The sequence below is a fragment of the Suricata suricatta genome, chromosome 3 (assembly GCF_006229205.1).
Source record: "Suricata suricatta isolate VVHF042 chromosome 3, meerkat_22Aug2017_6uvM2_HiC, whole genome shotgun sequence".
Lineage (NCBI taxonomy): Eukaryota > Metazoa > Chordata > Mammalia > Carnivora > Herpestidae > Suricata > Suricata suricatta.
Genome location: NC_043702.1, coordinates 2,624,873 through 2,689,430, shown reverse-complemented (window position 1 = coordinate 2,689,430; position 64,558 = coordinate 2,624,873). Strand labels below are relative to the sequence as shown.

Sequence of the window (64,558 nt, the reverse complement as noted above, 5' to 3'; positions counted from 1 at the left end):
AGGAAACGGAGCCCAAGGTCACCAGCCCGCCGTGGCCGCGGGCAGCGGGACCCGGACGCGGGCCGCCCGGCTCCTCCCCGCCTCGGGAGCCGGGCGGGCCAGGAGAGCCGCGGGGGTGAGGAGTGGGGCGCCCGCTTCGCCCGCCTGCCCGCTGCGGCCCCGCGGCTGGGGGCGGCCGCGGCTGGTTCGGAGGGGTTTGCCCGGACCGAGGGGGGCGGAGAGGGGCAGGGCGTCTTGAGACCGTCTGGACCACCGGGGCTTGGATTCCAGACCTGGTTCCCCTGGTGTGTAATCTTGGGTGTGGCCCTCCGCGCCCTGGGCTCAGTTTCCTCATCTGTCACATGAGGGGACTGGGCCCTGCCCTCTGGGCTTTCCGTCCCGCCCTGGAGCGGGGCCTGGGTGGGTCGGAGTGGCGGGGGAAGGTTTCTTGGAGGGGAGATCGGAATCTGCTGAGGGATCTGCTGTCCCGAGGAGGAAGGAGTAGGGTTAGGTGGCGAAGGGAGGAGGGCACTCCAGACCTGGATAGCATCAGATCGAACAGAAGCTTCCAGAAATGGGCAAGGTGGTGTTGAGGCCAGCCTGCGGGAGGATTTCTGGATGGGGATGGGGATTGGGATGAGAGTGGGTGGTGGGGCACAGAAGGGTGGGAGAGGTGTTGGGAGACAAGTCGTCACTGGGCTGGGTGGTGTGTGGCTTGAGGACCCCCACGCCGGATTTACTTGCCCTTCAGGTAGCCGGCCGTGCAGGACGCGGCAGGTGTGCTGATGAGAGTAAAGGGCTGGGCTCCCAAGGTCTGTCAGCCAAGCAGGGGGGCTCTCCTGCCCGGTGGGAGGTGTCCAGGCCCTGGCCCTGGCGTTCTGAAGGAGGAGGGCACTCTGGCCTTCTTTGTGTCCCCAGAGGGGCCACTTAGGTCAGAGAAGTTGGTTGTCCCCTAGCGACCTGCGGTTCCACCTTTTACTCTAAGATTGGGACTTTTCTGCAGCAGGAAGGATTGGAAATGACTGGCCCCTGGCGTCCCTGCACAGGTGACAGGGCCTGACCTCGCCCCCAGAGGCAGCAGTGCCGAGTAAATGGTATTTGATGGTGACCCTAGTAAGTAGCATGCCAGAGACTTTTTTGGTCTGAGCGGCTCCCCCCCAGAGGAGGGAGGGGCTTAAATGGGCCGACTGGGGCTTGTGGCACTTTGACACAGTGTGCTCTGCGATGCGGCCCACCTGTCCCCAGAAATGCTGCCCTAATGGGGCACAGTTTGTAGCAAGGGGGCAGTCCGGATGTCAGCCAGGTCTCTCAGGGGTGAAGCACATTTCAGAAGGCGAAGAGAATTCTGAAGCAGTGGCCGGTGTTCAGCAAACCTCTTGACAGTTTGGATCCTTCCAGCTAAGGGAACATTTCCGGATTGGGCCTTAAGTGTATCCCCAAAGCGGTCCTCGGTAATGACAGACGGAGAGACGGGCGGTCGGTGGAAGCTTAGGTTTCCTAGAGCGCTAGGAGAGTAAGTTTAGTGTTGTCTTCAAGGGACAGAAAAGCACAAGTGTCGTTGTCTTTTGTCCCTTGCAGTCAGCGCCCAGTGTATTTATTAAGGGCCACAGACTTGAAGAAGCCAGGAGTGTGACTGTCGTGGGGCAGTCAGTGTGACTGAGTGGGGGGTGAATTCTGCCCCCGGGGAAGGCCTTCCTGGGGGGCAGGAGGGTCATAAAAGAAGCGAAGTCCCCAGGAGCAGGGACAGAAGAGTGTTGGAGAGAGCCAAGGCGCCTTCCGCGCAGGTCCTCCGGGAGCTGGGTGTGGACAGGCATGTGCCCTGGCACTTGCTTCCGCACATTCGTGGTCACAGCTTTCCTAGGGCGCTACGGGACTCTCTCGGCACGAGCTGGGCTTCTGTGTTTCTTCTCGCCAAGGTCAGCGGGAGGTAGAGACCAATCAGGTCTTGGTCCACAGGCAGCCCTACCCACACGGGCGGCTGCCACTGTGGCGCATTGGGCTTGGCTGGGGAGGCAAGCACTGGGGACCCAGACCTGCTGGAGGGGCTCCTGAGGAGATGGTTCCAGGTGGGCACTGAGCAGGAGAGCCGGGCTCTGGCTGGAGCTGCGGGTGGGAGCCCCCACGGGTGTGCCTGACTCCGTTCCCAGTCCAGGCCCTGCTGGTGGGGGTTCCTGCACAGACACCTCCCTGCCCTGCAGAAAGCTGAGAAGGTGTGTGTTTGGCGGTTATGGCCCAGGCCACTGTGTAGGTTCACGTGGGGAGATGGCGTGGCCAAGTGGCAGTGAGGGAGCTCACGTTGGTGTGTTTTCACACTAGTGTCTGCTTTACTGAGTGTAACTGAAGTACGTGAAAGTGCACGTATTTGAAGCATGCAGTTAGATCAGTCTTCACGAGCCGTCCCCACACTCAGGATCGAAATGTGCACATCATCTCCAAGAGGCACACTGCCGTTTCCGTGGTGACTGTGCCTAGCAGCTGAGTGGCCTCAGACAACGCAGTCCCTGGGCCCCCATTCCACACCAGTAAGAAAGAGTGGGAATTGGGGGTGGGAGGGAGATATCCTTTCCAGATTTGAAATGTTAGGAGCTTGCGTAATAGAACCATCTTTTGAACCATTTACACCAGTGGTTCTTGAAGGGGTTAGGTGTGTGTGTGTGCAGGTCGCATACAATGCAGAAGATCATATTCAGTATGTTTTTTATGGTACAAATAATGGAAAATAAAATCCACCTGTCTTTGGAGGAGGGAGAGGTACACAGAAGATGGTCTGAGAAGCTATGTCAGGAACCTGGGTTAAAAATGGTTACAAAAACCCGGGTGCCTGGTTGGCTCAGTCGGTTAAGCATCCAACTTTGGCTTACGTCATGATCTCATGGTTTGTGAGTTCGAGCCCCACGTTGGGCTCTGTGCTGACAGCTCAGAGCCTGGAGCCTGCGTTAGATTATGTGTCTCTCTCTTTCTCTGCCCCTCACTTGCTCGCGCTCTGTGTGTATCGTGCGCTCTCAAAAATAAACATCAAAAAAATTTTTTTAAATGGTTACAGATTCCAATGGGCATTTGATATCTTGGCCTCAAACTAAAAGTTTTATGTTTGGGTCAAGTATTTCATTTGGAGGTTTTAGGTCATTTTCTTTTGAAAACAATCAGAGTGGTATTGAAGGGAAATAATATTAAAATAACAAAGGAAATTATGGAAATATTGGGCCGGTGACCAGTTTTCGTGTCTGGTCTTTATTGTCCTTCCCAGTGAGCTTTCAGTGGGGGTACCTGAAACACAGGTGAGTTGGAAGCAGCCAGTGAAGAGACTCCAGCTTGGGGCATTGATTATAACTATCAACGGTGATGGTGCCTGAAAAATGTAAATAAGACACAACATAAGTAAACGCAAAGATGGCTCTTAAGGTTCCGGCACGCCTTTGTTAAAGGGAGAAGACAGACAGAGGCCGGCGGTGCCCCCTCCTCAGGGCTGATGCTCCCTCAAGTCTGCAGTGGGCCGGGCGCGGGCGCCCCATGCAGCAGGAAGGCACCCTTATTTAGCTGGTGTGAGCCCACGTGTGTGCCGCCAGGTCGGGAGCTTTGTCACCACTGCGTCCCAGGGCCTGGTGCCCAATGATGCTAAATGCATGACTCTCCCTTTTTTAGTTTTTTTTTTTTTTTTTTTAAGTTTATATATTTTGGGAGAGAGAATCCCAAGCAGGCTCGGAGCCGTCAGCACAGAGCTTGATTTGGGGCTCAAACTCACAAACCGTGAGATCATGACCTGAGCTGAAGTCAAGAGTTGAACGCACAACCAGCTCAACCACTCAGGCGCCCCATGGTTCTCCTGTTAAAATTTTCGATCATACTTTAAGAAATTAAACTTGCACAGGATAGCACAGAGATTTCCCAAATTAATTATGAAGGAATCCAGTCTTACCAATGCACCTTATGTGCTGAGTTTTTCTGTAACTAAGTTCTAGGAAACAGGTAGCCACTTTGTTTTACTGTGGCTCCCGTCATTGTCTAGAGACATGTCCTTAACCCTGCTGCGGTCTGTCTTTCAGGGTAGAGGCGGCAGCAATGCTGACGCTGGCGAGCAAGCTGAAGCGGGACGACGGGCTCAGGGGGTCCCGGACGTCAGCCCCGGCCTCTGACTCCACGCGGAGGGTGTCTGTGAGAGACAGGCTGCTTGTGAAAGGTGATGTCACCCTTCCTCCCGAGCTGTCTTCTAGCCTGTAACAAAATGAAGTCTGACCGGAGGCCCCTCTGGCATAAGAAATGGCCTGTTGCTGAATAGAAATACTTACTTGAAAACATTTAAAGACATGATTGCTCGTCCCTCACAAGGACTTGGTGCTGCGCGCACACTGCAGGAACGCTCCCGACCAGGGAACCTGGCGTGTGCCTCACACGCCCGGATTGTGCCCCTGAGGGCCGGCTGGGATGCTAGGGGAAGGGCTCCGGTGCTGGGAGTCAGGCCCGGGACTGGTCCCAGTGCCATCAGGGTGTGGCGGGGGAGGACCTTCCTTTCTGGTGCTCAGTCACAAGCTCCAGGGTCCCTCTCCCTCTCCAGCACCTCAGCACCCATGTCTGGTCTGCATAGGCAAGGAGAGGAGGTCAGTCATCTCGGCATCCTTCCGTGCTTTATTCGAGTCACAGCCTGAGGAGAGCCTTGTACAAACAAAATTGGTTCTCTTTACCGAATTAATAACCGAGTGTCCCAGAACTCTTGTGTTTGGAGAAGAGTTTGTGTAGTTGTGTGTGTGTGTGTGTGTGTGTGTGTGTGTGTGTGTGTGTGAGAGAGAGAGAGAGAGAGAGAGAGAGAGAGAGAGAGAGAGAGAGAATATGCATGCGTTTGTATGGGACTTTTGCATTCAGTCATTGAACAGACTTACAGCCGTCAGGTGCAGGGCCAGTGTCCTTGGGTCATGAGACTACAGCAGATGAAGAAGAAATAGTTTCTGCCCCAAAGAGCTCAGAATTTGTAGCACTTTCTGTTTTCTGGCCTGTGTTTACATTTTTTAAGCGTGGAGGAGCTAGGAAAAAAGACGGGCGACACAGTTAGTTAGGACTGGCTGTGGGAGCAAGAAGGCACCAGGCTTGGGGGGGTCTTCGGCAGCGCCCTCCTCCTTGTTCTTTCTGCCCCTGCAGCTTGCCTTAGCTCAGGTTTGTCTGGCCTGATGGGTGACAGCCTGATGGGTGACGAGGGAGTTCCCTGACGAGGGAGTAAAGATCATTGTTTACAGACGTCTGGTTAAATCCAGAATTGGTGATGGCTCTGCAGGAGTCTGGGTGGGACCCAGGGCTCCTCACCTGATGGCCCTGTAGGCCTTGAATCTCTTTCCCAGATGCTGGCTCAAGGGTCCCATCTGCACAGGAAGCCAGGAGCCACGAGAGCGGAGGAAGGGGTTTGAGGTGTGGGCCCTGTCCTTAGGTGGAGGGTGCTGTAGCGCCCGGGGGTTCCAGTGAGGAAGGTCCGGAAGTTAGCTGAGGAGGAGCGGCTGGGAAGCAGCGGGTGGACTGGCCCATCCACTTCACCGGGTCCCTCGTCGTCATGGTTAGTGGCAACTTGTGTACACTGGGCACTCGGGGCCAGGCCCTTCGTTGGACACTTTAGAAGGCAGTTCTCGTTTGGCTTTTTCTAGGTCTTGCCAGGTGGGTGGTTCATTTTGTAGCTGAAGAACTGAGACTCAGAGAGGCTAAGACACTTGCCCAGGTTACAACCCTGTTTAGCAGGAGAGCTGGACCTGCACTTTGGGGTGGGGTAGGCTCTGGGGCAGCAGGCCCGGCCAGCCAAATCTGAGTGAGCAGAAGTGCAAGTCCACTGGAAAGAGCATTCGGGGCGGTGTAAGGGCTCCTGCACACTGTCCACCCTGCTCAGGGACTCACCTGCAAGCTCTCAAATGGCTCTGGGGCCCAGTACGTCCCAGGGGGGCCCATTGAGGCTCACAAAGCTGAACTCTGCTCCAGCTTCCAGGACAGGTGTCTTTGACTGGGTTTACAGGGCCCTGCTAAGGTCCTTGACCTTGGGAGACTCATCAGAGAGAGGTGCAGAACCACCTCACGAGGCCACCTGTTTCCATCCTCCCAGGGCGCTGGTGATGACAGGTTTCTGGGGTGGATGTGGGGAGCAGGGCTCAGTGACACACCCTTCATGTGGCCTGCTCCCTCCTGCTATGGGACCAAGCTGAGCCGGCTGAGGGGAGAGCAGTTTGGGCTTGGGGTGGAGGGTGGGGAGAGAGCAAGGGTGGGCCTGACCTGACACTGGGGACTGTGAAAAACCAGTGCATAATAAAGGGTGCCCTGGTGGTCCGTGGTTACCAGGTCCGCACCTAGAGCACTCCTCCTTGGCTGGATGTGGCCAAGGGCTTTGTTCTGGGGCTTTCTGATGGTGGAAGTGGTGTGTGGAGTCCAGGAGTCCGCAGCATTTTGGGGTGCTCGGGGTGGCTGGGTGAAGCCTCTTGTAAGGGAAGCCCCCTTTGGGGACTTTGAGAAGTCAGGTGTCTGAGTTCAATAAGATTGCTGTAGTCAGGACTGTCACCCTGGGCTGTGACTTGGGCTCATGGGAGATCATTAAGTTACAGGAAAGCATGTTGAGATTCAGTGCCACCGGCTGAATTCCTGGGATGCGGAATGTGTCCGCAGAGAGTTAGAAAGGAGTATGCCCGGGACTGACACCTGTGGAGGGAGAGGAAGGCTGCGGGCTCAGGCAGAGTAAGAATCAGGAGCAGACCGCCTCTGCTTTGGAGCTGTCCCCCGGCAGACGAGATGGTCAGGTCTTCCTGCTCTGTGATGATCACTTGTCCCTGGGGGGTGCCCTGAGGGAGGGGGCTGGGGCCAGGGGGTCTGTGCAGCCCACGCAGTTCCTGGAAGGACTGAGAGCTGAAGGCCATCTGCCGACAGCCGTGTGGGGAGGGGGGTATCCTGTCACCCCGAGGTTGGGATCTCACTTGATGGATGGCTATCAGGTTGAGCCGCTGGATGGGACAGCGGAGGGCGGCCGGCCTGGTCATGGCTGCATGGCTGTAGCTCCTGTCACTTTTCTTGCCTCTGGAAGGCTGGGGTCCATCTCCTGAGAAAACTAAAGCCTGCTTGGGAGCAACTGCCCAGCAGGGCCCTCTCCTGTGCTGGCACCTCGGTCACACCACCTTTTCATCTGCACCCTCTGGGTAACTGTCAGGGACGTCCTCCAGGCTGGAAGTGGGGGGACGCCTGCGGCAGCGGCAACAGCTGTAGCCCGTGGAGGGTGCCGAACAATGGAGTATCTGTGGGCTGAGACTGAGAGCTGCTGTGTGCCCTGAATCCTAGGACCTTCGGACACTGTGTCAGGCCCGGACTAGGGAGCCTTTACCAGTGTTTTTAGCCACAGGGCAGGTGGGACTAAGTTCCTGGTGGACGTTCATGGGGCCACTGATCCCATCAAGTTCTAAGTCTGATGTGCTCCCCACCATCCAAAAAAGCCTAGCAGAGTCTTATCTAGCAGAAGCTTAGCACCTTTTGTACAGTAGGATCATACGTGTCTTTACGTTCTTTCATTTTTTCACTTGACATTTTAGTCCAGCCGTGTTCCAGCCTACTGGTAGTGACCCGTGAATACCCCAGGAGACTCCAGGAAGGAGCCAGCAGGATCCTTCACCTCTACCAGTCCTTGTTAAATGTGAAGACTTGCACTGAGCTGAGGTCAGGGTCAGCTCTGGAATTAGGGGAACAAGAGAGAATGAATCCGTGTGCACCTTTATCCACATCAGCCCTGCACCCCAGGTGGTTTCTGGTGGCCTGGGGCTGTGGTGGGTGGCTCTCCGCACTCCAGGCCCGGAGCAGAGAGGTCTGGCTGCTGACCTCCATGTGCTCCCCAGGGACTAGGGTGCACGTGCCTCCTCGGGGTGCCATGTGGGGCTGCAGGTGAGCTGCTGTGCCCACCTGAGCAGTTTGGTCATGGGATGGGATAGGAGGGGCCTGTCCAGTGCAGTCCCTGGAAGAGTGGGGGGAAGAGAACCATTTATTGTTTTCTTTCTCTGTGCCAGGCCCTGCCCAGGACCCTGGGGGCGGGCTCGGGCTTTGCCTTGCCGTGTTGGCAGAGTACTCAGAGCACTTAGCGCTATAGCATGCACGTTATTTATTTATCTGTCTGTTTATTTAATGTTTATTTTTGAGGAGGGAGAGGGAGGGGCAAAGAGAGGAGGAGACAGATCTGAAGCAGGCTCCAGGCTCTGAGCTGTCAGCACAGAACTCGAGTGGGGCTCGAACCCATGGAGCATGGAGATCATGACCCAAGCGGAAGTCGGATGTTCAACAGCTGAGCCCCCCAGGCACTACTGTGTGTATTTTTAAAACTGGAGCAGTGGCCCAGAGGGAGGAGTCCTGCTACCATGGAGCTAAGGCAGCTGGCCCAAGGCTAACCTTTAAAAAATGCTTTGTTGAAAGGGTAAAAGCCATTGGAGCTGCCCAGGAAACTTGGCCCCCGTGGGTGTATGCAGTAGGCCAGTGGGGCGGGGAGGGTTGTGGAATACAGAGAGATTTTGAGTCGACCATGTTCACTCCTGTTGAAAGTGGGGGCGGTATGAGGCCTTGGGTTCCGCTCCCACTGATACCAATCTCTGTTTAGCAGCCGTGCTGGTTTTCAGGGCAGCAACCTGGCTCCCTCTGAGTAGGAAGGGGACTGTGGGTGCTTTGCGCCCGCTGTCTGCTGCTAAAGGGCCCTAGACTGAGCTGAACGGCTGAGGTGAGGCTCCATGAGGTCCTCAGGCCTGGGCTCGAGCGGTGCTGTCTCTGGAGGAGCTGATGCCCTTAGTCCAAGTGTCTCCCAGATAATGGCACGGTGTGTGGGTGCTGAGAGTACAGAAGGGGTGCTCAATGCATAAAGACAGGCAGGAAGCTAAGAGAAAGTTCTAGCCAAAGAAATCTAAGAGGTAGCGGTTCAGGTGGAAGCAGGTGATCAAGTCTTTTGGGAGGTAGCTGCATCTGTGCCTGGGTGGAAGGCCCCGCTGCCCTACCTGGCGGGGCTTGGGGCTGGCGTTTGCCAAGGACTGTCGCTGTCTGTGACTGGCCTTTGTCTCTGCTCCGGCCGCCGTCAGCAAATACCGTAGGTGGGGTGGTGTCAACAACACACATTTATTTCTCATGGTTCTAAAGGCTGGGAAGGCCAAAATCAAGGCATCACTGGACTCAGTTCCGGTCATGACCCCCTTCCCGGTTCGCAAGTACCTGGTGTCTCTTATAAGGGCACTAATGCCAACGTGAAGGCCCTACCCTCATGAACTCATCTAATTCTGATCACCTCCCAAAGACCCCACTTCCTAATTCCATCACATGTGGGGGCAGGGCTAGGGCTTCAACATAGGAACTTGGGTGGAGCACACTTCCACAGCACCTTTGGAGTGCGCTGGTCCCTAACTGTAGGAAGAGAAGGGCTTCTCCCGTCCCAGGACACACACACCAGGGAACCCGCCAGTTTGCTGGCAAGGGTGCTCGTTTGTTAACATTTTCTGAGCGACCTGTGTGTGTGCCAAGCCCGGGCCTGAGTCCTGGGGTTGCAGGGCTGGGTCACACTGTGCGGCCCCTACTGTGAGGCATGTGCAGATCTGAGTGACAGGCAGCGTGGGCACAAGAGTGCTGTACTGTGAGCAGCGTGGCAGAAAGGGGCGAGTACGTGCCATGTGAGGGCCGCCGTGGTCATCAGGTGGATTTGTCATCTGCTTATTTCAGTCCAGTCATGCTTCAAGTGGGCTCTGCGGTTTGCTTTTTAGTTAGAAAGGCAAAGAGTCTGAATTTTCAGAAGGAAGTTGTGCAGCCATGGAATTGTGCAAGATGAGAGGCAGGGCCAGTGAGGGGTAGCGGTGCTAGCATCCTGGAACAGGCGAGACTGCAGCAGGCTAAAAATACCCGAATGTCTCGCTCTTTTCCAGGTAGCAGTGTGTCCTGCAGGCAGTGATGTCCCGTGCAGGGGCCGCTGCTTTACTAACAGGCCTCACGAGCCTGTAAAGCATTTCTCTGGTCTCTTTGGCCGTGGGCTTCGTGTGTGTAGAGTCTAAGGTATAACTACTGATGTTAATAAATTCTTAATTTGCCATCATTTGAAGTGTAGAGACCAAGGGAGTGCGTCTTATTTTATCCTCCGCACCAGGCTGAGCTGAGACGCTGAGCATCTTTATTGAAATTGTGCTCCCTGTCTGCTCGTGGACCAAAACCCTGCAGCGGCCCTGACTGTGGTGGGCTCTCCCTTGTCCGCTGTCCTAGACTGGGTGACACTGAACCTGGAAATGCGAGCACAGTGCTCATCTTTGGAGCTGAAATTCTAGACTACAACGTGAAGTTATCAAGTCCATCTATGTAAATATCTGTGTGCCACTGTGGCCAAATGGCCTGTGGTGGCTTCCTGTACCTGGAGAGGAAAACCTTCAGAGGTCTGGGCCCCACGTAGAACTCTCCACGTGATCGGTCTGAGTAGGGCTCGGAGCTGTAAGAGCCCAGCAGGTTCTAGATTATGGCGATGGATGCACAACTCCAGGTTTTAACTAGAAATTATTGAATCACACACTTAGTGGATTTGTTTTCTTGTAAATTGTGCCTTGGCAAAGCGGTTGTTTGATACTCGGGGAAAAGAGCAGAAAACTCTACAGGTGGTCCATGTGCAACCCCGGGGGTGGGGGGTGGGGGGTCCCTGCTCTCCAGTGAGGCATCCTCTGGACACAGGCCTCTGGGCCCATTGAGCGGGGGCAGGGGTCTGCTTCTGTGACTTTGTCACCACCATGGCCCTGGTCAGTGCCTTGCTGTCCTTCTATGTCCTGACCCTGCTTCTCCCCAACCCTTGGCACCACATGACCGCCTTAGACATTTTGCTTCTGTTATGTGGCCCTTCCTCCTCAGATCCTCTGGGCACACCAGACTGCCCGTTTCACACCTAGTCGGGGCAGGCTTGCCACATCAGTCTCTCAAAACAAGGGCCCTCAAGGACAGTTTGTTGTTAAGTTCTTATCAATAAGGTGTGTGGGAGTGGGAGGGGCCAGAGAGAGAGAGAGAGAAAGAGAGGAGAGAGAATCCTAAGCAGGCTCTGCACTCACAAATGTGAGCTTGATCTCACTAACAGTAAGATAATGACCTGAACTGAAATCCGAGTGTTAGACCCTTAACACCCTTAATCGACTGAGCCACCCAGGTGCCCCCAGGTAACATTTATTTTAGAGTGATTAATATGAATGACTCATTTGTTAAAATGTATGTTTTTTTTGATAAAACAGATGCCCTGTGTGAGCTGCCAGACTGGAGTGTGGCCCTGGGAGGGGCTCAGAGGACCTGGTATTGATGTCCTCGGAGTGGGTAGCACTGCGGCCTCAGCCCACCTTTGCCCTTTTCTTTAGTGAGTGCCCTGTCCCCAGGACGGTGAGAAGGGGCCGGTCAAAAAGACAAAACTGAAGTTCACTGTGGTCGTTAGAAAAAAACGATAGTGAACGTTCATTGGATTATCCTCATGTTGTGTCGAGTGACTAGATCTTAAATGTAAAATGTACCACAGTGTAAGGTGGCCGAGGAAACAGACTTCCCCAGCCCACACTTCATGACAAAACTTGTTCCTTCTCCAGTGACAGCAGGAGGGTAATTAACTGTCGCTCCTGTCTCTGTGCCCAGCTCCAGGGAAGACATTTGCCCCTTGTCTCAGGCGTGAGGTCAGTCTCCTGGCTAGGGCCATGGACAGAGCACTGGAGGACCCCGGAGCTCCTTCCGCTCCCTAGCTCCTCCCTCCTCTGCGCCGCTCCACTGTTCTGGATGCCCGTTCCAGATCCCTGGAGCCCAGAGCAGACACATTTAGCGGTCTGCCTGTCTACACCCAGATTCTCAGGTGGCGGATATTAATGGCCTCTGAGTCTCCGGGCTTCGCGTCAGAGTGGGGATGAGCCCTCCTCCCGCTGGCGCGCTCGGTGTTCAGCTGCTCAGCCTCGCGGTGTGTGCGTCCCTTCCGCTGCCCCCTGTCCGCACTTCACTTGAAGGAATCCCCTCCCCACTGCTCTGTATTTTGACCCCCCATTTACTTCTTAGTTCTTTGGAATCTGGTTTCCATGTTGCCACCTGGCTTCCTGCTGTTTCGAAGGCCCTCAGCAGGGTCTGAGCCACATCTGGGCCCTCGCTTCCCTGGGCCAGACTCTGTTGAGTCACTCACATTCCCCATGTGTCTCCTACTTTAACGCCGGTTTGTCATGAGTGACTCTGTTCTCTGCTGAGCTTCGTTCTCATCAGTCTCATGACGTCTGGGTGACGTTGCCACGGGGTCTCCTTGGCCCTGGCCGTGCACCCAGGTTTCAGCTAACTCCTCTCTCAGCCCTCGGTGCCATCTGGGACCTGCCAGCCCCACACAGCTGGCAGACCCTTGCGTCCCCTGTGCCCTCAGGCTCTCCGACCGTCCCTGCCTTTGCTGGGCCCCGGCCGCCTCCGGTCATAGCTCACTGGACCTCCCCTTTGCTCTTTCTGAAATTGTCCTCTTGAGGAAAGTTTGGAAACTTTTGTGCAGAAATGACCCTCTGCTCCCTATTGCTGCAGATTCAAGTCTAGAACTCTAGAACGTGCACACAGGGCCCTCCTTGTTTGTCATCGCTCTGTCTTGTACCCATTGCTCTGGGTGTGCCGCATGCCTGTTCATGCCTGGGCTTGTCTGCCCCGTGCCCTTGCACGTCACTAACTTATCTTCCTTGCCATACCTTATTTTTCCCTCTCCTATTGTCCTTAATTCTGTGTCTTCTTTAAAGCCTGGCCTATAGACCCCCTTCCTCTAGTCTCCACAGTGGGTGGGGGTCTGTGTGCTCCCAGGACCCAGAACACGTTCTGTTATGTCTGAGGCACTGATGACTTGCCTGCCTACTAATTTCCGGGTGTCCTGGAGTGCTCTTGATAGTAGCAATGGGGGGGTCTGCGGCTTTGTCCTGGCAGAGGGACGCTGGGCCGGACTGCTGAGTGAGTGGCTGGCAGGAGGGGCCGGGCCAGCAGCTCAGAGCTATGCTCCCTGGGCGGCTGTGAGATGTTGACAGATAGCAGGCGAGGGACACGGCCTGGGGCCCTGGCAGGAGGCAGAGTTTTCTCTCTGGAAAGGTCCAGCACACACAGGGCAAGCCTGCATGGGAAGACAGGTCTGAGGGAAGCCGAAGAGACACAAGGTGCGTGTGTAAATCCTATTCCCAGGGCAGTAGCCCCACTGTGTGCGGGAACGAGACTTTCAAAAACAGTTTAGTGACCGTTTACCTATGGGGAATTTTGTGTGAATTTTAAAATATTTTCATTTATACCAAGTATGTTTTCAAGGGCCCGTGACCATATCTGCCGGCATCCCACAAGCCCCTTTGTGTATTTGAAAGCAGTTCCACGGCTTTAAGTCTTAACAGTAGGCCAAGTGTAGATTTCAGGTACTCAGCCCGTTTTGTTCCGCAGCGTTCTGGAAGTAGTTGCCAGTTTAGAAAGAGGTTGCCAGTTTAGAGTAGGGATTTTATGTGGAGAGTTGATGGGTATTAACGATGGTCTCTTTGTTTCCACAGAGGTTGCCGAGCTTGAAGCTAATTTACCGTGTAAGTATGGCGTCCACACCCAGACTCTAAGTGCTGCCGGGTAACTGCCTGGAGAAGCTTCGTATGTTGTAATGACCTCGCATGGCCCAAAGCCTGGTTTTCATGTGTGTCAGGAGGAAGTTGTAATTTTGTGCAGATAGATAGGATTTATTCAGGGCTCTGAGAAGAATGAGGTACTTAACCATTTTTCTGAAGGCAGCACAGCGGTGCTTGGTCTCCTTATTGTGGCACAGGTAACTTGGTTAGGTTTTGTATCTCTCCCACAGCCTTCTGTCCCACATCCTGTTCTAATTTTAGAGACCGCACGTGCATGACCTGGGGCGGGGTAGAGAGAGAGGAGAGGCACAGCGCTTGAGCGCACGAACCATGGCATTTTGACCTGAGCCGAAATCAAGAATTAGATGTTCAGCTACTGAGCCACCCAGGTGCCCCTGTCCCATGTCCTCTTTGAGTAAAAGATACAAATCAATGACAGACAGTCCTATTCTTGTGAGTGACAGTACCGCCTTTTTGGTCCACAAAGTGCTTGCTTATAGCTTATCTCTGTGCATGAGCTGGGATGGCCCTACTGCCCCGATGTCACAGCTGTCCCCCCGGCCCAGGCACAGGTGCGGTCCTCACCGGTGAGCAGCCTCACTCACCAGGCAGCTCATTTGTGTGATGTCTGTAAAGTGCGGGTTTTTTCCTCTTACTAATCGCTTCCCAAACTTACCATATTTTTTTATAAGACCACTAAACCCTGAGAGCTTTGACCATTTTAGTATTTTTTTGAATTAGGACTTGTTATCATCATACTTGGTTAAAAACAGTTCAGAGGTTAAGGATGTTTTTCAGTGTAGGTGAAATATTTTACACATTGGTCTCCTGGTCTGACTCCTGGTGGGTCCCCACGTTCTAGAGAACTCGGTGTCTGGCCCACCTTACGAGGCCAGAATCTGCTCCCGCCACCGTCTAAGTTAGCAGTATGGTAGTGGGTGTTCCAGTTTGTAAGGGTAAGTACACACTGCTTCCTAAACAATTAGTTTTAATTTATGGTATTTACATATGGGTGTGGTGGGTTGTGATATAAAATAGGCTTCTTAGTGTGGGTCTCTGTCATAACCCGGAGGCCGGGTCCGGCGCACTCGTCCCCGGCGTTCGGTGGTACCTGCTTCGTCCGCCCCGACGGGCAGAGCGGAGAATCGTCGCGGGTCCTTCTCCTGAGGGAGGGAGAGAAAAAGGGGGCAGGAGAGGGAGACGCAGAGAGTAAAGACACAACTCACGGTTCTTGAGAGCTTTATTCAGAAAACTGTCTCTTATGAAGGTTTCAAGGCGAGAAAACAAAGCAGCTGACCAAGGTCAGTTACCAGGTAAACAGAGTCAAATGCATATCAGAAGAAACGCCCAGATTTGCCTCAGCAATGCTGGGAAGGGGGGAGTTAGCACTGAATAATCCAAAATACGGTTTTGATCTTTTGTGCACCTTGGCCACTCCACGTCTGGCCCAGCATGACAGACGCCAAAGTTATTTTGACCAGGAAATGGCAGTCTGCAGCCTCTAGATGCAAATCTTGTTTGCTGGTTCACTCTCCGGAGAGTGATAATCCTTGCCTGAGGCAGACAGAAAACTTGGTGGCCCGACAGGTCTCAGTCAAAAATGTCTTTAAGAAGCCCTGAATTGTTTGACCTTAACGTTTTCTACTCATCAGAAGGAAGGAAGTGTGTTGGGATTCTCGGAAAGGGCTTGTGTATGTACACACGCGTGTGTTTAATCAGAGACCTTGAGAAGTTACTGCGCACACACAGTTCATTTTGTCCTTAAATAAGACTCTGACAGAGATTGTTGGGCCCATATAGGAGGATCACTTTAGCTTTATCTAAAATTTTGGTTAAAGCACAAACTGGCTCAGTCGGTAGGTAGAGCATGACTCTTGAGCTCAGGGTCCTGAGTTCAAACCCCATGTTGGGCGTGGAGCTTTAAAAAGTGTAGTCAGCTTTTAAGCCAGGATTTTATTACCTTAGGTTTGAAAAAGGTATCTTGCTGGCCTTGATGGCCCAGGTGTCAGAGTAAAAAAAAAAACAAAGCCACGTGCTATCTGCCTCTTTTCTCACTTTCTCGCTACCCTCTGCCCGTCAGAGTCGGGAAAGTCTAAGTTAGTTTACACAGGTAAGCCGTGGCTTCCAAAAGGACACAGCTCCCCACACGGGAAACAAGGATCTGTCAAAGCATAAACCCTTAGTCTCTCTGAAGTGTTAGTGAGGGAAAAGAGAAGGACTTGTCCCTGGGAGTCCCGCTAAGTACTCCCTGGGTTCGGGGCTCAGGGCAGGCAAGTCACGGAGGTCTGCGTTTGCAAAGCCACGAAACCCCTCTCTCAGATAGACGGAAGGCTGACGTGCCCGCCGTGCCGCCGGCAGAGGAGAGGCCGGAGTCTGCGGTCTTCATACAGCCCTTGCACCGAACTAAAACAAAAACCTGACTTTTCACTTTTTGTGGTGGTGGTTAGGCTTTTTTGAGTTTTAAGATATTTGGTTCTTTTCAGTAGTTTTATTGTTTTTTTTAATCTACCTTGTTAACTTGTTGGTGGGCCAGTTTGTTCTAGAAGGATGGATTTCTACATCTATACCTTTACTAAAACAAAGTTGAATGCCAAGTATTAAAAATAAATGAATAATGCCAACTTCAGCTGATCGGTGAACATTTTCTAAGCCCTTGTCATATGTTTTTGTTACACATAGCTCACTGGAAAGACAGCATTTATCATTTCAAGTGAAGATTAGGAAGAAATGGGGTGCCTGGGGGGCTCAGTCAGTGAAGCATCTGACTTCAGCTCAGGTCATGATCTCATGGTCCGTGGATTCGAGCCCTGCATCAGGCTCTGTGCCAACGACTCTGGGCCTGGAGTCTGCTTCAGGTTCTGTGTCTCGCTCTCCCTCAATCTGCCCTTCCCCTGCTCACACAGTCTCCCTCTCTCTCTCCCTCAAAAATGAATAAACATTTGAAAAAAAATTTTACAAGAAAGATGAGGAAGGATGAAGCACATTCCCATTATTCCATGTGCAGTTCACACACGTGGTTCGGGCAGAAGTCTTGAACTGCCTGCCTCCCAGCTTGTTTGTGACGTAAGGAACGTGACCACGTAGTCTCGAAGACCCCTCCTCACTCTTCCGGACTGAGTCACCCTCGCTCTGCAGTGCTTTCCTCAGGGACTGAGAAACAGTTCTGTGTGGTGGTTACGCACCACCCCTGCCGGCGTCGGGGGTCATGAGTGAGGCGCGGTGTGCGGAGAGGAGCCGCGGGCTCGTCTTTGCTTCGGGAACCAACGCTTTCGCTGGTAACCTGTGTGGTTCTGGGCTGGCTGCCGAACCTCTCTGGACCTTTGTGTCATCTCAGGCTTGAGGACATTGGACTAGATGATCTCTAAGGGTCACTTCAAGTCTAAATTTGAAATCATCCTGTTTTCGATGAAATTTTATACCATTATAAACCAGGCAAATGTTTGCAGGGGGACTTGTAAGAAATAAAGTCAGTAGGTGACTTGGGGAGTTTAGTGTTGGATCTTCTGAGTTTATGAAGTATAGACAGTTTCTACATATATTCCTTCCCGATATGCAGGTGTTTATTCCTTGTGTACTTACTGTTCTTCTCTGCCCTTTGTTTGAGGGAAGCAGATGTAGGATGGGGCCAGCCTCTGTCTGACCACTCGCCGTTGCCTCTCCTAGTGGGAACTCCTCGTCCCGGTGCACCAGGCCCCCTTTGGCACGGTGCAGTGGGCACAGGGCCCTGCCATCTGAGCAGAGCGCGTTGGGTTCTGAGAACTGTGTGTTTTGTTTTCTTTTTAATACCAGGTAAACTCTGGGTGCTAGCTAACTTCATGGGTACTTTTCTTTTGTTGTTGTTAATTGTTTTCTTTTTTTAATATTTATTTATTAAATATTAAAGAGAGAGAGTGAGAGACAGTATGTGAGTGGAGAGGGACAGAGAGAGAGGGAGACAGAATCTGAAGCAGCTCCAGGCTCTGAGCTCTCAGCACAGAGCCCGACACGGGGCTTGAACTCACAAACCTCGAGATCATGACCCGAGCCAAAGTCAGAGGCTTAACCAACTGACCCACCAGGTGCCCCTCGTGGACACCTTTTGAGCTACGGTTCACCGTGGTGGGCCTGAATAAGCCCCGAAGTTTGGCCCGCGTTTTTCTGGTTTTGCCGTATTTAGTTACCTTACCGACATGTATTATTTTTGAGGTGTGGTTTTCTCTTTTCAAAGTAAAATAGCATTATTCTTAAAGTGAATGGAAAGATCTCAGTTCTTAGTGATCATTAAAAGGTTGAAAGCAGCCGTCTCACTTTGGAATTAAGGAGGGAGACACAGGGCAGTCTCCGGTCTGCAGTGTTGGCACGGCGGCACAGCTAGAGCCACCCCGAGAGTGGGGAGGAGTCTACGGACCCCTCCAGAACCTTCAACCCCACGTGTGTTTCAAGGGCAGCCGCTGCTGGCTGTCCGGCCTTCCTGACGTGCCGTTTCTTTTGCAGGTACGTGTAAGGTGCATTTTCCTGACCCGAACAAGCTGCACTGCTTTCAGCTGACTGTGACCCCAGGTAATGTTCCCCCCCCCCCCCCCCCGTGTTACAGCGGTTTTCAGACAGCAAAGTTTCCAGGCTGCCCAGATCCGTAACACTTGGCCTGATTTGTCCTCTAACTTTCTGAAAGCTGAGACAGTGATGACTTGATGCCCCATGAAGAGAAGATACGTGTAGTCAAGTCAGGCAGGGCAAAGGGAGTCCGGGGCACTCGGGGAACTCCGGAAGCAAAGTGCGGACTGCCGGCCGGGGTGCGGAGGCTGCTGCTGTGCCCTGAGGACCGTGAGCTCGGAAACCCTGACTGGCGCTGCTTCTCGTGGCGGGTGCCCGTGCTGCCCGTGCCGCATCCCCTCTGTGCCCCAGCCGCCCGCTGGAAAGTGAGCAGCGAGTAGGACCTATCTCGCGCGACAGCCCAGAGGATTAAATAGCTATCGTGTGTGGAGCCGTGCAGCCCCGGGCCTGGCTCGGGGGTGAGCAGATTGCCAGCCGCCGTGTTGGGGCTGATAAGAGGCTAAGCTCCCGGTGCCCCGGGGACGGCAACGGACTCCGCCCTGGTCGGACGGGGCAGTCAGAAGGACTCGAGTGCGTTCTCCATGCGGCTCTAAGCAGCGCACGACCCGCCGGTGTTCACGCCGGTGTTCACACCGGACGGCCGGCCGGCGCTGCTGTGCGGTGGGTGGGAGGGCGCTGTTTTATTTAGGGGAGGGGAAGGGAGTGAGAAACTGAGGATAATGAGTCACTCACCAGTTAGAAAACGGAGGAGAATACAGAGTTTCAGTAGGCGATAATGACCCTACAAGTAAGACCTGGCAGTTAACTCCCTGCAGGTAGGATGGCTTGTTTTCTGTGGAAGATGTTTTAAATAACGGGAGAAATCTCATTTTCAAAATGTGCTTGAAAACTTGACAATTCCTCTAATCCCTTTGGCGGTTCTGCGAACACCGCTGGACACGCCCGGAAGCCCCGCCCGGCACCGTCCGCCCCGGGAGAGCGCAGGGGGCAGCGCCGCGCCCGGCTCCGCACGCCTGGCTCGGGAATCAGCGGGGCTCCGGGCTTCAGGAACTGTGTGACAGGTAGAGCCCCTCTGGCCGCCTTCACCAGGCACACTGCACGTTGTGCTGCTTTCAGCAAGGGGCGCTGACTCCAGGTCACTCCGAATGCCATTGACTGTCATCATTGTTGTGTGATGCAGAGTATTTTCAGAAATCATTGTGGGGATGAAGACTGGTTCTGGGTACTGAGTGGTCTCGGACCGTGTGATTGTCGTAGAAACATTTTCTTCCCTCTGCCTCTCGGCCGTTTCCAGTGGCTGGTGCCCTGCGCACCACCAAGGCGTGGGGTCTGTGCCCCCTCCGGCCGCTCCGAGACCTTTGTTGACTTGGTCAGGCTTGTTACCATCTGACGTGAGTGGGTCTGTGTCAGGTCGGATCTCTGAATAAGAGTTTCTCTTTTTTCTTTGTCTTTTTTTTTTTTAACTGCATTTTTCATGACATCACACGGATGTTATGATTGTTGTGATTATGTACATGACAGCATCTTTGATGTTCTTAACTGTTCTTGAAAGTGGAGCCCAGTTACGGTTGTTACAGTTCGGTATTCACTCTTCCGTCAGATTCAAGAGTCACTTGTGTTCTGGGGCCTGTGGCCGCTTACGTTTGTAGTGAGTGTACCTCCGGGACACGGCGGTCACACCGAGCTGTCTGCTCAGCATGCCCTTCAGATGCTGTCTGGGCGCCCAGAAGCTGCCGTGGTCCCTGCCCTTTGTCTCGAAGAGAAACATGGCAGAGATCCGTCGACCCTAAGCTTCTGTCTAGTATCATGGTCAAAAAACAGCCGCTCGGAGTCCCGTCCGCTTCATGCCGGGAGGCCATTGCGCGGCTCTGCCGGAGCGAGAAGGTGCTCCCCATGTGGGGAGCACCGGTGTGGAGGCCAGCTCCCTGGCCGCCCCGATGTGGCAGCGCAGCGAGCCAGGAGGAGAGCTGCTCCTGCGTTTGAGATCAGAGCTCCTTTTTATCTGGCTCCTGGCGGGAAGGTTCCGTGCATGCTAGGTGACGCTTTCTCAGTTTTGCTTTTAGGATGTCCCTCCCCTTGGGAGTAAGTGTACTCCTCAGGGGAAAGACGGAAATGTATTTTGCTGATGGAGGAAAGCTGATTTTAAGGGGCAGAAAGGTCCCCAGCACCTCACAAAATAAGAGAAAACACTGGTAAGGGGATGAGACGAGACCAAGCCAACACCGGAGGCTCGCTGAGACCCTCCCGGCGCCCTCTGTGAAGTCGGAGGCGCGGCTTGGAAAACTGGCCCCGCGGACGCGCAGGCGTCCCTCAGCCTGCCCGCCCCGTGGTGACCGGGAGCTGTAGGCAGAAGGGAGCACGGGCTTGAATAGCAATTTGCTTTTTATTTTAGTTTTTACTTTTTATTTTTAAGTTTATGTATGTATTTTGAGAGAGAGAGCAAGCGAGCTCCAGAGGGGCAGAGACAGCGAGAAAACCCCAAGCAGGCTTTACTGTCAGCACAAAGCCCAGTGTGAGGCTCGAACTCACCACCTGTGAGATTGTGACCTGTGCCAAAACCAAGAGTCAGACGCTTAACCGACTGAGCCAGCTAGGTGCCCCGGTTTTTACTTTTTAAATTTTACTGAGGTACAAAATCACAAACAATAATATGTACAATTTGGACTGTTCAGCCTAATAAGTTTTGAAAAAATGTGTACACCTGTGTAACCACAAGCCCAGTAAAGATACTTCCAGCATTTCCAAAATTTTCTTCTGCCTCTGCAGTCAGTTCCGCGTCCCTGGCTACCCACATGAAATTCCTTTCTGATTTCCGTTAGCATAATTGACTTTTGTCAGTTCTTGAATTTCATATAAATGGAATTTTATATGCGTACTCAAGTTTTTAAGAATTCTCGGAAGGAGTTGTGCTGTATACCGACCAGCAATCACTGAGAGGCTCCAGTTGTTTTACATACTTACCAGTATTTGGGTGTGAGTAGTATCTCATTGTGGTTTTAGTTTGCAGTTCCCCAGTGCTGGGGTTTTGATTGAGATGGTGGTGATTCTATAGATCAGTTTTGCAAGAAATGACATCCTGACAGCATTGAGTCTTCCAGTGCATGAGCATTCTCGTATAAATCTGCTTTACTTTCTCTCAGCAGTATTTGGTGGTTTTCAGAGTATGGGCCTTGTAAATACTTTGCTAAATATAATACCAAGTATTTCATGTTTTTAAGCTGTTTTAAATGGAATTTTAAAAATTTTCGTTTTACTTGTTATATGAAAATACAATTGATTTTTTTAAACAAATTGATCCTGTGTCTTGTTATCTTGCTAAATTCACTTGTTGAATTCCAGTAGCTTCTCAATATAGTTTTAGGATTTTTACATCCATGATCATTGCATCTATGAGAAAGACATTTTTGTTTCTTTTTTTATGGTATGTGTGCATTCAATTCTTTTTCTTATTGTCCTGGCTGTAGCCTCCAGTCCTGTGTTGAAAAAGGTAGTGCCTTGTTCTAGATCCTAGGCGAAAGTGCTAGTTATTCGTGGACTATGAAGTTAATCTGTGGGGTTTTCTGTTGTTTGTTTGTGTTTTACATTGCTGGATTAAATTTGTAAATATTTTGATACAGAATTTTATGTCAGTATTCATGAGGAATGTTGGTTTGTATTTTTCTTTTGTGATTTATTTTTGGTCTGGTTTTGGCATCAGCATTGCTAGCCTAGTAGAATAAATGAAGAAGTGTTCCCTCTTGTTTTCTGAGAGTTTGCATAGGATTGGTATTATTCATTCCTTAAATATTTGACAGTATTCACCATTTAAGTAGTCTGGACCTAGAGTTTTCTTTCTGGAAAGTTTTTCTTACGAAGTAAAAAATAGACACAGTTATTTATCTACTGTGTTTCTTACGTCAGCTTTGGTAATTTTTCCTTCCAAGGAATTTGTTTCACCTGAATTGTAGAATTATTGATCTAAAAGTTGTTCAGAATATTCTCTAATTCTACTATTGTATGTAAGATCTGTACTGCTGTCCCCATGTTCAGTCCTGATATCCATAATTTCGGTCATCTTTTTTTTTTTCTTCTTGATCATGTTAAGCTTGAGGTTTATCCAGTTGATCTTTGCAAAAGAACTTTTTTGTTTTTCTCAGTTGTTTGTTTCGTTGATCTCTGCTCTTATCTTTATTATTTCCTTCCTTTTATAAAGTGAGTTTAATTTGCTTTTCTTTTTCTGCCTTCCTAAGGTGGATACTTAGATCACTGATGCAAAAAAATGTGTAAAGCAATATTGGTTAAGACGTTAGTTACATTCTTAGCATAATACTTTCGAGTCTCAGCCATGTTGTTGGACTAATCAGTATTGTCTCTGTTTCTGGGGAGTTGTATTCTGCCCTGTGAGTGTGCACTTGTGTGTCTGTGCCCCAGCTGGTACACCTTGGTGTTGTTTACCCGGTGGAGCCGTGGGCGAAGCCCTGTAAGCCCTTCGGGGCAGGTCTGTGGCTGCCAGCACGCTTCTGTTTCGCTGGCAGTGCAGTCACTGGGTTAGGTGATGAGTAAGTTTACTCTGTAAGACACTGCTGTCCGGTGTTTTGCATTCCGGCTAGCAGTGAAGGAGAATTCCAGTTCCCTCACCTTCTTGCCGACGACTTTGTCAGGCTTTCCGGTTTCGGCCATGTTGGTGGGTGTGTATCTCATTGTGACCTTGATTTGCGTTTCTCTGATGACTCGTGGCGTTGAGCATCTCTTCCTGTGCTTGTTTGCTCATTGTTGAAGACTCAACCAAGAACATTCAGATATTTTTCCCATTTATAGATTGGGTTGCTTGTCCTGTTATTACTGAGTTGTAAGTTTCTATAACTGGATAGAAGTTCTTTATTAATATGTGGGGGGTTTTAACGGTTAATAATATCTTTTTTATTAGTGTTACATATATAAAAACTCTGACTAGGGGATTTTATAGCTGCATTGTAAATCTTATGTATTAATGTGCATGTTCACCTAAATTTGTTTCTAAGCGTATTAATGGTTAGATTTGTGTTTACTTAATTTGAACATTTAATCTATAAAAGCTCCCTAATCGGCACATGACAGTAAACGCGTCGCTGACGTCGAGTCATACAATTTTAGCTGGTTTATCTATTATCCGTATTAATGTTTGGCTAGTGGTGCATTCTTAGCTTTGTTTCAGAGCTTTGGACTTAAAGGAAAGTTTCCAAATGTGAAATAAAGTAAGATCCCAGTTTTGAACAAAGAAGTATGATTGGTGAACCTGAAACTTTGTTTCCACTCGTGATCATTTTGGAACATGTAATCATGGAGATTTAAAATATGGACATGGAGGGGCGCCTGGGGGGCTCAGTCATTTAAGCATCTGGCTTGGGCTCAGGTCATGATCTCACGGTTCATGGGTTTGAGCCCCGCGTCGGGCTCTGTCCTGACAGCTTGCCCAGAGCCTGGAGCTGCTTCGGATCCTGTATCTCCCTCTCTCTCTGACCCTCCCCTGCTCGCGCTGTCTCTCTCTCTCTCTCAAAAATAAATAAAAAACACTTAAAAAAAATGGACATGAAGCCCAGCACGGATGCAGGCCTTGGGCTTGACCTACGCTGCAGTCTTCCAGCACTTTAGGTGGTAGTCACAGCTACCATGTCCCAGGTTCCAGACCCAGAACATGTACTCTCCCTGGTTCTTTCTAGATTGATTTTTAATTTTAATGTGGAGAAACCATTACGAAGGGATAAATTTGAAGAGGAACAGACTTTTTCCTTCTCTTTCCAATGACCCTAGAAATACAAGTGGCAGTTCTTCTCTTATACGCCGTAGAAGTGCGATGTGAGCCCTTAGGACTGTCAGTTTTCTGCCCTAGCATCAGCTAGTCTTTGCTGGGAAAACGTTCACTGCTCTTTTCTTGGCTCCTTCCAAGAGCTCTGTGGGTGCGCTGCAGCCTTGCTCACACCGCGCTGAGTAAGCCGCTTGTCTGATAACACGCTGGTCTCAGGCCGGCTCGACCCCCTGCCTCTCACGTGACTCCGAGGCACGTTTTTTTCCTGGGAGGCTCCGGTTTCTTGGGGTGACTATGAAGTTAGATACCTGACTTCCTGTTTTTAAAGCTGCTCATTACTGCGCTGAAAACCTGTTCTGATAGTCAAATTGCCAGCACTCTAGGCTTCCTGAAAGTGCCTTTTATGTGGCTTAGGCTTTTTCTTTGTCTTCTTCAGAAACCATGTTTGGTGAGGTCTGATAGGTCACTGCTCTGGGGTGTTCTCTGCATTTTGACAGTGTGTCACCATCAATACAATCAATACAGAATGTTGCCATCAGCTCAAAAAGTCCCTCAGCCTGTGGCGGGCATTGTCCCTGTCATTGTGCCTTTTCCAGAAGAGTGCCCTGTAGAGGGATCAAGACAGTGTGTGGCATCTTGTCCTTGGCTTCTTTCACGGAGCACAGTGCTTTCGAGATTCACCCCTCCGGTTGCGTGTGTTATCCTCTGCCTGGCTGTCACTGAATTTGAAGACGGGGGCAGAGCCACCAGAAAGGAACGCGGCCCTGCCCGCTCTGATTGTTGCCCCATGCCACCTGTTGGGGACTTGGGATCTGCAGTAGGTAGTACATTTGTGGTGGTTGAGCCACCGAGCTTGTGGTGATGAATAATAGTAACAGTACAAGCCAGTACAACTAGCTGTGCTTTCCGTGTCCCAGAGGTCTAATACAAAGATCTCCTCCTTTTTGTTCAAGTATTTTCTTAGTTTTACGTTTCATAGTTTGGTTTGTGACTTATTTTTATGTCGGGCAAGAGAAGATCTGGTTCCCCCCCCCGCAGCCCCCCCCAGAGTGAAGGGGGACTTGCTCCCTTCCGTTTCCTGGGACCCTGGAGGAAGAGTTAGTATCCGTTCTTTTGTTTTTTAATGTGTTTTAATGTTTTTTATTTATTTTTGAGAGACCGAGAGAGACAGTGCAAGCAGGGGAGGGTCAGAGAGAGAGGGAGACACAGAACCTGAGGCAGCTCCAGGCTCTGAGCTAGCTGTCAGTGCAGAGCCTGACGCGGGGCCCGAACCTACAAATCGTGAGATCATGACCTGAGCCGAAGCCGGACCCCCAACCGACTGAGCCGCCCAGGCGCCCGAGTTAGTGTCAGTTCTATACTCAGTGGTGGAGTTCATCAGGGAGACCACCTAGCTCTGGAAAGGTGTGTTTTGTTTTGTGGTAACATTTTAAGTACGAGTACAATTTCTCTAGAAGAGAAGGGCTGTTTTGGTTACCCATTCTCGGTGAGCTTTGGTCATTTGTGTCTTTCTTAAGGTGATCCTCATTTTCAAGTTTGGTGGTATAATGTTGTTCTTAATATCTTGTCCTTAAAGGTTTTGTGGCGTTTTCTTTAATTCCTGTTACTGAAAATGTGTTTTCTTTTTTCCTCAATCAGGCTAGCTAGAGGATTGTCGATTTTATCAGTCTCTGCAAAAAACAGCTTTTGGGTTCATTGATTTTCCTCTGATATTTTTTGTTTTCTGATCCTATCTTCAGTACCATCCTTCAGCTTGTTTTCAGTTTAATTTTTTTTCCAGTTCTAAAGGGGGAGACTTAGATCATAGGGTATTTCCGTTTCCCCCAGACGTCCTTCCGCCGTTCTTCGGTCCCCCTTACGTACGCTGTGCCCCAGCTCTAGACAGCCTCCTTTCTGTGTCTGTTTCCCAGCGTCCTCCCCACTCCTCCTTGTTGCAGGTCTGAGTTTCCATCTGCTGCTTCCCTTCTGCTTGAAGAAGATCCTTGGACTTGTCTGTAGTGTAGCCCCCCAGTGACGAGGTCATCATAGTAGGGACCTCATTCTGCTGCCTCCTGACCTGTATTCTTTCTTATAAGTAGTTAGTGCTCCTTCTTTGTTCCGCTTTATGCCAGCATTTCTATCTCTGGTTGCTCTTAAGACGTCTCTCTGTCACGTTTTTAGCAGTCTGCCTATGAGGTGCTTTGACGTGATTATTGACCTCACCTGGGCTTATTGAGCTTGCTGGGTCTGTGGCTTTTTTTTTTTTTACCAAACTTACAAATAATTTGGCCACCATGTCTGTAGATAACATTTTTTTCTGTAAGTCCTTCCTGGGACTCCCGCAGTGTCTGTAGTGGCATCTCTTACATGTGTATTACGTCTGCGTGTCAGTTATGCCTCCATCGGGTCACAAGGTGCTCACTCTTCTCTGACAGCTGACCTAGCGTTTGTCTGTGGCTCCTTGTTGGCTTGAAACCCTGTGTCACTGCCAAGTCCCCACCCTCCTCCCCGGCTTGGCCCCATAGCGGGCTTGTGGCAGTCCTGCCTGAGACCCTGCACCCGGTCCGCCTTCCTCAGGGACACTGTCTCTTTGTCTTCCCCACCTCCACCCGCCCTCAGACCCCAGGGAGACAGCCTGGTGGGAAACGGCGCTGTGGGGCTCTGGCCAGGCCAGTTATTACCGCACGTGCCTCAGTTCCTTCTCTGAAGCAGTTGGTGCCGTGCCCGTCCTGCCGCACGGTGGTGACAGGGTGACCAAATAAATATGTGCATGAGCCCAGGTGACCACGTGGCGGTGTGCTAGGGGTCATGGCGGTTGTCATCCTGATTTTGAGGGGGTTCCTAGCAGCACGTCCCCCAGGGCTCCCTGAACAGTTCAGTCCACGCCGCCTCCCCTCAGATGAGCCGGCTTCATGGGCGCTGTGTCGCCCAGTTAGACCGTGGCTTTGTCTTCCCGTCCTTCTGTGCTGGCGTGCGAACACTGGGCGCCGTCCCCGAGGGGACCCAGATGCCACCCTGGGCCAGTTTTTATGTGGCCCTCTAGCTCAGAGTGGCTTTTACATTTTTGAAGGACTATGAAAAAACCGACAAAACAGGGTGTGCGACAGAGACCTGGTGCCTGAAGCCTGAAGCGTACTTAACTGTCTGGCTGGGTTTTCACAGAAGTTTGCTGACCCCAGTCTACAAGCTCTTCTGGGCAAGGATGCTGTTTTTCCTGACTTTTAAGTTTAAAATTTACATAATTTCCAGTGTGTTGTAAATATTGACATTTAAAGATAAAAGTATTATATTGCTCTTTAAAATGTTCCCAGTAGAATCTAAATAACATGGCTACGCCCACCATCATGCAGTTTTGTAGCAACACGAATACGCTCTAGTTCTGTGGTTGGAAAATGCTCATTGTGCTGCCTTTTCTCCTCGCACGCGTATGTTTATGCCCCTCGTCCGTTAGAATTCTTTCCTAATGTCAGCATTTTTCTGTGATTTTGTCGCCCTGTTCTACTAGTCTGTAAATATATATACGTATAAAAATTATTTTAAAAGTTTTTCTAACTAGAAGACTCTTAGGTCTTAAGCACTTTGTTTTGAACAGTTGTTACCAACTCCTGGCTCCTGCTTTTCCTCCTGGCGGCTCCTCCTGTCTCTCCCGGACCCCTCTAGGTGGGGGGTGGGGGTGGGGGCTAAGGCGTTGTCCTCTCCTTGGACCTTCAGTCAGCTCATGAAATGTGAGCGCTTCCGTACCCTGAACCGCCCCCACAGTGCCCTCCTCCAGCCCGGACGTCCCCCGTGCTCCAGAATGGTCTGCTGCCGATCCGCGCCTCCATTCCGATGCGGACGGGAGATCTCAGATCAACATGTCCGATGTTGAACTTGGTGCCGCGGTGCCCTTCGCGGCCTTTTTATCTTCCCGATGGCAACTCTGCCCTTTGAGTCGCAGGGTCAAAGCCTCAGCTCTTCTTCGGCTTCTGTCTCCACCACTCCTTACCCTCGTCTGTCTCCACGGTCCTGACCAGCACCGTCTCTCACCAGCGTTATTGCATCGGGTCGCTGCCACAGGGCCCGCCGCCTGACCCTCCTCTGCTCCCACCCCTCTCCAGGTTCCGCGCCTGGCTCTGCATAGAAGCCAGAACTCTTCTAGTGGAGTGCTGTACAGAGCCCCGCCCCGCCTCTGGTCACTGGAGAGTTCTCTGAACATACCTGCCCTTTCCATGGGCCTCCCCCGGGCCCCCCACCCAGAGTGTTCTTCACCCCGATGGCCTCCTTTTCAGGCCTTTGTTCTCTCCGACCTCCCTATTTAAAATTTCAACTCCTACTCCCTTGGCTCTTTCACTTTCTAATATATGGTTTCCGTATTTGTTCGCTCTTCTCCAAAATGTGAGCTTGTGCGGGCAGGGGGGTCTCTTGTGGGCGTGTCACCAGTGCCCAGCACAAGGCCTGGCCCACGGGGAGCACTCCTCAGGTACTTGCTGAGCGATAGGGACTCTGAGCGGACTGCTGTGAGCTCTGATGGTCATCGCCCATGGAACACGTTTCTTCTGAAGCGGCTCCGAGAACAGCGGGGCTCTGTCCGCAGTTTCCTCCGATCTGGGTGATGGACCTGTGCGTGCCCGCGCCTTGATGCCGGGGAGGGGCGCTGGGTTTCTGCCTCCGTTTTCTCTCTCTGTGTGCAGACACTGTGTAGAGACGGCCGCGATGGAGTGTCATCATGGCAGTGACCTCCGTCCTTGCTCAGCAGAGTTAGCGGCCGGCGGTCATGTGTGTTCTTGCTCTCTCTGCTGATGTAGATTGGGTTCCTTCATCCATTTTGTTGAAAGCAGACAGTTGGAACCCACCTGACTTGGAAAAGACTTCATGAACACAGTCACCCCCAAAACCACTTTCCCAGGCCCTGCCAGCTGAGCAGTGATCACACCTGTCTTCACGCGCAAGCGTCTCGTTTTATGTGACGTTCTCAGGAAGGGTTGAGAACTTTGAGATCTTATTGACTTTGTCATACCCTCACTAATATAAAAACGTAATGCTTTGTAGTTCCTCAGAAGCTTGAAGCTGCGGATTTAGCTCCTTCGGTTAATAAGAAATCTCTGTCCAGTGTGCTGGTAGGCAGACCCAGCTTCCTGTCAGCCCCGTCAGTGGGCAGACTCTCTCTTGGGAGAAGTCTTCTTCCTAAGACGTGCTGTCAGCCGCCTCACTTCCAAGTTTAATTCCTGGCAGTCAAGTGCGGCTTGGACCCAGCCACCTGGGCAGAAGGTGCCGTTGCCTATGGCTCATTGGCTCCCTGTTGGCTTGCTTCTCACAGTGATAATGTGTTCTTTTACAGTCGTCTAGGGATTGAACTCACTAAATGAAGTCTTTTTTTTTTTTTTTTTGGCTTTTATTTATTTTTGAGAGAGAGAGATAGAGGACAAGCAGGAGAGAGGCAGAGAGAGGGAGACACAGAATCTGAAGCAGGCTCCAGGCTCTGAGCTGTCAGCGCTGAGCCCAATGCGGGACTCGAACTCCCAAACCGTGAGATTATGACCTGTGCCGAAGTCAGTTCCTAACCGACTGAGCCCCCCAGGTGCCCCAAAGCCACTCAGTGAGATTTTAATCACCGCTCCCATCAGACTCCGTGAGGTGTCTGAACTCAAGGTGTTCCAGTAACAACTGGGGTACTTAGGTTTATAACCCCTACTTTGCCCTTAACAGGACTGGGTATTGGATAGGGAGAGCGCTGCCCTTGCTGTGACCTTTGTCCTCTGGGATGTTTGTGCCTTGGGCCAGGGCATCGTGGTTAAGCAGAGAGCTGAGAAGTCAGCCTTCTGCTCCCAGTGGGCACAGCTGTGCGAAGGGAGAGGGAAGGTGCAGCCGATAGGGTCTGACCTTGTGTGGCTGTCAGGCAGCTTTCTTTCAGGGGACAATGCACATGGACACTGGCTGCCTAGAAGTAGAGTCTCCTGGGCTGTTTGTGCTCACACACCCCTCGGCCAGTCTCTTCCCAGGAATACCCCTAACCCGGCTTAAAGTGGCATTATGGTTCCTTCCTTCTGGAAGGCAGGAGGGAGTGGGCTCCAGGATAAAAAAAGGAGGGAAGGATGGTTCCTCTCCTTGCAATCCTGGGGGGTAGGGGTGGTTTGGCCCAGTGAGAGCTGGATGTCTGCAACTTTCCTGCTGCATTTCACTGTTGTCCTTGAACGCCCAGTTATCTGAGAGGTAGGAAGTTCTCAGCTGCAGCAGCCGCACACAGTGACGTAGCGGGCCTGTCCCAGGCCTGGACATGTTGCACACTGGCTTATGGACACAGTACATTAACCCTCTGCCTGCCGGCTCCAGAGGTGCGCAGGCCGTTCTCCATCTCCACCCTGCTGTGCGCCAGCCTGGGAGCCAGACCCGGGAGGCGGGTCAGCAAGGACTCTTCGCAGGGGCCTTTGCCGAGAAAATCACAGGAAGTGAGGGAGGCGCTCGGGTTTCCTCTCAGGACAGTCTGCTTGCTCCCTAGCTGCTTTTTAAGCAGAACATGGTATTTCTAGGCAAATTCAATAATAAATAGAGTGGTTTGGGTCCAAAAGCCATGTGCGTGCCCTAGAAGAGGAAATCCAGAGTGCTGGCCCAGAAGCAGATCACTCTGCTGAAGAAACATGATTCATGAAGTGAAGAAAACCCAGAACTCTCCTCTTGCTCTCTATCTTCCGTGAGTTCAGAGATGATGTAAATCTAACAATTATTAAATGACAGCTTGACTAGGCAAAGGAGTATGGTAAAATCAAAACCCGGTTAGAGCACTGTTGAAACTGCAGCGGTGAAACAGAAGGCCCCCCGGAGAAGAGCCGCAGTGTGGCGGGATGCGGTGGCTGCAGCGCAGCCCGGAGGAGCCAGGAGAGGCGAGAGCAGGTGCGACACCGCACACAGTGCCCGCCGTGCCGTGTGCAGGGCCCGGCGTCAGGTCACCTCTGCGGCGGGTGCCGTGTGACATGGGCCTCGCAGCCACAGAGCCTCCGGTGGCCAAAAAAAGTCTTTTCTGAAGACTCTTGGTGCTGACCCGGGTGTGCTGATGAGGGCTAGAAACAGCCGTACCAGACGCATGGGGAAGCGGAGAATAATCCAGGCCATGTGATGGGCGAGGCCCGCAGTGAGGAAATATGTGCTGCCTCAGTCTCCCGAGTGGGCTGGGAAGTACACGAAGCCGTAAGGTGCCGTGAGAAAGTGGAGAAATCAGCTGTGGGTCGGGCCGGCCCTTGGTGAGCGCAGGACCCACGACAGACCGCACGGAGACTGGCTTCGGAGTGAGAACGAGGTGAACCACAGAATCAGAGACAAACAGCCGGCTAAGATACACTGGAACAGATACAAAAGGCAAAGGTTAAATTTCCAAAGAGCTCCTTTATACCGGTAGTTCCAAGGTGACAACCTCGGTGATGAAAGCACAGTTAAAGCACATCAGTCATTCGGTTCTGACTTTAAAAATGACCCATAGTATGAGATAAATTTCAGCCGCACTGCTTTTCAGGTGGGTGTAGAACAGAAATACGGTCGTCTTCTTCTGTCACACTGGCAAAGAATGAAAACTCGGGAGCCATAAATGTTGACACAATCAGAAAATTGATGTAGTGATGATTTATTTGAGACCAGCAACTTCGTGTTAAATGTTCATTTTATATAAACAGCTGAGGGAAGTGAGAAGATGTAGTCTTGCTGATTTGTTCACAATGATACATATTTGGGGGGAAGTTGGACTTTCATGTTAAAGATGGTGTTGATTCTGTGAAATTGTGAAGCTGGGTCCTTGAATCCCCGGGTGCGTTTGCAGCCTGGAGCGCAGGCGTGTGGGAGCGCCCTCTGCTGGCGGCAGCGCGGCGCCGCTTCCGGCTCACCGGCAGGCCAGGCTCTCCCGCGGGGGACTGACGCTGGAGGAGGCGGCCAGGCGGCTGGCGCAGTTGGGGCTGTGCTGTGGGGCTGTGCCCTGGTGCCGCCCCGACTCCAGACACCCTCCTGCATGCCCGCCAGTGCCCTCCAGTCCCGTTCCAGGGCCCACTCTGTGAGACGTGCATGCTGCACCAAGCACTCGGCCCGCCGGCTCGGGCTGTTGACTGTGCACGCTGCCTGGGGCGGGGACTGTCCGTGTGGTTCCCTGCCTGTCCCCAGGGCCTGGCGCACCCCTCGGACCTGACACTCAGGTGGGGCGACCAGCAGCAAACAGTGACCCTGCCGCTCACCCGGGATGGTCACCTGTCGTGAGATGTGCTTGAAGGGGGCACACGGGTGCTGTGATGGGAGGGGGCGGGCCACGGCGAGGGCAGGGCTACCCGGGCGGGCTGTGGGAGACGGAGGAAGCGGCCGGTCTCCCAGAGGGATGCCGGTGCCTCCCCCGGGCGCCGTGGTCGGCGGGGAGACGGCCAGCAGGCCAGCAGGCAGGTGCGGGGGGCCGATTTGAGGTCGCCATCAGGGCAGGAGCGGGACCGGGTGGAGTGACGGAAGGAGCCCTGCAGCCCTGTGTTGTAACTTGTAATCTCTGTATTTGCTGTATCCTAACGTAGTGTTTGCTTTCTGTTAACTTTTCTATTTATTTAAAGGATTTGTCTTGTTTTGTTTTGTGTTTTTGATAGATGAGGGTTACTACCAGGGTGGAAAATTTCAGTTTGAAACTGAAGTTCCTGATGCGTACAACATGGTGGTGAGTAGCCTGCGTTTGAGCCCTTGTTTCCCGTCCGCGCAGCCGGGTGGGCGTCCCGGGGCCCAGCACGCCGGCTGCATTGGATCCCCCCGTCCTGGGACTGGCTGCAAAACGGCCGATGTTTCTGATTAATGTTACTCATCGGCAGTAGTTAGAACCTCAGGAGGGAGGTTCATTTCTCGATGAGTGCTTGTGAGTACTGTGTGCTGGGCGGTGTGCACGGGGGCTGCAACTCTGCCCAGAACCTTCCCTGGGGGCTGCCTGTGTGGCTCCTGTAAATTCTATCAGTCACATTTCAGCACTGAAGAGGAAGGCGTTTTACTTAAAACAGTAGTTTTGTTTATGGTGTAACACCAAAATCCTCAAGGTGTAGAAAACATGTACTTGGCAATATTAGAAAAGAGGAATGACTTGCAGTTTTAAACTATAATTTATACCCAGAGCTGCACGTGAATCTCTCAGAGACTCACGTTGGGTAATATTTATACCAGGTAATGCCACATTCTGTCTTTGCTTTGGAGGAACTTTCCAGTTAGCATGGTGAGACAGAATAGAAAGTTCCCGTCGGTGATAAAGCAGGAAGTAGCAGACCGCAGAGACCTGGAGCAGGAAACTAACTTATGGGAATTCAGAGAAGGAAAAGAGAGGATCACTTTGGGAAAGCGGTCCTGCCATTTGAGCTGAGAAGAAGAAATAAGATTCGGCTTCCGGGGTGGGTGGCTTAGGTGACATCAGAATCTCTGAAACGGTGTCACCAGGTACGGAAGTGAGAGCTGGTGGCCTGTGTGCGGTGGGCTGACCAAGTGGACTTGAAGAAGAGTCACGGTTGGGGGGGGTGGGGAGGAGTGAGGCTCGTCGGGCATTTTCACTTGGGCCTGAGAAGCCAGTGGGAGCTGGGACAGCCCCACAGTTTCGTATTATGAATGTGCGCAAGCCTCCCGCTGCGGTGTCCCAGCCCTCTCTCGGCCTACCAGATAGGAAAGAAAAATCCACTAGTAAAATTAAGCCTCTTGTTAACCTGAGGCTGTGGGTACTGGGGACACCCTGTGTCCTGTTACTTTACCTGCAGTGACTCCGCGCTCCCCTGGGCGCTCCCCCCACTAGTGGGTGCACACTTGAGTGGCTGTCCCATTTTGTGTTTGAAGTCAAACCTTTATCAGTGCACTTGGGTCTTTACGGAACGACTACCTTAAAATTTCTTCCTGAATGTAGCTTAGGTTGGGGTAGAGTTGGCAATCAAGGGAAAAAAATTAATTTTTCAGCAAAGACAAAAATAGGCGTTTCAGGTCTTTGTCCATCCAGCTACCTACTGGCTTCCCGTATTTCCCTAATCACAGACTGAGGGGTCTGGCTCCACAGAGCGCCCCCCCCTGCATCGGGTGAGACGCGGCCGGAGAGGTTTGGTCTCCACACAGATATTTAAGATTCCAGGGGCGAGTCTGATGTTTTCTGGAAACAGCCAGGCATACAGTACTTAAAATTCCAGACTTTTTAATCATTGCGACGTCCTCTCCCAGGATTCCTCGTCCAAAGAACATTACATTAAAGGGTGGTAAGTTTGTGACCGCCGAGGGGACGGCTGGGGGACGGGGTGAGCACGAGCCGGTGGCCTTGTGGGCGCGGACCCGCCGGGCACCAGGGAGCCGCGGAGGGTCTCGGGCGGAAGAGGGCAGAGCATGAGAAGATGCCGAGGAAGGAACGGTCTGTTGAGGGCTTTCCCGTGCCAGGCGCCCCCGCTCACGCGGCTCCCTCCCCGGGAGGGCCCTGGCGGGCGTCAGGAAGCCGGGCCAGAGGGGTGCCGGTGGGAGCTTACCTGTTAGCTCAGGTGCTGGGGCGGACTCCCGTCCGGGGCCGCCGGCCGCCGCGCGGGGGCCCTTCTCGCCGGACCGGGTGGCCCCTTTGTTGTGACAAGATGTCGGCCATGGTGTCCTGTCCTTGCCTCACTTCTTCCAGAAACAGAGAGCATGGGACACGGGATGAACAAGATAGAAACGCACTGGGCCTCTAGGACGTGTTTCTTATGCTAATTGATTTATGATCATTTTACGTTTCTATATTTAGTTTCTCCTTCGGGAAATTTCTTAATAATTGGCTGTGGTGATTTCATCAGGAATGAAGCCAGTGTCCCCAAGCAGGGGGCACCGAGGGGCCGGCCTCTCTGGGGGAGCCCAGGCCCCAGGGCTGTCAGGGCCTCTCCCCGCCACGGCCCTGCGGCCCCTCTGCCTGTTCCTGCTGCTGGTCTCACCGCCAGGGTGGGGGCGGCGGGTCACTGTCCCCGGGGACCTGCACTCCACTGCTGCAGGGGCACTCGTGCTGCGCTTTCTGCATTAATCTGGCTCAGCCAGCACCTCATGTCCCCTTCCGCCAGACTGGCGGGTCTGGAGCGGGTCTGGAGCGGCGTCTCACGCCGCATTTCCGGGGCCCGCCACATGGTGCTCACTTGTCTGGGGGCGGGGGGCAGTGCCAGCCTGAGAGGGTGCCCGGTCCACTTGCTCTCGCGCCTTCGCGTTCTTCCTAAGGACTTGTCCCCCACCCCTGACGCTCACACCTCCCACCGTTACTGTCCCTTATGAGACTGGGATCCCGACACGCCTTCCGTCAGTAAAGTCGTTCGCTGTTTTAGGATGAACTTTTAAAGGTTCTTTTTAAAATGAAAAAAATGCCTATTTGGTACCCCTGCCCCCTCAGCACCCCGGCACTCCCGAAGCTAAAGTTCAGATTTCCCTTCAGCTCTCTGTCCCCTTGTTCCTGCCCTGAACTTGACCTCACAGCTTCAAGCCCGCCTTGGAATCTCTGTCTTGGATATCGGCTGAACTCTCTTAATAACATGAAATAAGGTTTTGGTGTTTTTTTTTTTTAAGTTTATTTGTTTAATTTGAGCGAGAATGTGCACCAACACACACACACACACACACACACACACACGAAGGGGGAGGGACAGAGAAAGAATCCCAAGCAGGCTCAGCACTGATGTGGGGTTCAAACTCAGGAACCTGGAGAGAGATTGTGACCTGAGCTGAAGTTGGATGCTTAACCGACTGGGCCGCCCAGGAGCCCCGAAGTAAGCTTGTTCAATGTGTGCAGTTCTGTCCCAGACACCGGCCTTCTGCGAGCCCCGCTGTCCCGGGGGACAGCACAGACACCGGGACGGGCCGGCGGGGGCTCCTGGGGGATCAGGGTGCACGGAGGAGCAGGGCTTCGGCGTGTTGTCACAGCCCCCGAGCCCCGCGGCGTTCCTGTGGTTGTCGTGGCAGAGACCACGCGCTGAAACAGGAGGAAGGAGCACAGCTCTTCATTCTTCCTCCCGAGGGTTCGCGCAGCACGTTCCCTCACACGTTTGTGACAGGGTAACCAAGAGTCGTGGCCGTGACCTGTCCCAGAGAGGGAAAGGGGAGAGCCAGAGACCCTGACGCCCACTCCCCTTCCTTGCATGTGGTGTAAACTTGGAAGGAACCCGAGAAAATGGGGCCACGCAGACGTAGATGGTAGTCACCTGTCACCTCTCCAGCGGAGATGCTCACTGTCGACTCTGATATGAGGTCAGTTGTGGGCAGTTTGTAATCGTATGTGCAAATGGGATGGTGCTGCGTGTGTCTTGGTGACTTGTTTTTACCAGTATAACACGATACATGTGTTTTCACGTCATTTAATGTATCACTACCTCCTCATCAGTAAGAACGCTTCACCGTGTGCGTCATGATTACAAACCAGTCCTGGGTGACCGGTTTTTGATAGTATGAATCAGACTTTCTGTAAACAGTAATATTTTAGGCTTTGTGAACCGTAGATGGTCACCACATCCATCATCTTTTTCCTTCACAAACTATGTGGCTTTTTTTTTTTTTAACAATCCTGTAAAACTGTAGAAACTGTACTTGGAGCCCATGCAAAACAGGCCTGGCCTGCATTTGTCCATCGGGCCGTGGTTCTCGGACCCCTGGCTGAGCAGTAGCGGCCTGCGTGCCCGGACAGTTTGTCCTTGGGGGCCGTCCTTGGAAGTAGGAGGAGGACCGTGGAGTAGCGGTCCTGGGTTTGAAGCCCTCTGTCAGCATTACCGGCCCCCCCAACCCCAGGAGGCCGTGCCAGTGGCCTCCTCACCGGCACCGCTTGGAAATTCCTTTTCCTCACAATGATAGAATATTTTTATTATTTTTATTTCGCCATTTCGGGAGGAAATAAATGGTATCTAATTGTCATTTGAGTTTTTGTTTCTCTATTTTTCTTAGTTTTCTTTCCTTTTTATTTTTAATTTTTTTAATGTTTTTATTTATTTTTGAGAGACAACGTGAGCAGACGAGGGCCAGAGACAGAGGGAGACACAGAATCCGAAGACAGGTTCCAGGCAACTAGCTTTCAGCACAGAGCCCAACGCTGGGCTCGAACCCATGAACCACAAGATCATGACCTGAGCCAAAGTTGGATACTGAACTGACTGAGCCACCCGGGTGCCCCGAGTTTTTGTTTCTTAAAAAATCAGGATGCTAAATATTTTTTCCTGTTAATCAGATTTTTTTTGTTCTTCATGAACTGTAATTATGTCCTTAGTCCTTTTTTCCATTGGGATATTTGTTTTCCTTACAGTTCTTAGCAAGAATTTATATGAAACTTTTTTCCTAGTTTTCTTAGTTGTACTGTAAAGATTTTTCTATTTTTCCTTTGTCTTTTGTTGTTGAATTTGAGGTTTTCGTGCTTCACCACTGCACTCAAATCTTTTCTTTTACAAGTTTTTCTCGTTATGAAATGCTTTAAACAGGCCATCAGACTCACCAAGGTAACTCATCAGCATTTTCTGTACTCAAAAAAAATGTTTTTTAACATTTATTTTTTGAGAGAGTGAGAGTGCGTTTAGGGGCGGGGCCGAGAGAGAGGGAGACACAGACACCAAAGCAGACTCCAGGCTCAGAGCTGTCAGCACAGAGCCCAACACAGGGCTTGAACGTACAACTGAGCCCCCCGGGCGCCCCCTTCCAGCCCTTTTCTCTAGCTCTGTGTCATTTGTGTTAATGCATCTGGAATACCAGATGGTTGGCCAGATGGATTCTGACTGAAGAATCCCTTTTTCCCTGTGGGTTTGCAGTGCAGTGGCTGTCACACATCAGACTCTTAGCCTGTGATAGGGCGGGTGGCAATGCCAAGTAGGCAGAGCGGGTGTTTCTTGTCTGTCTTGCCTTAGGAGTGGGGTCCAGTCAGCGATTTCTTTTTGGAAAGTGTGTGTCAGAATCCGAGTCCTTGGTTCTGATCTGCTTTCTGTTCTGGGGACGGAGGCTCATAGAACGACCACTGGCGGGGGCAGGTGGAGTCTGTGCCGACATCTAACTGTGGAGGGTGTAAAGGGACAAGGAGGAGGGCAGGTGCAGTCAGAGACTTGGAGATCTGGTGGACACTAGGCCGGTGATGAGTGCTGGGGACTCTCTAGATGGGAGGGAGAGCGAGCCCTGGGGTCCCCTCAGATGCTGAGTCGGGGATTCAGCGTGTGCGCTATGGAGATTGCAGGGCACCCCCAGCTGCAGGCCTCGTGGAAATGCACAGCCACAGCCAACTTTCTGTCAAAGGCCTTCGGGTTTGCAGGAAAGCAAATAAGAGCCTATTAAGTTTGGTTGAAACTCGCTCTTGCCCTGAATCCTGTAATCCTTGGACACCTGCATTTGCATGTCTGGATTAAGCACGTGGGGAGTGTTGGGTGTGGGGGGGTTTTGGTGTCAGTAGAAGAACTTAGGCAGGTGTGGGAAGTGTGTCTAGTCTATTCAAGGACTAGAGAGAGTGCAGGAGAGCATCTGGACGGGGAAAGGTTTGGTAGGTTAGTAGCAGATAAAAATCCAATTGCGGAGACTTCACGGAAGAATAGCATCGTAGCTGTAAATCAGTACCAGATGGTAGACTGGGAGGCTGCTGCCCTTGTGCCCGAGGGCGGACGCTGGGAGATCTGGGAGATGACGTGTCCTCGTGAGCCCACCCCGTGCGCCTGACCAGCACTTCCTCTAACCAGGCTCCTTCCCAGGGACGCCTTTCCCGCACGTGCGAGTGGACACCCGCGCTGGTTGAGCCCAGCCTGTGGGCTGGGTGGGAGGCAGCCTGGGGACCGGCTTGTGAAAGGCTAGTCTCTGACCCCTGGTGGGCGAGGAAGCCCAAGCCATCTGAGACAGTGACAGAAATGCATGTGAGAGAGCAGAGAGCACACGCCCCCGTGCCTCGAGCCTCTGGGAGAAGAGTGTGCGGGACACACCTCTGCCTAGAAGGGAGGCTCAGGGTGCACGTCAGATGGGGAGATGGTCTCCGGGTGGGATCCTCATACATAGCAGGAGGAAGGACAGCGAGAGAGCTCGCCCGTTGTTTTTGTTGCCTTTTTTCTTAAACAGGAGATTGCTCTTCTTATAGTCAACTTAAAATAACAGCGTTACGCAAACGTTCTCCTCATGAGCGGTGTGCCTCATTCCCACACGCATTTTCGTTCCTGCCCCCTCCTGAGAGCATAAAGCAGACTAAGACTTGGGGCTGGGCCAGGGTCCACGCAGTAGCATCTTCGGAAACCCCTGCACAGGTGTCGTGTCCCGCCCCAGCCAGCAGGGCGGAGAATCGTCACGGGTCCTTCTCCTGAGGGAGGGAGAGAAAAAGGGGGCAGGAGAGGGAGACGCAGAGAGTAAAGACACAACTCACGGTTTCCGATCAGGCGAAAGAGAGAGAGAGCTTTATTCAGAAAACTGTCTCTTATGAAGGTTTCAAGGCGAGAAAACAAAGCAGCTGACCAAGGTCAGTTACCAGGTAAACAGAGTCAAATGCATATCAGAAGAAACGCCCAGATTTGCCTCAGCAATGCTGGGAAGGGGGGAGTTAGCACTGAAAAATCCAAAATACGGTTTTGATCTTTTGTGCCCCTTGGCCACTCCACGTCTGGCCCAGCGTGACAGACGCCAAAGTTATTTTGACCAGGAAATGGCAGTCTGCAGCCTCTAGATGCAAATCTTGTTTGCTGGTTCACTCTCCGGAGAGTGATAATCCTTGCCTGAGGCAGACAGAAAACTTGGCGGCCCGACACACAGGGGCCCGGCCACCCCGGGAGGAGCCTGACAGCAGCTGCAGCTCCGCACACGGGAATCTGCAGGCCCCTGGTTTGAATGGGCCTGGGGCGCAGCGCGGGCCCCTCCACAGCCCGGCCGGCCGCATGGGTCAGAGGGCACCTGCGGGCCCCGGGACTTGTAGACGGCTTTGTCGGGGACACCAGCACATGTGGGTGCAGCGTGAGGACGCTCCCACGCAGGTGACGTGAGCCGGTGTCCAGAGTTGAGCACCGGCGGCCAGGGAGCTGTGGAACGGGGCTGGGTGGGGTCAGCGGCGGCAGGCGTGGTCTGGAGAGCCATGACCTCTTTTTCTCTGTTGCAGCCTCCCAAAGTGAAATGCCTGACCAGGATCTGGCACCCCAACATCACAGAGACAGGCGACATCTGTCTAAGGTGGGTGTCTCTTCTCTCCCGTCTTCTGTGTTGGTGAGCACTCTGTGTAGGCACTGGGCCGCCCGACACTCCGTCTCCACTGAGAGGAGATTTTGAGGCAGGGCTGAGGTGAGGGGGGGTCTGGAAAACTGCCCTCAGGGCTTTGGGCTGCACTCTCCTAGCCCGAGGGTCCCCCATCCTCAGCCTGCCTCCGCCTTCCGCCACACGTCCTCCTGGGCCCTCTGGTGGCCAAGACCACTGCTGGTCCTGGTGCAGCCTGTCCTCTGGCCGGCGTGCTCCCTCGGGGGCCCCTTGCCCTTTTCCCTTGTGAGGTAGCAAGAGGCTGCCGTCCCTCCACCTGGCTGCGTGTGGCTACAAAGGAGAAACTTGGTTCATCAAGTCCAGGGGGTGCCAGGGAATGTGGGTGTCAGGTTTAAGGAGACCTGGACATTTGTACTTAAGATGCCCTCTCTTCACCAAAATGGTCTGGGTGTGCATGAGCAGGACGACTTTCCCAGGGCTCCAGTCACCTGTGGCCTGTGCCCCCCTCCCTTCCAGGGGGACCTGATCAGGGGACTGCGATTCCCTACTTAAGGCTCCTGTAGAGCACTGGAGGAGGTGTGTGGTTTGTTGTTCTTAAGTAAATTTAGCACTTGGGCATCATCTTTGTGCATCTTGTCACTTCTCCAGCTGGGCGGTGACGTGGGGGCTCCAGTGCCGGCCCGCCTCACGACAGTGCTGTGGGACTCGGGCAGGGGCTGTGCCCGGCAGCTGTGGCCTGTGGAGGAGGCGTCCGCACTTCGTCTCCTTTCCTCCTGTGACTGTGTCCGTCCGCCCTTCCCTGGGAGCACCGGCCGCTGGCTGCTGCTCGCAGGCCAGAGCTGGGCCCCCTCCTTAGCAGTCAGCAGATGGGCACGGAGAGAGATGGGTACAGCCACGAGAGAAAACGGGCACCTGCTCCTAGCAGTACCTCATGGGAGAATCACAGTCGGGGTGGGGGAAGGCTCTGAGGGGTGTTCAGTCTCCATGGTAACCAGCGAGGCCCATGGAAACGACGAGGTACCACTCACCACTCCTCAGACTGTCTGTACAAAAGCAGGTGCCCGGCGGGACGTGGGGGAGAGAGGGAGCGGGAGGCTGTCACATCACGGGAGGGCAGGAGTATCTGCATCCCTTTGGTTGGTCCTTCAGCTGTAAGGTCTCCATTTAACTCACATTTACCCCTGGACTTGTCAGCTGCACTTGTAGGGACTTACTTGTGAGAAATAAGGTACCAGATTTAAGTGCAAGGACCTCATCATTGTGTTAGGCGAACGTGATAACCACTACACTACGGAAACCCTCTTGGACCTCATCATTGTGAAAAACGAGACCGTGTCCAGCAGTGGCTTATTCCACAGCTGACTGTGGCGTCTCCTGAATAAAGAGACAAGCCTGGTCCAGCCCCTCCTGGTCCGTAGTGACTGCCGGCATCCCTCGCTCAGCACCACTGACCAGTGCCTGGTGTTCTGGGGGCCTTGTCTGGTACCCAGGGGTCCTGCCCTCTCTGTGAGGCTTGCCCTGCTCCCGCCAGGGGCCCTGCCCTGCTCCTGGCTCAGGGTCAGAGGTGGGAGGTGCCATGTCTGTGGGATTAGAGGGCCCTGGGCCTGGATTCTGGTGGTTGCACTTGAGACTTTCTCTCCTGGGGTCCATGTTTCCAGTGTGGTCCCTGAGGCACCCTCCACTCCCTTGCCTGGTGCCCCCTCTGATGGCCTGTCACCTGAGCTCCCGCAGAACTGGCACCTGCTGAGGCTGGGCTACAACTTCCGGTGACCAGTGCTCCCTCCACAGGGTCACTCTGCCCAGACCTGTGGCCTGCAGGCATGGGCACCGCCGGCCTGATTGGGGGCACTCCCTGCTCCCAGCCCTGCCTGTGCCCTTGCTGGAGGCACCAGGCCTCCAAGTTCAAAGCCCTCTTACTCTGGCTGAGCTGGGACAGGGGACCTCGGGGGATACTGCCTGGTCTGCCAGTGACGCCGGCTCCTTCCTTTCCTCGGTCCATCAGCGCATGTGGGATTCTTTGCTTTACGGGGCTTGACGGCGGGTAGGGAGACAAGTGATAAACAGGCAAACAAGTACGTGCCTGGGATTGTGATCCAGTCCGTGAGAGAAGGCTCGGGACAGCCAGGGATGATTTCTCCCTGCCTCAGTGAAGAAATCCGTCTCTGGGTCACATAAACGCTGGGGCCTGGAAGGTGGTTTCCAGAAGGTTACTCAGATTTGAGAGGTCTCTGGTCACCGGGCGCAGGCCTCTGCAGGGCCGAGACATCTCTTTCTTCTTCCTTGTTTTCTCTTTAAGGCTCAACGTAAGTGGCGGTGGCCAATTTAAGGTTTTGTTTATTCTAACCGAAATCTTGGGGCAATTAAGATTATAGTGTAGTTAGATTTTCTCCTTATTATAGTTGATTTATATGAACTTGAACCGTCTTCGATTCAAAGATTCTCTTCACAACAACAATTAAGACCCAGACAGCCTGATCCCAAGAGCCCTCGTCAGTCGGAGGGATGGCCATGCCCCCCTCGTGGGTCGCGGAGGCACTGAGTGAGGTCAGGGTGAGCTGGAGCCCGCGCGGGAGGGCCTGGACGCTAAGTTGACGGGTGCTCGTGGTTCGTGCTTTCTCTCCGCTCACAGCCTCCGTGCGCATCCAGGATCAGGCCCTGTGTGGACAGGCAGTAAAGACGGCACGGGAGTTGGACTTATGGGTGTCCAGCCTCAGGGGTGGAAGAGGCTTTGAGGCCTCGGGGGAGACGCAGGGCCCAGGGAGGGCTTGGTGGCAGCGTCGCGGCTCACGCCACCGGAGGCTGCCCTCGCTGACCACTGCGCCTTCCTGTGTTTCAGTTTACTGAGAGAACATTCGATCGATGGCACCGGCTGGGCTCCCACAAGGACATTAAAGGTAAAGTGCATGCCCTTGACCGCAGGCTTGGAGGCCTCTCCCTTCGGGAGCTAGGCTCCCTGCTGTCCGGGCCACCCGTGTGGAGCCTGTGCTCTCCTATGCTCTCCTCGCCCCCTGGCCGCCCAGGGCTGCTTGGCCAAGCACCTGCCCTGCCGGTTCCTCTGCCCCCACTTCTCTCCGGGGCAGTTCGTGTTTTCTCCTCTCTCCTCCTCCCTTTCCCATTCGTGCCTCGGGTCATTTACTGTTCTCTCTCTGTCCCAGTCCTGTGTGGTGCCCCACTCTCAGAGAAGAGCACAGCAGCCGGGCTGGGTGGGGGGAGGGTAGGGAAAGGGCACATGGGCCCTCTGTCTGTTCCGTGTCACAGGGACCGACAGGGACAGATGCTGGGTGGCAGGACAGCAGCCAGGTTTGCCCTGATGGGGGGAATGGGGAGCCACTGGCACCTATGAAGCACCCCCACTGCTTTTGCATGGGATTGGGTCGGTCCTGGGGGTGCAAGTCATGGGCGCCCCACGAGGCCATGGCCGTGGCTTCCCCTTGAGACTTTTTTGCTGGGGCATCCACAGGACGCTTGCCCATCTGTCACATCGTCTCATCTTTTCGTCAGAAGCAGTCAGAGCTGCTAGTGTTTGCTTCGTAGCAGACCTGATTGCGGCCATCGATTCTGCTGGGATACGGATCCGTCCACGCAGCCAGATCCCTTGCCCTTGTGCTATGTGCTAAAGCCCGGGGCTTGGCACAAGGTGCGGTCACCTGGTGACCGTGTCCTGCTCTGAGGCTGTCAAGTCATACCAGCTCGACCTGAAACGGTTGTGGGCGTCAGATCAGCGTGTTCAGGAAGCTCTGAGGCTGGCCGACACCTTACCCCGTGCCGTCTTCCTGGCCGCTCCCCCGCCCCATTCCTCTGTCTCAGGAGCTGTGTTTCCCCACACGTGTTAACTTGGCTCAGCCGTGTGTGGCTTGTAACAGCTCTCCTGACTAAACCACTCGTAAATCGACGTCTGTGCCAGACACACAAAAAATAAGCACGGCCGCTAACCGAGATGCTACACTGGATGCTGTCCTTTGGGTCACAAGACTGAGCCCGAGCTGAGCCGGGCAGGCCTGGGCCCTGCCCTGCACACATGTGCTGGGCTCTCTCTCCCCACTGTCCTTCAGACGTGAACTCTCTAGGCCCTGCCTTTGGGAAGAGCTGCTGTGGCTAGACCTCATTTGTTACGTGCCTGCTTACTTGCTCACCTCCTAGAGACCGTCCTCACCCCATCCCCTGCTGTCAGCAGAGGACACTGAGGCCCGGAGGGGTGGGCGTAGGCCACGGCGGCCCACAGGTGACTGACTGCACCAGCTCCGGGGCCCTGGCTAGTTCTGTGCCTGACCACACGTGGAGGGCAGCTCGGGTGTGTGGGGGATATCCCATATAGGCACTTTGGGGGAGGGACACAGGGAAGGAGTTCGGAGCCCTGGCCCAGGACACCGCACACCTCCACAGGGCTGACCGTGGGTCCTCCTGATACATGGTCTCTAGGGCCAGGGGCAGCAGGCTCTGTGTTGCCACATCCTGCACATGTCCTGCCCACCGGGGACTGAGCTTCCAACACGGGTCCCCTGCCTGGAAAGCACTCCCTCCTGTCATCTTTCTGCCCAGCAGGCCCCCCTTCCTTTCCTGCCTGCTGCATCCTCTGTGGGAACACTTCTGTGGAGGCTGTCCCGCCACAGACTGTCCGACCTCCCTCCCAGACCCAGAGCATGCTCACCCCCAGGTCGAGCCCAGGCCCAGCTCCCCCCGAGAGGACACGGGTGGGCAGCTGAGAGAAAGCAGAGGGGGCGATCAAAATTGAAAATCAGCCTAAGGAAGACAAGGCCAGAGCCGCTGGGGAGGAAGGCTGACAGGGAATCCGTGGTTGAGTAACAGATGGCCCGTCACTCCAGAGAGAACAGTGGTTTTCCGTTCTATTTTAATGAAAACTTCTGATCTTTGAGTGTTAGGAAATGTTATTAGCCTTGCTTGATTTTTTAAATAATTAGAGCTAAATTGTTAGGAGCCCATGGGACGATGGGTAATTAGCTTACCTGGGATCCCCAAGAGACCACAGATGCGGAAACGACAGATTTTATTGTAAAGGTGACTCTCCCCGAGTCTGGACTCTCTAAGAGGCTGGCGGGGAGGAGGGGCTGCAGGTGGGGTTCTCCTGAGCAGATGCACCTGTCTTGCGCCAGGCCTCACGCAGGGACACTTTACACCGTCCTTGATTCTGTACTTCTGCCCATGTCTGCTCACCTCCACGCTCCCAGAGCCTGTTGTCACACTGAAGAGAAGTTGTTTTTAAGTGTCTGTCTTGGGGAAAACCGTGCGCGCTGAAGGTGAATTCTGGCACGGTGCGATCCAGATCTGTCTGTCCCGGGTTGGGAAGACTGAGTGCCCGAGAGCCTGAAACTTGTTTTCTTTCTTTCTCATTCCAGGATGTTGTTTGGGGATTAAACTCTTTGTTTACTGTAAGTATATGGACCAGAATCCCAAGTTTTTCTTGAGTCCTCTGCCTCCCGGTTTTAAACCTCCCATTAAGGACCACATTAAGTGGGGATTAAAAACAGCGCCCTGTGCAACATGCTGACCCCTCATTTCTGTCGTGTTCTTACAAGTCGGAGGAACGGTGACACGGGAACAGGGGCGTCGGGGTCGCACACACGGAAGGGGGCGCTGGGGTCCCTGCTGGAGCAGTTGCCTCTGCCCCCTGGGGCCCTCGGCTTCATGTGGGCGGCCCTTCCCCTGGGGACACCAGGCCCCGCCCTGCCCCTGTGCGTCCTCACCAGCAGCCCTCTTCCCTCCCACGTGGTCACCCGACTTCTAGACCTCTCACAAGTCTGGATCTGTAGAGTCGTTCTCGGTGACAGCTGCCCAGGGTCACTGTCCTCAGAAGACCACACATCGCAGCCAGGGCGGAGGGTGGGCAGGGGGCACCGAGGAGGCCAAAAACTAAAAGCATTCAAACTTTCTTAGTTAATATTCTTTTGAGTTTTAACATTTGGATCTTAAAAGAGCTTTGGTTTTTTTATTTAAATTTTTTATGTTTATTTATTATTGAGACAGAAACAGAGCCCGAATGGGGGAGGGGCATAGAGAGAGGGAGACACAAAGCTCAAGTAGAGAAAAGGCAGAGACAGACACAGAATCTGAAGCAGCTCCAGGCTCCGAGCTGTCAACACAGAGCCTGACGCAGGGCTCGAACCCATGAACTGCGAGATCATAACCTGAACCGAAGTTGGATGTTTAACCGGCTGAGCCATGCATGCGCCCCTAAAATTTGAGTTTTAAAAGCAATAAGCTTCAGGGGCGCCTGGGTGGCTCAGTCAGGTAAGCGTCTAACTTTGGCTCAGGTCATGATCTTGCGGTTCACGAGTTCAAGCCCCACTGTGGGCTCTCTCTTGATAGCTGGGAACCTGGAGCTGCTTCAGATTCTGTGTCTGTCTCTGCCTTTTCTCTACCTGAGCTTTGCCTCTCTCTCTCTCTCTCTGTCTTTCTCTTTCTCAAAAATATATAAACATTAAAAAATATTTTTAAAGAAATAAGCTTCACAGATCTGTCTCTACGGGGGAGAAAAAAGCTGTGGTACTTTTAAACTCAACAGCCGTCCATGGAATGAGCCCGTCCTGCTCAGGCAGCTGCCAGCCCCACGGGCAGGTGCGCAGTATAACATCAGGGATCCTGATGGCTTTGCTTGTGCCATCAGTAAAATGAAAAGCAGCGGGGCCCCAAAAGTAGCCTTCGAACTCCTGTCCCCCTTTGCCCTGTCATCGGTGTCCCAGGCCACACCTGCAGCACAAGCCACCATCCCAGCAGCCCCTGGCTTCAGGCCTCCCCTGAGCCCCGGGGAAGGCAGCGCTCAGGGGCACCGAGCCTCCGTCCTTTGTGATCCCGTTTGGCTTTCCCGTTGCGCGCATGGTTTACTTCTGGGGCCGCTGACTCTGCCGCCGACGTAAAATCCTCCCCGCTGGTCCTGCTGCTGTGGTTTTGATTTGGTCCGGTGTGGTCCCCCATCTCCAGTGCTCCAAGCCTTCCGGATTCTAAAGAGCCGAGCAAAAGGGCCGGCCGTGCCCCATGGTTATTCCACCAGTATATCCGCTTCAGGGCAGAAGTGTGGTCGGGACGGAGGACTCGGTGCGCCCGCCGGTCTCTGTGCAGTGGTGTGTCTGTGCGTGCTGTTTCTCCAGCGTCTGGGACCTCCCCGCTGATCATAGCACAGAGACTGACGTGTTTCTCTTGCGGTATTTGTGGCATACGGGTTGTATACCCTATATTTATGACCAGACCAGAGTACAGTCTCCAGATTTAACGTTTCTTCTGAAGAGAAGAACCCTCGCTGGCTCTGGGAAGTCATGACTTCTAAGAACAAATCTCACTACCTTGGTTTTTGAGAAGAGGAGTGGGCAATACAAAGATAAGGCTCGGCCTCTGATTTGAAATCTGAGAAGAGGGGAGTGCCCTTCCAGAGTTCTCTTTCTTGTTAAGATTTTATTTTGTTAAGTAATTTCTACACCCAGCCTGGGGCTCAGTCTCACAGCCCCAAGACCAAGAGTCACACGCCCCACTGACGGAGCCCCCCGGATTTTCTAAGGAGAGGTCTGCGGGGCAGGCCTCCTAGGGCTGTCTGGCGCTGGGTGTGAGTGCCGTGCTGGGCGGGAGGTTAACGGATACGGAGAGGAGCCGGTTAAGGTCAGCGTGGAAGCCCCAGACGGACACGGGCGGAGTCGGTCCCCGCAAAGCTAAGGAAGAAATGAATGTTGGAGAAAACGGAGTGGAAATGTTAATGAGAGGGGTCCTTCATCAAAAGTGGCGTCAGGACTTGAGTGGCCGCCGTCCGCCACCTTTGCCAGACCAGCCAGTCGTGTGTAGACGGCCCCGGTCTCCCGGCCCTTCGCCGGCGTTCTGAGGAAGACGCCACGCGTTCAGCTGCCTCCGACCCAAGAGCCGTGGCCCGTGGAGGGCTTTCTCCACTCTGCGGGCTCCCATAGCTGATTGGGTTTCTGTCTCCTGGCTCCTTCCCTGAAGACGTGTGGTAGCAGAAAAACAGATTCTTTCCATTGTTTACGATGCGTTTTTCTCTTTTTCAGGATCTTTTGAATTTTGATGATCCACTGAATATTGAAGCTGCCGAGCACCATCTGCGGGACAAGGTAAGCCGGGACCGCTCTGGGCTGACGGGTTCGGTGAGGAGAGGGTCTCTGTCTCCTGAGCAGGTAAACACAAGGCCGAGCGCGGGTCCAGGCCTGCGATTTAAATAGCCCGTAAGTAACGGGATAGAGGTGAGCGCTCTCCACGTAAACTATCAGAGGGCAGTGTTTTTATTAGATGTGGTTTCCGAGTCGGATTCAGTCTGTGGAGTTGGAAACCGGTGCCTGTTACTGTTACTTATGAACAGTGTGGGGGCCCGGCATTCGCCGCCCTCCAACCCTCCCCCGTCCTTCTGTTGCACTCACACTCGCACACTCACCTGCCTGTTTGGTTTTGCACCAACAGAATGGGTCCTGTTTATTACTCTTAATCTTCAATTCCTGTTTTGGGGGTTTATTTTATTTATTTATTTTTTGGTAACTTTTTTCCTCCAAATCTGTGCATAAACCCATCAGTCACTCATTTTAGGAGCTAACGGTCCATAAAATGGCTCTACCGTACTTCTTTCAACCATCTCATTATAGGCACTCAGGTTTGTCCCATGGGGTTTCCCCCAGCTATAACACTAATCCGGTAACTACCCCCTGTACGCACTCCTTACAAGTACGTGAACGGCGTGTGGGAGCAGGAGGCGGCACCGTGCCTGGGACGGGCTGGCAGGGGCTGCGCTTGGGGCCAGGCTAAGTAGTGGGTGAGGCCCACGCAGACAGAACCGCAGGGCTAGCTTGGCTGAGTCAGAGGCCTCTGAGTTTCATCTCCTGAACCAGATTCCCTGGTGAATCCTCCCCACCCCAGAAGTTAGCCACCCAGCGTCATTGCCTACCCCTGTCGTGAACACAGGGCATCCTAAATGCCATCAGCCTGGTGCTAAACACTGCCCTTAAGGAATGGCCGCTTCCACGTGCACGTGGCCCAAGGGGGAGGGGGGTGTGCCAGAGCACGTGGGGGCTCGTGCAGCCTCAGGCAAAGGGGCAAAGCCAGCCACTGCCCCCAGTGGGGCCCTGGAGAGAGGCAGGAGCGCCCCCCAGCACGGGTCCTGACACAGGCTCTGGAGACCCCGTGATGGGCGCGGCAGGGGCCAGAGAGGGGTGCAGCGACACTGTGGGGCCAATGGGGACTTGTGTCTGGCAGCGGAGGCCTCACGGCTCCCCTGCCGTCAGCGGTCAGCCCCGCGCCCCCCGGTGGGCTTGTGCTGCCTGGCAGAGGCTCTTTGTGTCCGCTGCACTGACGGCTCTCACAGGCATGCTCCTGGGCCCCGTTCTCATTGTCACTCCTCTGTCATTGTCCCTGGCGAGGGCTCCCCGCTTGGCACTGTGTCTGGTAAGCCTAGCCAGAGAAAGAGCGCGGCTGATGGGAACACGTACAGGGCCACGTGGAGAGAGCCCCGTTACAAATCGTCTGTTTCTCGTCCTCGAAGCTTGCTTTCCGTCCTTTGTATGAAATTAGGGGAAGGAAGCCTTGCACCTGTCAGCCGGTAGCCCCAGTGAGATGGACCTAAAGTCCCCCGAACAGTGAGGCCCCCATGGGAGTCCTGGGCCGTGCGCCAGCCCCGCCCACGCCCGCCTGCTGAGTCACAGTGACAGTCACTCTAACTCGTGCCCATTGTACCTCTACAGGTTGATGGTGGCCACGCTCCAGGCGAGGTGCTAAGGCTCAGGACTCAGGATCAATTGATGAACAGTCACTGTCCCCATGGAGGGACATGCTGGTGGGCCCAGGCCAGAGCCTAGATAAGCAAGCATAGCCTATAGGCGGGGGCAGCCACGGCTTCCCATTGTGTACAGGCTGCTCAGAGGCCTTTCTGAGGAGTAGAGCTCTGATGTGAACCAAATGGATATCTGGCAAGAGTGTTCTAGAGTATTGACAGCAGTGAAAGGCCCTGCAGCAGGAGTGTGGCGGTGTGGGGGGGTGGGAGGTGTTCAGGGAAGAACACAGGGGTCAGTGGGACTGGAGCGGGGTTGCAGGACAGGGGTGACATGATGGCAGCAGCAACCTGAAGTGGCCTTTCCAGGCTCTGTCCCACACACTTCTCGGGGCGCATGTGTTCTCCTGGTCTCTCCACAAGAGAGGGACTCTTGTTACCCCTGACATGCTGCCCACGGAGTAGAGCCACCAGGGAGGTAAGAGGCTTGTCAAGAAGGGGCAGAGCCCAAGATGTGAACCCAGGTCCGTGGGCCTTGCTCTGGGCCCTCAGGCAGGAGAGGAGGAGGCCTGAGGGAGGGGAGAGCGCAGGGGTAAGACTGAGCAGAGGCAGCTTTGGCCTTGAGGGCGGACGGGGTGGGGGTGCCTGTGGGGTCTTCACATCCTGCAAGCCTTGGCTGTGACTCGTTAGGCGCCAACGGAACTGCCGGCTTCTGGGTACTGTGGAAGGGGCCGGGTCGGGGCCGCCGGGACGGCTCCCGACTTCAGTCACCAGAGCACTTCGGACCCTTAAAACCAGGAACCAGCCCGACCTTGAAAGGGTCCCTGTGTGAACGGAGTGTGGGGACAGCAGGCCCGCTGCTCGCTGCTCGGTGCCCCCCTGGAGGAGGCGCTACTCTGGCCAGGCCGCGGGAGGGCGCAGTCCTCACAGCGCCCACCTGGGATCAGCAGTGTGGCCCGCCGCAGCTGCCTTGTGCAAGTTCTGTCGGGCCCCAGTGCCCTGGCCTGAGCACGTGTGCTCTGAGGTGGGCACGTAGCCCCAGGGCCCCTTGCTCAGCCCTGCAAGGCCCAGGACCTCGGGTGCTAACAGTAAGAGCAGGCCGGCGAGCCGAGGGCCACACCGCCCCTTTGTCACCAGAAGAGCCAGGCTCGGCTTGATGCCCAGGGAGGGGGCTGTGTGGCGAGCCCACCTCTCCCAGGCATCATAGGCACTCGAGTGGCGGGCCGCACTTGCACTATGAACAGTGGACATGGTTTTTTTTAATTTTTAACATTTACTTATTTTTGAGAGAGAGAGACACACACAGAGCACGAGCAGGGGAGGGTCAGAGAGAGAGAAAGGGAGACACAGGATCCAAAGCAGGCTCCAGGCTCGGAGTGGTCAGCACAGAGCCCGGCGCGGGGCTCAAACTCACAGATGGTGAGATCATGACCTGAGCTGAAGTCGGACGCTCAACCGACTGAGCCACCCAGGCGCCCCGCAGTGGGCATGTTTTAAATCGGCAGCAAGGTGTGCGGGGGTCAGTCTAGGGACACATCTGGACATGGGTCTTTGGAAAAGAGCAGCTACGACCCCTCCCCTATTATGGTCAAGATCCCTGTCCTGACCCACGCTGTTACCTTGACCACACAATGGGTCGCCCTCTCCCCGTCTGTAAAACAGAGGGCTTGGGCTCCCTCCACTAAGAGGTCCTGCGTGTGCGTCCCCATCCCCAGCCCCCCTGCACGGTGTCCCGCACCCGAGGAAACCGCACTCAGCTCCTCGGGCCTCCGACTGGCCTGCAGCCGTGGCAGCTGGGGGCGGTGGGGCCAAATCCTTCGGTGCTCTCCAGAGCCCACAGTGGCTCCTCGGGGCGAGGGGGGCTCCCCATGCGTTCTGGAATTGTCGCTAACTCGCCCCCCCCTTTTTCCTTCTCTCCCCGGTCCCTCTCGATCCGCAGGAGGACTTCCGGAATAAAGTGGAAGACTACATTAAGCGTTACGCCAGATGATAGGAGGAGGAGCCGGTGGGGCTGTGGACTGTGTGTTGTAGGCTTGTCCCCAACCGCAACCGGAGGGTGCCTCCTCCCCAGCCCTCGCGCTCCCTGCCCCCGGGGTCGTCCGCATCCTGTGACCACGCTGTCCCGAGGAGGAGCCTCTTCACGACTGCCCATTGTAGATGGAGAGTCCCACATAAATACAGCAGGAAAATGTGTCTGGGGTTCTAAAGAGTTGTCTGCTTCCCTTAACATGTTTACTGTTCGGAAACTGTACTGTATAGGCTGTTGACGAGACTCCTGAGAAGCTGTCATGAACTCAGAACTGAGGCTAGCGCTTGCTTCTTCCCTCTTCCCAGAGCCCTTCCCTGCACAAGCGATGCTGATGATGTGCTCAGTGTAGCCCCCGGCTGGGCGGGGAGAAGCCCGCCGCACACTGTGAGGGAATGCGGATCCGCTCAGCCCCTCCTGCCGTGTCGGTCCTGCCTGGATGTCTGAACCTGCCCAGAATGCACATCACTCACTGTAGATCTCTTACCGAAATGCGTATTTTATTTAATGTAAGTATATTTTGGAACAGATTCGTAATTTGTACAATTTAATGCTTTAATTATTTTTTTCTATCCTCATTTAGTTTGTATTTTCATTGTATAGAGCAGACAGGAAGATATTGGGGAGAAATACAAAGAAAATATGAAAGACACATTATTCCTTCTGTACAAATGAAACAAGAATTTGGCTTTTAAAAATCAGCTCTTTTGGGTCCAGACGGGGCCCTTTGAAGCTAGATCAGGGTGATTGGAAACAGAAGGCGGGGAGCCCTGGCTCACCTGGGGCCCTGACCCACGTGTCCGCACTGGTTTTGTGGTTGTGAGCCAGCCGGCGGTGCCGGAGAGCCGGACCCTCGTGTCCGGAGGGAGCCGGCCCACCAGTGTCCGATGTCACTGAGACCGGGCCTGTGGCCTCCCTCGTTTGCTGTGGTTCCGGGCCAGCCGTGGGGAGCCTCCTGGGGCCTCGCAGGCCTGGGGCTCAGCAGCATGCGGCCAGACACGCCAGGCCAGTGCCCTCCGGAGGAAGAGAGCCAAGGAGGCAGCTGGGTTGACTCTAGCCTTTAGACCTCTGGAGCAGTGAGATCAAGTGTGAAATAAACGTGTGTGTGGTTTTCACCTGCAGCCTGCCTGGCACACTCCAGTCTAACGGACAGCCTCCTCTGCCCTCCAGATCCCCCTCTGCCACCCGCCAGCCTCGTTTCTTTTCCGGATTTATGACGCGGTCTCTGAGTCTGAGATCAGTGCGGCCTGGAGGTCGGCAGGGAGGGAGAGTAGGCCGGGCTTCCCGTTCGTAGTCCCGATTTGGGCCCGTTAGAGGGGCCCCGACTAGTCGGCCACCCCTCTGGCGCACAGAGCGGGAAGAGCGGGGCTGGATCGGGGGCACGGTGGCGTCATGGAGGCTCGGGGCCCGGGAGGAACACCCCAGTAGCCCTACTTCCCGGGGCCTCGAAGAGGCACTGAAGCTTACGCACTTTAACTGGCGCTCGGCCCGGGGTCACAGGGACCTGGTCGGCAGGACCTGGGGCAGATCAGCAGCTGGTCTGCCCGCCAGCCCTGTGACCCCGGCCACACGGTTCTGTGCCTGGGCGACCCCAGGCCTGAGTCATGACGCCTCTCCCGGTGCTCCGGGCTGCTGCCGGGCTGCATGGCTGGTGGTGCAGGTGGAGGTGAAAGAAATGGTGCGGCGCCCACCGTTGGAAAGAGCGCCTCTGGCCAAGGCTGGGAGGCACAGCTGCTAATGTGAGCTGGAAATGTTTGCACAGCAGAAAAATACTTCGCTTATCAGAGATCTAAGTCCTCAGAGATGACCTTTCCACGTGGCCAGTCATCCCTGTCTGACCCATGGGAATCCCTCAGAGGCCTCCCCTGCCCCCATCTCGGTAAGGCGCGCACCCAGCCCAGCCACTGCGGTGGGGAGCCAGTCCTGCACTGGGAACGTGGCCGCTGGGGCCCGTGGCTTTTGGTGGCCACAGAACCCTACTTGCTGGCTTTTGGTTTCTGGGCGTCCCCTCCCCACTCGGGTCAAAGTAACAGTTCTGACTCAATTCCGCCACTTGTGCTCCACCAAGCCGATGATAAATAGTGATTTCTGATCTGTCAGAAGGGTTTCCTGAGGCAGCCCTGGGGTCAGATGGCATGGGGCGGGCCCTGGGGACATGAGGCTCCCGGCCTCGCTGACGTCTGCTTGGGTCCCCTCTGAGGCCTAGGGTTTGGATGTCAGCGGCATGTTTTCCAGGCGCACTTGGAAACCGCTTCTGGGTAGACCTGTCGGAAGGGCAAGGCTCCCATCTCTCCCCTTCCCTCAAGCACACCACCTGCCAGTCCCCTCGCTCCGCAGTCTTTCTAAAGAGGCCAGGGCCAGAGTGCCACAGGTGTCACGTGCTGGTCTCCTGGCTGTGTCACTCCACCCACTGAACCTGTGCTGGCCCACGGAGCGGCGTCCTGGGCTCCGGTGAAGTCACCCTGCTTTGCTTTTTCCGCTGAGAGCCTTAGAGGGCCGTGGATGGTTTCTGCCGACTGCAGTCGAAGCCCGCTTGTGCGCTGCTAGAGAACCTGCCGGGCGGAAACTCACGTGGAAGCTCTGTAAGGGCGGCTCGGACGCTTGCAGGAGCTAAGACAGTTTGAACGTATGGTCTTTAACAGGAACGCGGTACCTTGGTGTTCGCTAGTTTAAATCTTTCAAAAGATGTCATGCAGATTTTCCTCTGCCCCGAGTTCCTGGCCCAGCCCCTGCCCTTCCATGAGAGGCCCCCATGGGTGCAGAAGGCGACAGCCGCCACCCTCCCTGATTCCGCTGGAGCCGGGCCAGCATCAGCAAAGCCTCGGGCCCCCTGGTGGCCAAGCCAGCGTGCCTTCCTCTTGGGACAGCAGGGAGACCGGCCTGGGCTCCGGAGCGCAGCACAGAAATCCCGGAGCGCAGCACAGAAATCCCGGAGCGCAGACTTGAACTCCTAGGCGGTGGGCTCCCGGAGGACATGTCCCACTCTTCCCTGGGGTAACCCTCACTCCCACCCCCGCCCCCATTCCTTAAAGAACGGCTCTGAAGAAAATCACAAATTCCTATTCCGTCAGACTTTTTCCCCAAGTGGACAGTCACAATCACCCAGAATATGTATTAATGTAGAATCCCAGCCACCTGCAGCCTGTAACAAGACTCCTTTCTCCGCTCGGGCAGCCTGTCCCGGTTTTGTGTTCACTTTCATTCACTTAAAAAGTGTTTGACCTTGGGAAGTCAGGTTTGCTACAAGTTCATTATTCGTCAGAGTGTCTAGTAAAATGCTAATACATAGATAGTGTTAACAAAATAACATGTTCTAACTTTGCCAAAGAACTTGGAAAATGAGAGCACCTGTCACCCCCCTTTCCTTCTTCCCGAAGCCCTGCCTCAGACAGGGGCCAATTCAGACCCCTAATTCAGAGGGGTCCGTGTTGCCTACCGAGGTCCCCACTCATGCCCTGGTTTCCACGGGCTGCCAGAACCGGCCGAGTGAAAGAACTGGAGTTTGGGGAAAGTTCTTCAAGAAGCCCAGTGATAAAAGCATCCGGGGACCTTGCCTTGTTAAGAATGTCTGTTCCTGTTAAGCTGTATAAAGAATTGAATTATATTCTTTTCTTTAAAAAAATCATCTTAGGGCTCATTCATTTCCATTGCCAAGTTCACTGAGTCAGAGTTCTTCAATGAATTCACTTGTCAGCCCGGGTCAGGGCCAGCTGGAAGAAAGCGTGCCTGCCCAAGGTTCCCGGTGCCGGAGGAGCGGCGGGACGGCCCGGCTCCGCAGAACGGCTCCCCCTGGGCCTGCCCCCTCTCCCGCCCCCCGGGGCGCCGTCCCTGCTCCGAGGCCCGTGCACGGCCTGCTCGCCTCCGGCCTCCGGCAGCCGACTTGCCGGTGTTGCCGTTTTTGGTGTTGGGTTTTTACCACCTCGGTGTCGGACTCGTTGACCCCCTGACCACTCTTCGCTGCCGTGCTCACGTGGTGCCCTGTTCACCTTGTCCTGCCCTCCCACCCCCACTCCCACCAGGGTGAGGCCGAGCGCCCATAAGGTGGGTGCAGCGCCCTGGATAAAGAGGCCTGTTGTCTCTGTGAGGGGTTCAGCCTGAAGTGAGTCTAAGAGAGGGCCCGTCTCCCTGGGTGGTCCTAGACGGGAGTGGGGAGGGGGGAGTCCGGTGAGCCCAGCCTCCCTGTGCCTGCTGTGCGCCTCACCGGACCACCCCAAGGCGGGTGACAGGGGCCACAGCCGGTGCAGGAAGACTGGCGGACGCCCAGGGGCCGGCCTCTCCGCATCCCCCCAGCTTGCCGCTGGCCGGGTTCCTAACACCTTTCCCTGAGCCTCTTCCCGTCCCATCCCCCCCCGCCCCTCCGCGTGAGCCCCCCTGCGCTTGCCCCACGAGTCCACTGTGCAGCCACTGCCCTGAGGCCCTGCCAGACCTCAGAGTAGGTCAGGAGCTTCGTGCCTTGTGACGAGGCCCACCTCCCTCCAGGGGCTCCGTTCACGAATGGCCCCGCGGTGCCATCGCTCTGGAGCCTACCTTACGGGCAGCTTACGGCCCCTGGGGTGCCCTCATCCTGGCCAGGCTTCCAGAAGCACAAACTCCAGGAGTCGGGCGGCACGTGGAGCGCAGGCCTTGTCTTAGCCTTCCTGCGAATCGGCGTCGCTTGTCACAGTAGGGTTACTAGATGCAGACTCCATCGAGCAGGACCTCAGAGTCCCAGCGCGGTGGATGCAGAATGCCTGCTCTGGACGCCCTTCCCTGGAAGCCGGGCGTGCCACCTGTGCGGCAGCAGCCAAGGAGGGCAGCGGTGCCCCACCCCCGGTGAGCCAGCCGCCCTTGTCCGACCTGGCAGAGGCTTTGCTGGAGCAAGTGGGGCTGGAGAGGTGCCGCGGAGAAGAAACAATGCCGAGCAGATTCAGGGTGAACAGGACGCTTGAGGTGTAGGATTAAAAGCCACATGTTCGGGAAAATGCAGCGAATCACACCTTTGACTTGGAATCAAAGGCCCACGGGGACAACGGGCTAAAAGGAACGGGCACCAGGCCGGAACCTCGGCTGCTGACCGGTCCGCGGCAGGGCAGGGTCGATGCTGGGAAGGCAGCCCCGCGGTGTGGAGACCCGTGTGATCAGCTGTCCGAGTGCAGAGGAGCACAGAGAACCGTTGTAGAGATAATGGAAAGGACCGGCCACGCGGACTAGTCCAAGATAGGCTCTCTGTCCTATTTGAACAAGCAAAATCCTGACGGTGTAGACGAAACTACAGTTTTCAGCCCTTGGACAGCAGGCGGCTCGGGGAGGCGATCGGCCTCAGCCCGGGGAAGGGGAGATGCAGGTGGAGTCCGGCAGGCACTGACCTTGAGATGGAACCAGGAATGGGGGAAGAACCCGGAGCGTGCGTGCCCAGGGCAGAGGCTGCGCCGAGCGTGCTCTGGAGCCCGCGGGCCCCTAGGAAAACCACCGGGGGAGGGGGCGCCACCGGAAAGGAGAAGAGAAAATGACTGCGGGAACTCGGACAAGAACAGTCCACGTTCTCGTGAGCCGGAGTGGATCTGGGGTCACTGTGCTGCGGAGGGCACCAGCTCCGTGGCGGCAAAAGGACACTGAAGGCTGCACTCAGTCCTGGCCAAGTATCTTAAAAGCAAGCCTCAAAAGGATATGAAAGAGGAACTGGGTCCCAGAACACAGACAAACAGCAATTAAAAACGTTTTAATGTTTTCTATTTATTTTTGAGAGAGAGAGACAGCGTGAGTGAGGGAGGGGCAGAGAGAGAGGGAGACACAGAATCTAAAGCAGCTCCAGGCTGAGCTGTCAGCACAGAGCGTGGTGAGGGGCTCAAACCCACAAGCCATGAGATCATGACCTGAGCAGAAGTCAGACGCTTCACCCACTGAGCCACCCCGACGCCCCGCCCAGAAGCCTCTGTCCAGAGGCACCAGGGCAGCCAGACGGCACCTGGGAAAGAACTCCCACAACGCGCACCCGGCCCCAGAAGCCTTTGGCCAGCGTGGCCTGAGGCTGCCCACTGTCTAGCGGCCCCCGGGCAGCCAGAGCCCACCAGGAGCCCACCCCCACGAATGCCTGGCCTGTGAGAGACAGCCTTCCGCCCAGCCTGGGGACGTGCCCTCTGTCCCCAGCCTGGGGCAGCACCAGCGGGAGCCCCGGCAGCACCACACACACCAAGCCCCCCAGTAGCCCTGCACGGGCTCTCCTGCTCCTGGTGCTCTTCTGCCTGCACTAAAAACCTGGCGTGGAGCTCATGTCACAGTCCCCTAACGTGACAGACAGAGTGTCCAGGACACAGATGGAGCCACTCTTCATACTGAGAACCCGGAAAGTAGCAGCTTAAAGGAGAAAAGACAATCAACTGACACGACCAGATGCTGGAATGACCTCCCGGGGACTTTTAAGCGCCCGTCATAGAAAGTGCTTCAAAACCTGAAATGAAAAAAAAAAAATCCCAAAGAATATATAGAACAAAACCAAGTTGAAATTTATAGAAGTAAAGGATAAAACAAAATTCTCATGGATTCAGCTGGTTAAGCATCCGGCTTCGGTTCAGGTCATGATCTTGCATCGCATTTCGTGGGTTTGAGCCCCGTGTCTGGCTCTGTGCTGACAGCTCGGAGCCTGGAGCTGCTTCGGATTCTGTGCCTCCCTCTCTCTCTGCCCCTCCCCTGCTCGTGCTCACTTGTGCTCTCTCTCTCTCAAAAATAAATCAACATGAAAACAAATTTTTTTTCACAGTTCCTAGATGGCCTCATGGGTAGAGTGGAAATGACAGAGGACAGAATCAGCAAGTCAAGGACAGAAGAACAGAACTGACCCAGCCGGAACCACGGAGAAGGCACAGACAAGGGGGTGGTGGACGAAGCCTTAGGTGGTGACGAAGCACACACGGCAACAGCAGAACCTCCAGCACGCACAGCCTCTCATCCCGCAGGGAGGGGACGGGCTGGAAGAAATAAGGCTGCCGTCTATCCAGATTCGGTGCAAGACAAGATCTTGAGAGATTCGAGAAGCTGAATCAACTCCAGACCATGAAGGCAAAGAAATTCATGCCAAGACACATCCTAAATCAAACTTGGAAACTAAAAACATAATAGAGTCCTGGGGCACCTGGCTGGCTCAGTTGTTTAAGCATCTGACTCTTGATTTTGGCTCAGGGCATGATCTTGTGCTTTGTGAGTTCGAGCCCCACATGGGGCTCTGTGCTGACGTGCGGGGCCTCCTTGTGATTCTTTCTCTCCTTATTTCTCTGCCGCTCCCCTGCTTGTGCTCGCTTTCGCTCTCTCTCAAAGTGAATACATAAAAACTTTAAAAGTTAAAAAAACAACCTCTTGAGAGCAGCAAGAAACGATGCATTGCCTGTGGTGGACGCCAATTTGAAAGCCAGTTTCTCCTCAAAACCGTGGAGTCAAAAGGAAGCAGCGTGATACTACCCAGGTGTCGGGGGGTTCCCGTCAGCCACCAGTCCTGTACCCAGCCACACTGCTTCAGCGATCAGAGCGAAATTAAGATATTCTCCAATGAACAGCGTTAGTAAAACCAGAGGAATTTGTTACTAGCAGACCTGGCAAGATTAGCTAAGCGGGAGGCGCCTGGGTGGCTCAGACGGATAAGCATCTGAGTCTTGATCTCAGTTCAGGTCAGTCAGGGTCACGAGTTCAAGCCGCACACTGCGCTCTACACGGGGCATGAAGCCTGCTTAAATAAAATAAAAACGGACAGAGGATCTGAATACACATTTCTCCAAAGAGGATGTGCAAATGGCCGTAGGCACATGAACAGATGATCAAGATCACTAGTGGCAGGAAAACTTCCCCTCTGTTCCCTACTTAATTCTTTTATCCTTTTTCTCTCTTTCTTTCTTCCTTTCTTTCGTTCTTTCTGCCTTTCTTTTTTGAGAGGGGGGAGGGGAGCAGGGAGGCGGGGGGAGAGAGAGAATCCCAAGCAGGCTCTCTACCCTCAGTGCACTGCCTGACAAGAGGCTCAGTCCCATGACCTGTGAGATCAAGACCTGAGCCACCCAGGCGCCCCTCCGTTTCTCACTTGTGACACCAGACCCGTGGGATTTTCCCCACACAGACCAAATCTCTGACACCAGCTGGGTTTCTTACAATTCAATTCAGTTCTGACACACGTACCTGCCGGGAGCATCAAATCCCACAGGTTCAGAGCTCCGTCCTCCAATACTGCCCCCTCCCCCCCACAGATGCCAGTCCCAAACCCTGGCCTCCTGCACGGGCTGACTGGCTGCATACCAGGGGGTCCCTCCGTGGGCTCAGTAATTTGCTAGAACACCTCACAGACCTCAGGAAAGCAACTTTACTAGATTACAGGTTCATTATAAAATGACACGACTCAGGAGCAGTCATATGGAAGAGGCGCATGAGGCAAGGTCCGGGGAAGGGCACACTCACGGTACGCACTCTCCCAGCACCCCAACGCTCCCCAGCCCAGAAGCTCTCACCCGTCAGCCAGGGTTGTTACAGGGCCCTCACTGTGCAGAGATGACTGATCAAGTCACTGGCCGTGGATGCTTAGGTCTCCGGCCCCTGTCTCCTCAGAGACGGGGTGGGCATGGGGGCTCCAAGTTCCAACCCTCTGATCAAATGATTGTTTCCCCAGACACCAAGGTTGAGTGTGGCAGAACAGGGCTTGCTACAAAGAACAAAAGATGTTCCTTTCAGCTGCATGGCTGAATCACTGAGGATTCCAAGGGTTTTAGGATCTCTGTGCCAGGAAACAGGGACAAAGACCAGATACACATTTCGTATCATGATTCGCAATATCACAATTAGTCATTAGGGAAATGCAAATCCAGACCGCTCACACGCACTAGGATCGCTAAAAGAGAAGACAGCAACAAGGGCCGCCAAGCATGCTGGGAAGTCGGAGTTCTCTACATCGCCGGTGGGGATGTGAGAGCGCAGTAGTTGTGAGAACATGGTTCCATCAAGTTACTACAAAGTGAACATAACAAGTTAACACGAAGTTGCCATATGATCCAGAAATTCCACTCCTGGAGAACTGAAAATGTATCTCCATGTAAGAGTAGGTACATGAATGCTCAGAGCGCCATTATTCTTAATAGTTTAAAACCGGAAACCCAAGAGTCTATCAACCGGCGAACTGGAAAACAACGTGGTGTGGCCGGACAAGGGCGTGATAATCCTCGATAAACAGGAATCATGGAAACGTGCTACGGCCTGGCGGACCTCACAGACGTGAACACATCTGGAAGAAGCTACGATTCCATATAAATGAAATACCCAGAAAAGACAAGTCTATAAGATACAGAAAGTGGGATAGTGTGGCTAGGGGCTGTGGGAAGGACGGACTGGAGACCGAATAATAAATGAGTACAGTGTTTCTTTTTGGGGGAGATGAAAATGCTCTAGAATTAGTGATGATGGCTGCATAACCTTGTAAAGATACTAAGTTGTCCACTTAAATATTTTTTATGTTTACTTTTGAGAGAGAAGAAGAGTGTGAGTGGGGGAGGGGCAGAGAGAGAGGGAGACACAGAATCTGAAGCAGCTCCAGGCTCTGAGCTGTCAGTATAGAGCCCGATGCAGGGCTCGAACTCACAGACCATGAAATCATGACCTGAGCAGAAGTCAGATGCTTAACTGACTGACCCACCCACGTGCCCCAAATTGTACACTTTTAAAGGGGTGAATTTAATGTATGTGAATTATAACTGCTTTTACACACGATTGAGAAATCAAGAAGGGATACTAAAAAAATATCTGAATAACCCACAGGAAGCCAGGTAAAGAGAAACAGAGTTGAAAACCAGATGAAGCAAATGGAAAACAAGAAAATGGTATATTTAAGAGTCAACATTAATAATATGTAAACACTAGGGCGGCTGGGTGGCTCAGTCGGTTAAGCATCCGACTTTGGCTCAGGTCATGATCTCACGGTTTGTGGGTTCGAGCCCTATGTTGGGCTCTGTGCTGACAGCTCAGAGCCTGGAGCTGCTTCTGATTCTGTGTCTCCCTCTCTCTCTGCCCCTCCCCTGCTCGTGCTGTCTCTCTCTCTCTCTCTCAAAATAAAACAAAGACATAAAAAATTTTTAAAAAAATATGTAAATACAGATAGGCAAAGATTGGCAGAATGGATTACTATGGTTTTGGAAGATGAACCATTGTAGAAAAACTGGAAAAAGCACCTCATATCATTTATTACAACTACATGTAAATCTACAATGATCTCAAAATTTTCAGTTAAAACTAATATATGCAGCACCCAACAAGTTAAAATTTACAATGCCTACCTGCCACTGTTATACAAAATTACAGCCCAGTACAAAACCAAAAGATGTGGAAAGAAGAAAATAAGAAGCATGGCAGGGGGGGAATCCGTCAAAAGGAGCAGACCCAAGCATGACAAGTAGGGCAGAAGTAGCAGACTAGAGAATTAAAACAGTTCAGGAAGGCAGAGAGAAAGATTGCTCATATCAAGATATAGAAAATACAAAAAAGACACAAATTCAACTTCCAGAAGAAAAATACATACCTATGGTGAAAAAATATACTAGATGGGCTTAAAAACAGGTTATTTATTGCAGAATAAAATATTCATGAACTTGAAGAAGATACGACAGTAAAAACAATACAGAAGGAAAGACAGGTGGGGAAAAAAGGAGGGGAAAAAAATTGAACTTCACTGAGCTGTGGGAGGACCTCGCACACCCAACGTACTTGTAGTTGGGAGTCTTCAGAGGAGCAGGAAAGTGAAACACATTTGAAATGAGAGCTGAAACATTTCCGGACTGATAAATTCTACAAGCCCACAGATCCAAGAAGGTTGACAACTCCACAGCACAAGGACATAAAATTACACCAAGTCCTAAACTGCTTAAAATCAATGATAGAGTGGGGGCAGCTGGGTGCCTCCGTCGGGTACGCATCCGACTCGGTTTCAGCTCAGGTCATGATCCCACAGTTTGGGAGCTCAAGCCCCACATCGGGCTTGGAGCCTTCCTGGGGTCGTCTCTCTCCCTCTCTCTCTCTGCCCCTCCTCTCTCAAAATAAATAAACTTTAAAAAATGTTTAAAAAGTCAATGATAAAACAAAAATATTAAAAGCAGGCAAGAAATACAGACACGGAATACGTAGAACAAAGAGAAGGGTGGCAGCAGATTTCTCACTGGAAGCAATGCAAATAAGAGAACAGTGGAGAAACATCTGTACCCAGGGAAAAAAACTCAAGCTAAAATTCTTTATCTAGAGAAAATGTCGAAGATGGAGGCAAAAGACTTTTCTCAGGGGCCCCTGGGGGCTCAGTGGCCTCAGTGTCCAACTCTTGATTTTGGCGCAGGTCATGATCTCTTGGTTCTTGGGACCGAGTCCCATGTGAGGCTCTGCACTGATAGCACAGATCTGCTTGGAATGCTCCCCCCCACCCCCCTTGAAATAAATAAGTAAACATTAAAAAGAAAAGAGTTTTCTCAGCATGCACAAACCGAAGTCCTATCAGCAGGCTGGGAGAAATCTTGAATGAAGTCCTCAGAAGGAACATGAGCCCAGATGGAGGGGTCGAGCCACACCGGGGATTCCTCAGCCTCGGCACTGTTCCATTTGGGGACAGATAATTCGTTTTTGTGCGGACGGTCCTGTGTGTTGTAGGAAATTAGTGGCATCTAATCCCTAGGTCCCAGAAGGGCCTACCCCCCAGTTATGACAACTAAAATTACCCCCAGGCATTGTCAAATGCCCTCTGGATGGAAAAGTCACTCCCAGTTGAGATTCACTGTATTGGATGGATGTTTCTTTTCTTTCAAATTTTTTATCCCTTTATGCTTCTAAGCAATAATCAGAATTCTTATGCTCAGGCATTCAGTTTCCGAATTTGTTCTTTGCACCTATTCAAGCTTATCCCTTGTGTTTTAAAAAATTTTCTTTAATGTTTATTTATTTTTATTTATTTTTGAGAGAGAGACAGCGCAAGCAGGGGAGGGTCAGAGAGAGAGGGAGACACAGAATCTGAAGCAGCTCCAGGCTCTGAGCTAGCTGTCAGCACAGAGCCCGACGCGGGGCTCGAACCCATGGACCATGAGATCATGACCTGAGTCAAAGTCGGATGCTTAACCGACTGAGCCACCCATGCATACCTTAAATGTTTATTTATTTTTGAGAGAGGCAGACAGACAGACAAAGCACAAGCAGGGGAGGGGGAGAGAGAGAGAGAGAGAGAGAGAGACAGAATCTGAAGCACCTCCAGGCTCTGAGCTGTCAGCACGGAGTCCGATTCGTGGCTCAAACCCACAAACTGTGGGATCATGACCTGACCCGAGGTCGGATGCTTAACTGACTAAGCCACCCCGGCGCCCCACATTTTTAAAATAGGTTTTATTTTTTAGAGCAATTTTAGGTTCACAGCAAAACGGAGTGGAAAGTAGAGTTCCCATCTGCCCCTGCGTTCTACATGCACAGCCTCTCCCACTGCAGACACCCCACAAATGTACCACTTGTTACAACTGATGAACCTGAACTAACGGGTCCTCATTACCCAAAGTCCACGGTTTACCCTGGAGGTTCGCACTTGGTGTACAATAAGTGAGTTTTCACAAACGTCCACTGAAGTGTATCCGTTATCACAGCACGGACACGCCTCCGAGGTCTTGCCGGCTTGGTTCCAGAACAACACAATGGAGTAAATACAGCAGTAAAGCAAGACAATGGTTTGTGGTTTCTCGGCACATATAAAAATTACTGTTTCCATGACACTGTAGTGTATCAGGGGTGCAACAGCATGCCCAAAACCACAACGTACATACCTTAATCAAAAATTAAATTGTATTAAAAAATACTTTATTGCTAAGAAATGTTCATCATCATCTAGCTCTCAGTGAGTTGTGACCTTTTGCTGGAGGAGGGTCCCGCCTTGACGT

General features: G+C 53.4%; 1 protein-coding gene and 1 long non-coding RNA gene across 3 annotated transcripts in view; one reads left to right on the top strand and one right to left on the bottom strand.

Annotated features, from left to right (window-relative positions):
• The first annotated feature begins 4,022 nt into the window (after positions 1 to 4,022).
• On the top strand, positions 4,023 to 54,895 carry UBE2F (ubiquitin conjugating enzyme E2 F (putative)). 2 transcript variants are annotated; one of them, XM_029933542.1, is made up of 10 exons: positions 4,090 to 4,156; positions 11,196 to 11,314; positions 13,476 to 13,505; positions 18,015 to 18,080; positions 32,397 to 32,464; positions 39,842 to 39,912; positions 42,770 to 42,827; positions 45,288 to 45,320; positions 47,937 to 47,999; positions 51,579 to 54,895. In XM_029933542.1, exons 2-10 carry the CDS (start codon positions 11,260 to 11,262, stop codon positions 51,627 to 51,629), a joined length of 495 nt encoding a protein of 164 aa, XP_029789402.1. In that variant the 5' UTR covers positions 4,090 to 4,156; positions 11,196 to 11,259; the 3' UTR covers positions 51,630 to 54,895. The 2 variants fall into 2 exon arrangements, with proteins under 2 accessions (XP_029789401.1, XP_029789402.1); XM_029933541.1 differs by lacking the exon at positions 11,196 to 11,314 and having other exon boundaries at positions 4,023 to 4,156.
• Positions 54,896 to 64,456: 9,561 nt separating this feature from the next.
• LOC115287284 overlaps positions 64,457 to 64,558 on the bottom strand; it is a 3,054-nt gene continuing 2,952 nt past the window's right edge. Inside the window, exon 2 of the long non-coding RNA XR_003906382.1 lies at positions 64,457 to 64,558. This exon is cut by the window's right edge and continues 462 nt beyond it. This is a non-coding gene — a long non-coding RNA (uncharacterized LOC115287284).

Coding starts and splice junctions, on each gene's coding strand:
- UBE2F (XM_029933541.1), top strand. CDS start 4,039: ATGCTGACGCTGGCGAGCAAGCTGAAGCGGGACGACGGGCTCAGGGGG. Junction 13,506..18,014: donor GCTTGAAGCTAATTTACCGT/GTAAGTATGGCG, acceptor TTTCTTTTGCAG/GTACGTGTAAGGTGCATTTT. Junction 18,081..32,396: donor TCAGCTGACTGTGACCCCAG/GTAATGTTCCCC, acceptor TGTTTTTGATAG/ATGAGGGTTACTACCAGGGT.